General features: G+C 43.8%; 2 protein-coding genes across 2 annotated transcripts; both read left to right on the top strand.

Annotated features, from left to right (window-relative positions):
- Positions 1 to 18458: 18458 nt before the first annotated feature.
- Positions 18459 to 35511, top strand: RIOK2 (RIO kinase 2). The gene is made up of 10 exons (XM_086771021.1): positions 18459 to 18869; positions 19702 to 19840; positions 20750 to 20866; positions 21900 to 22075; positions 23522 to 23610; positions 27021 to 27212; positions 27578 to 27670; positions 28621 to 29151; positions 30105 to 30198; positions 35195 to 35511. The coding sequence occupies exons 1-10, from the start codon at positions 18804 to 18806 to the stop codon at positions 35354 to 35356; spliced, it is 1659 nt and encodes a 552-aa protein (XP_086627147.1). The 5' UTR covers positions 18459 to 18803; the 3' UTR covers positions 35357 to 35511.
- Positions 35512 to 59864: 24353 nt separating this feature from the next.
- TICAM2 (TIR domain containing adaptor molecule 2) lies at positions 59865 to 60515 on the top strand. The gene is given in 4 exon segments (XM_010115481.2): positions 59865 to 60106; positions 60108 to 60230; positions 60232 to 60343; positions 60345 to 60515. Coding segments are annotated over 4 exon segments (648 nt in total).
- The last annotated feature ends 6330 nt before the right edge of the window (positions 60516 to 66845 follow it).

Raw genomic sequence — 66845 nt, 5'->3', positions numbered from 1 at the left:
GGGCACAAGGAATGGCGCCAAACAGCCAACATTCCTGAAAGATTTCATGGTTGGTTTCTCTGTTAGCTACCAAAATCTCAGCATTGTTTTGCCAGAGAGGAGGTATTCATAATATTTTAGAATAGATTAGACTAGACTAGACTAGGATAGAACAGATCACACGCTGGAGGGAAGGGATCCCATCTAGAGGGACCTTGACAGGCTGGAGACGCGGGCCTGTGCAAACCTCATGAAGTTCAACCAGGCCAAGTGCAAGGTCCTGCAGATGGGTCGGGGCAATCCCAAGCACAGATACAGGCTGGGCGGAGAATGGATCGAGAGCAGCCCTGAGGAGAAGGACTTGGGGCTGTTGGTTGATGAGAAGTTCCTCGATGAACTGACTGCCTCAGTGCACAACTGCACCGGGGCACTGTAACCTGGATTTAGTAGTTAATTTTTGGATTTACAGATTTGTGCTCTCATGGAAAAGCAACAAGTATGGAAAGAGAGGTTTTAAAGCCTGACCCTGCAGTTCAGTGAGGAGTTACGGTGCAGCGCACTGCATGCAGAAAGCAGGTGTACCACGTAAGTTTCTCTAGAAAAGGTTCTGTGCTTGCTATGTGACTAAGTTCATTGGGTTTTTTTTGTTGTTTTTTTTTTTGCAGCTTGTAGTTATGTTCCACATCTTTAAAGGAAAGCAGGCTTATTGCATATTGTCAAGGAAACACTTCATGGAATTCAGATTTACAGCCCTTTGTCAGAACCACTCAACGGAGAGAGGTTTGCATGGTTCATTGGTGGGTTACTGATGTCATTGGGAATGGCTGGAAGGTAGGCATGTTTATCTTATACTACAGCCCTACTGGCTTTGTCCTGTTGAGGTGGGAAAAGTCATTGAGGCTTTGTTTCTGCAAACTTCGGAGCTGACACAAAAGAAAACCTGTAAAGTGATTGTTTGGGACCGCACATTAACTGCATCGGTACATCTTAAAAGTGTTTTTTCTAGCAAGTTCTGTTCCTGTAAGGTTCCTGAATTAATTGCAATAAGTTAATCTGAATATGGCTGCGAAGATATATAGCCTGATAGAATTTTCAAACTATTGCTTTTCAAAGGCTGTTTCAGGTAATTAGCTTTCTCTGCTCACTATTTGTTCTTGATTTTTAACTCTTTCTATAGTAAAGTCCAGTAACGCTAAACTTTGTTGTGGATCTTTGACTAATAATGAGATGCCCTCTCCTAGCAGCACATGCTGTCTATTTAGTTATTTCTTCCCCTGGTGACTCTTGTAATGTCTTTTTAGCAATCAAGGGACATCTAATATAGTACTTCCTTAAAGATATTATGGATTTTTTTTTCTCCTGGTATTAGTGGTTTTTATCAGTTTGCAAAAGGAAAAATGTAATCTACCTCAAGTTCCTTATTAGTTTTTGTAATATAAGTTAGATGATTATTGGTTTCAGTAACATAGATTTATCTTTAATTGGTGGCTTTACACTTTTCCTCTTTAGGCACTTGCTACTTTTTTTTTTTTCTTCTGTCTTCTCTCAACACTCTGGTGTGTTAGACTTTTTTATTTGCCCTGGAGAACATCACTTGCAGACTGTCATCATGAAATCACCATCCAGGTTCAGAAACCTCTGAGGGGAGTGTAGGAAGTTGCAGGGATCAATGAAACGGCATATTATCCTGTAAGTATACAATGTCATGGAAGAAGGGTGCTGCCTGATCCTGTGAAGCAGGGACACTGTCATTGCAAACTGGCCACAGCGCTGAGCCCACGGTGACGAGCAGAGGTGGCTCCATTGACTTGTCATCACCCCACAAGCACCCAAGCACAGTCTTCAGGGTGGCCTAGGGTATGTTAAGACCCTGGAAACATTGTCAATAGCTGGTAGCCCTTTTAATAAAATTTATTATAACCTTTGGGCCCAAAATAGTCAAATTGTGTTTTGGAATAAGGAGGCTGTAGTGTAGCCAGCATGATCTGGGGTGGGTCATCTGGGGGAGGTTGTCAGGGCAGTGGCTTGATTCAGGCATGACATCTATAGTATCTGCTGTGTTTCCCTATAGTTCCCAATTATAGGGCTTCAGGCCCTGATAGGTTAGTATATGCTTTTGTTTTAGCATTGGCGAATGTGTTGCAAGAAGAGTTTCTTCATAGTCTCTTGCAAACCATGATGTAGAACTTCAGGACTTTATTACAAACAGAATATACAGAACTACCCTACCATACTTAAAAATGTTTTCATCCAGCAGATGAATGCAGAGGGATGACTGTTTTGATTCCATATGATTCAGACAGTGTCAATAACTTGCACCTTCTTTACTTCTATGTATGAATAATATTATATGGCTGTATGTAGGCAGCTGTGATGGAGTCTAAATGAACACTGTGGCCTGACATCGCTTCTTTGAGAATCTGGTTGACTAGGTATGAAAGGCTGGCTATGATGCAGGCATGAAAAGGTAAGGTATTTCTTGATGTTGTACAACTTGCATATTCATCCTCATTCTCGTTACTTAATGTATAGAAGAATGACCACACTAAAGAAAATGCTAGGAGTTTTTAAATACTTTTTTTTTAATGAGTGCTGGTGCTGTTTTTCTAATTTTAGTCTTTCTAATTCTCATTTGTTTTATAATAGTCTATCCACAGTGTATTGAAAAAAATGCCCTATTCAATGTCAGCTGCTAAAGTCCTCAGCACTGCATTTGTTTTGAATTTCCTCTTAAACTTTAGTATCTAGAGTTGAAAATGGAAGCCAAACCTCTTCATTCTGGAACTACAAATACAACTACACTTAAAGAAATTGTGAAATTTAGCACTGCCTAGCATTTGTAAAGCGATACGAGTAATAAAAAGTATGTTCTATATTAAGCTAAACAGCGAACTATGAGAAAGAGGCAATTGGTTTTGATTTGAGATACAGAATCATAGAATCATAGAATGGTTAGGGTTGGATGGGACCTTCAAAGGTCATCTAGTCCAACCCCTCTGCAAGGAGCAGGGACATCCCTGACTAGATCAGGTTGCTCAGAGACTCATCCAGCCTGGCCTTGAACGTTTCCAGGGATGGGGCCTCCACCACCTCTCTGGGCAACCTGTTCCAGTGTTCTATAACTCGCATTGTAAAAAATTTTTTCCTGATTTCTAATCTAAATCTACCCCCCTCTATTTTAAAACCATTACCCCTCGTCCTATCACAACAGGCCCTACTAAACAGCCTTTCCCCATCTTTCTTGTAGGCCCCCTTGAGGTACTGGAAGACCGCTATCAGGTCTCCCCGGAGCCTCCTCTTCTCCAGGCTGAACAGCCCCAACTCTCTCAGCCTGTCCTCATAGGAGAGGTGCTCCAGCCCTTTGATCATCTTCATGGCCCTCCTCTGGACCTTCTGCAACTGGTCCATGTCCTTCTTGTGCTGAGGGCTCCAGAACTGGACACAGTACTCCAGGTGGGGTCTCACCAGGGCAGAGTAGAGGGGGAGAATCACCTCCCTCGACCTGCTGGCCACGCTACTCTTGATGCAGCCCAGGATGTGGTTGGCCTTCTGGGCCGCGAGGGCGCATTGCCTGCTCATGTTGAGCTTCTCATCCACCAGCACTCCCAAGTCCTTCTCCTCAGGGCTGCTCTCGATCCATTCCCCGCCCAGCCTGTATTTGCCTGGGATTGCCATGACCCAGGTGCAGGACCTTGCACTTGGCCTGGTTGAACTTCATGAGGTTGCCACGGGCCCACCTCTCCAGCCTGTCAAGGTCCCTCTGTATGGCATCCCTCCCTTCCAGCGTGTCGACGGCACCACACAACTTGGTGTCATCGGCGAACTTGCTGAGGGTGCACTCTATCTCACTGTCCATGTCGCCGACAAAGATGTTGTACAGGGCCGGGCCCAGCACAGATCCTGAGGGACGCCACTCGTGACCGGTCTCCACATGGACATTGAACCATTGACCACCACTCTCTGAGTGCGGCCATCCAGCCAACTCCTTATCCACCGAGTGGTCCGTCCATCAAACCCATGTCTCTCTAGTTTAGAGAGAAGGATGTCATGTGGGACAGTGTCAAAGGCTTTGCACAAGTCCAGGTAGATGATGTCAGTTGCTCGTCCCTTGTCCACCGATGCCGTCACCCCATCATAGAAGGCCACCAAATTGGTCAGGCATGATCTGCCCTTGGTGAAGCCATGCTGGCTGTCACAAACCACCTCCTTGCTCTCCATGTGCCTTAGCATGGTTTCCAGGAGAATCTGCTCCATGACCTTGCCAGGCACAGAGGTGCGGCTGACCGGCCTGTAGTTACCCGGGTCTTCCTTATTCCCCTTTTTAAAAATTGGGGTTATGTTCCCTCTCTTCCAGTCATCGGGGACCTCACCAGACCGCCACGACTTCTCAAATACGATAGCCAGTGGCTTGGCAACTTCATCCGCCAGTTCCCTCAGGACCCGCGGATGGATCTCATCAGGTCCCATGGACTTGTGCACCTTTAGGTTCCTCAGATGATCCCGAACCTGCTCTTCGAGTACAATGGGCGGTTCTTCATTCTCGCAGTCCCTGCTTGCACCTTCTACAGCTTGGGTGGTGGGACAGGAACTCTTGTCGGTGAAGACTGAGGCAAGAAAGTCACTGAGAACCTCAGCCTTCTCCATGTCCTGGGTAACCAGGACACCAGTTCCCTTCTGGAGGGAGCCTACATTTTCCCTGGACTTTCTTTTGTCCCCTACATACCTATAAAAGCTCTTCTTGTTGCATTTTATATCCCTGGCCAGATTCAGTTCTGCCAGGGCTTTGGCCTTCCTTACCTTATCCCTGGCCACTCGCGCAGCCTCTTTGTAGTCCTCTGTCGTAGTTCAGCCCCGATTGGGACCAGACTACGCAGTCTCTCTCCCGCTCCCCCCACCCTCCGAGAGAACAGGGGGAGATGATATAAGAAAAACGGCTCAAGGTTTGAGATAAGGACGGGGAGAAATCCTTAAAGTTACCGTCATGGGCAAAACAGACTTGACTTGGGGAAAACTATTCCTTTATTTCTAAAATTAGCAGGAGAATGAGACAGGGAACAAGATAAACTCCCCCCACCCCTCCCTCTTCCCGGGCTTAACATTATCTCTACTACCTTCCCCTCCTGAGCGGCACGGGGGGGGGAAAGGGAATGGGGGTCACGGTCAGTTCATCACGCGTGGTTTTACGCCGCTGTATCATCATCGGGGGAAGAACTCCTCGCATTCCTCCTCTGCTCCAGCGTGGGGTCCCTCCCACGGGCCATAGTCCTTTGTGAAACTGCTCCGGCGTGGGTCATCTCTTCCACGGGTGCAGTCCCTCTAGAACAGCTGTCCCAGCGGGCCCTCCACGGGCCACAGCCTCCTTCAGGCATCCACCTGCTCTGGTGTGGGGTCCTCCACGGGCTGCAGGTGGATCTCTGCCCCTCCGTGGACCTCCATGGGCTGCAGGGGGACAACCCGCTCCACCATGGTCTTCACCACGAGTTGCAGAGGAATCTTGGCCAGGAGCTGCATTACTCCTCCCCCTCCTTCTTCACTGACCTTGGCGCATGCAGCCGTTCCTCACAACAGGCTGGCAGACGCCTCTCAGGGTCCTTTTTACATCTTGTTCACTTCCTTCTCATCTCCTCTCCACTTCTTGCAGCCAGGCTGGGCCGAGTTGGGCCCAGTCGGCTGCCCGGCGGGTGGCCAGAGGGTGAGGCCTGCAAGGCCCATGAGGCTCGCATCTCCCCCTCTCTGCCCCCCCTTCAGCTGCTTCACATCTTCTCCTTTTTTTCCCTGTTTTCCCCTACTTAAATACGTTATCGCAGAGGCGTTATCATGGGACATTCTGCTACCAATTGGCTCGGCCTTGGCCAGCAGCAGGTCCGCCCTAGGCACGGCCGAGTCCACTGAACAAAGGGGGGCGACTTCTAGCAGTTTCCTACAGAAGCTGCCACCTTAGGCCCCCCCTCACTAACAAAACCAGAACAGGCTACCTGTCCCCGCTTCCACCCTCCATAGGCTTCCATTTTTACTTTCAGTTGGTCCAGGAGCTCCTTGCTCATCCACGCTGGCCTCCTGGCCTTTCTGCCCGACTTGTTTTTCATTGGGATGCACCTCTGCTGAGCTTGGAGGAGGTGCTCCTTGAATACAGACCAACTTTCCTGGGCCCCTCTTCCCTCCAGGGCTGCCTCCCATGGCACTTGGCCCATCAGGTCCCTGAAGAGGCCGAAGTCCGCCTTCCTGAAGTCTAGAGGAGGAGGAAGTCTAGTCATGGAGGGCTTTTCATCATACAGTGTATTTTTGCTTTTGAAAACACTTCAAACAAAATAGTGTTTATGCAAGTTCAGACTAACCCATTTTCTTGGAGTTTGGTTTTGTGGCAGCAGAAATATATGTGAGGCCAAGATCCCTTACTCAGGCTTTCACCTACCCTATCCCTACCTTGTCTCTTCCTAAGATGTTTAGAAGAATCGCTTCTCTGATGGAATTCGAATTGTGACTCCTGTGTTTATGCTCTGGCACAGTTAATGGGGTTAGCCCGTTTGTAACTCCCAGTAGGGCAAGTCAGCATGGATAAATATGCAGTGTCATTGATCTTACTACTGTATTCCTCTGCCAAGGGATACAAATAGCAGCACTTCAGTGTACAGTGGAACCCACGCTGTTTCCCTTCCAAGGTTTTGGTATCTGGCACTGAAAGGTGGGCACTAGCAGCATAAATTGTGTGCAAGTGGAACTGGTGCTGTAGAGCTAGCGCAGTAGAATGTGGGTTTTATTGTGTGACAATTTTAGTCAGGTAAAAATCTGATGCCTGGGGGTGCACTGGCAAGGTCAGGTCTTAAAACTGAAGCAAAAGGTGAATAGTAATCTTCAGGACAAGGTTTTTTCAGATCTTTTGCTTTTCTTTATAAACAGAATCAGAACAAAATGTGCCTGGAGGCTGTTTATATACATACAGATACATATTGCTAATGAGGAAGATGCCTTGCATATCTTTGAGTAGGAAAAACTACAGCCATAAAAGGAGACCAAACTGACTTCATAAAATCCGCATGAGTTTTAGGAGTAAAAATTAATATAAAATGCAGAAATATTTTCTGAACTATGCACAAAGAGAATGATCTCTCCATGTGTAATGCTTTATTACGAGACCAGAAAGCTGCAGGGCTGTCTTTATGTGTGCTAGAAGGCTGGATAGTTGAGATGGCAAAGTGGGCGTATAGGAGCAGCAGAACTCATAGACGAAAAAACATTTGTGCTTAAATGTGATGTGGACAGTCCACAGCAGCCTTCCATAAGTTTTATTAAAATAATTACTCCAGTACTTGGAGTCTCTGGTACTAGATGGCATGTGTGTTGTGAATGGGAGATTTAGGATCCTGCCAGCTTTTTTGCGAATGGGAGATTTAGACGCTTAAAGAGCCAGAGTCAAAGGTATTAGCAAAAGTGGTTTTAATATGATATTGAAAAAGTGCAGCTTAACAAAGTTCAATGGCAAGGTTCACTCTATTAATTACTGCATGGAAAAGCATACAAAGGAAAATTGAGTTACACTGGAGTTAGAATGATTCACAGAGGGAGATCGAAGACACGGAGACCAGGGAGGGCCCTCCAGATGCGTCAGAGGTTCAGAAAGGACCCCCTGGCTTTCTAAACTCCTTACAATACTATACAAAATACAACATATACAGTGCAGTAGAATACCATATGATCAAATACATACCATACACTCTTTACAAAACATATAATAAAATTCATAGAATAGATACAACAAATACCACACTATACCATACAATGCATACAATACAATAAATACTATACCTCACAGTACATACCATACCATACAATTCGGAGAATAGAACACACACAATTCAAGAAACACTATAACATATGATAACATAGAATAAATAATATAACATATCATGCCACACAATAGTATACATGCAATACACAAGATACAGTACAAGAAATACCTTACCATACAAGATGTAGCATGCACAATAAAATACACAATGAAATAAAAAGTATACTACAATGCGAAGTACAAGACAATGCATATACCAGAATACAATACATATAATACCTACAATACAAACACTACCTACAACAAAAACAATACCTACAATACAGTAAATGCCATACCATACAATGCATATGTTACCACACCATTCACGACATATCATTCCATATAATACAAAACACAATACATGACAAAACAGAATGCAAACTACACAATCAGAATGTTTTCCATACACACACGCGCCCTGGAAAGTGTCACACTGTTTACTGGAGGCGACAGAGGCAGATGCTGAGGGGCCGCAGCTCCACTGTGCCCTTACGCGGTTCTGGAGCCACAGCTGGGCCAGGCGGGCGCTCGCCTGCACTCGGTGGGGTTGGCTCCTGAGAAGCGCTGTGTGCTGGAGCCTGCTGGGAGGAGGTGTTGGAGGGCACCGGAGCTGCGCTGGGTGGGGCGCAGTGTGGTACAAAATCTTGTACAATGTTCCAGTGCAATACACAACATGCTGCAGCGCGGTACCAGCCCTGCAATTCCAGCCATGCGTTACACAACGGACAATAAGGAATACAATACAATACCAAGTACAATAAAACACAAATGACAATAAAATCCAAATGACAATACAAACACATTACAATACAAATATATCAGAAGACAACAAAAATTGCAAAACACCTGACAAGATACCGTACAGCAAAAATAGAAAAAAACACAATACGGTACAGAACACATTGCAGGGTACAATACAAGAACTAGCATAACATACTATATGGAAAACACAACACATTAAATTTAAGACAAATGACAATATAAACTGCAATACAAAACACAATACATTACATAAAATGCAATACAAATATAAATGTCATACCATACACTACAGGAACTACACAGAACCTTTGAATTAATACAATATGTAAAATGAATGATAAATACCATACCATGCAATACATACAATACAAAAGATACCATGCCATATAGCACATCAGATACTGTGCGTACCGTGCCCTACAATACCTACCACACAACCTAATACAATGCATGACAAACAATAGGATACACACAGGAGATACAATACATGCAATAAAATACAGTAAATGTAGTACCATAGACACAATGCACAACACAAAATAGAGAACAATACATAAAGTAGAGCACGTGAAATGCAGACAATGCAACACATAAAATACAAAAGAAAAATACAATACAAATTACAATACAAAATAGAGAATGCAATACAATACCAAATACAACAGAAAATGCGACATATACCATATGTATTAGCAATATGATACATACGTTACAAACAATAAGACCCCTATGCTACAAAGGATACATACAATACAGTATATACCAGCAATAAATACCAAGCTATCCAACATGATACAAAATACTTTACAATACAAAATGCATTGTGATACATGCAACAAAATACAGCACGGTACATATAAAATACTACAATACAATACAGTCAATAACATACGACACAATAAACAGAAGACATAATTAGAAAGCACAAAAAAATACAATACAAAAACCAATACAAAGTACAGTAGATACAATGCAATGCAATATAAAGCACATGCAAAAGAAAATACAATACAATACGTACAATAGGATACAATCCGTACATACAAGATCAATGCAATACCTACCATAGCACACAATACCACAGCAGGCATACAATGCATACACTGTGGTGCATACAATACAGTACATACAATACAAAATGCAATACATACAATACAATAGCTAGAATACATATTGTACCGCACAATGCGTGCAATATTCCCAGACACTTGGAATCCATCTACGAAGAATCTGCCAAAGATGGGTTCTTTCCAAGTCTGCAGATGGGGGCCTCCCTTCCCCTCCGGTGGCAGCCGCCGATGACCAGAACTCACCGCTGTTTCTTCTAGGCGCTGGGCGCACTGTAGCTCTTGAGGCACGGGCTTGGTCCATCTGAGCCTGGCGAGAGCTCTCGCATAGGTTCCTCCCCTTCCACCTCGTTTTGCACAGTAAAACACAGCATACAATAGAGGCCGGACGTACAGTACAAGATATATAATACCAAACCGTACCATACAAAATACAAGACAACACATACGATATATACATTACAACACATAAAATACAGGACGGACATTAAAGTATCACAGCATGCCATACCCTGCATGCCAGACAACACAATAAAAGCCATACGACACGTGCAAAACAGTGCAGTAAAAAATACAACACGCACAATACATACAAGACAACTAAATAATACAAGAGAAAAAAGAATACGTACAGTTCAATCCGCAGAGCTCAATACATACTGTAGCATACACTACACATATTACATACAATACAAAACACAATAAAATATACAGTGCCTACCATAGCAAGCAGTATCGAATACAATACATACGATCCCTGCTCCTTGCAGGGGGGTTGGATTAGATGACATTCAAAGGTCCCTTCCAACCCAAACTACTCTATGATCCTATTCTACAATATTTATTGGATGTGTGGTGTTGTACAGTGTCTTGCATTTGATGTATGGGATGGTGTGGTGTGGTATAGCATGGTGTGCTATTTATTTATTACCTCTCCAGGAAGCCTATTGGAGAGTTTGACCACCCTCTCAGTAGAGAAGTCTTCCAATGGGTCGATGCCCCATGCCTGCCAGTGCCTTAAAAAGAGGCGTGGGAATGGTTTGTTCAGGTGCTGCATGTGTGGCACTGCATCGCATGGTGTGGTAGTGCACGTATGGTATTGTGTGGCATTTATTCTACTGTGTTGTATGCATAGCAGGGTGCAGTATGGCATTTATTGTATGTATTGCATTGCCTGTATTTAACATATTGTACTCATCCTATGTGTTGTATGCATTTTACATATTGTATTAGTTCTATGTAATGTATTGTATATGCTGTATTGTATGTGGTGCTATGTATATATGTCAGATTTTTCATTGTACTGTATATGTTGCATTTTTGTATTTTGTATTGCATGGTATTTTATGTATTGTATGTGTTGTATCGTGCCGCGTGATATTGTACTATGTGGTATTTTTTAATTTTACGTGTTCTGTTGTGTACTGCATTGCATTTTGTGTTTTGTATTGTGTATTGTGTGTGTTGTATGGCATGGTACAGCATTGTATATATTGTATGGAAGGTTTTGTATCGTGTGTGTTCTGTTATATTCTACATTGCATTCTGTGTTGGATTCTTTGTGTCGCACTGTATTTTCTACTACATTCTATGTGTGGTGGTTTACGTATTATGTTTTGTATCGTCCTGTGTACTGTATTTTGTATTACATTGTATTTATTGTCTTTTGTGATGCATTTTATGTAATGTTTTTTCAGTACTGTATGCATTGTGTCTTTTGGTATTCTATTATATGATTTGGATTGCTGGGGGTTTGTTTACATATTATGTTTTCAGTACTGTATTTTTGGTATTGTACTTTAAGTGTTGTGCTGTCTGTATTGTATAGTTATCATATTGTATTGGTACGGTATCATATGTCTTGTATTCTTGTGTTGAATGGTATGGTATTCATGGCATTGTAGTTATTGTACTCTGTGTGTGTTTTGGATTTTATTGTATGTGTTGCATTTTTTATTGTATTCAGTGGTATTGTATTTTGTATTTTATTGTCTTTTTTATTATATAGTATGGTATTAATTGTATTGTATCTATTGTATTGTATTGTCCCTGCTCCTTGCAGGGGAGGTTGGCCAGGTGACCTTTAGATGTCCCCTCCAACTGAAACTATTCTATGATTCTAGGATTGTATGTATTTTTGTATTTGTTTTATTATATCTCTTGCATGTATTGTATGTATTGTCAGTATTTAATTATATTTTGTATGACATTGTATTCTATGTATTGCACGTGTTGTCCTGTACAGTATGGTACGTACTGTGTGTCTTCTATGTATTTTATTATTTTATACATTGTATTGTACTGTATTTTGTACTGTATGTACTGTAATGAATTGTACATACTGCATTGTAGTTTATGCAATGTACTGTACATCATGTATTGTGTTGCATGTCTTGTATGTATTGTGTACATTGTGTTGTATGTAGTGTGTTGTATGGTATGTATGGTATCGTACAGTTGTATGGTAAGGTATTGCACGTTGTGGTATTGTACAGTATTGTGTTGTACGAACTGTATTGTATTTTCTGTGGTGTGGTATGGTTTCTAAGTATGAGTTCTAAGTATTGTATGTATTCACTTGTATGCAGTGTATATTATGGTAGGGTATTTATTGTATTGTAATGTATTTTGCATGGCACTGTATGTATTCTCATGTATGTGCTGAACATATTTTATTGTATTTTGTATTGTAGTCTATGTATTGTACTGTATTTTCTGTACTGTATGTACTGTACTGTATTTCCTGTATTGTGTTATATATATCGTTGTATAGTATTTATTGTATAGCATGTGTTGTCTGTATTGTATATGTTTTCAGTATGTATTGTATGTATTCTATGTGGTATGACATGTATTGTGTTTTGTATTGGATTTTGTATTGCATTGTATGTATTATGTTGTAGTTTGTACTGTATTGTATTTTGTGCAGTAATTTTCATTGCATTGTATTGTATGTGATATGTTGTATTTTCTATTCTATTTTGTATCACATCATGGTGTATGGATTGTATGTGTGTGCTGTAGTGTATGCTATGGTGTGTATCGTGTGCATTGTATTTTCTGGATTGCTTGTATTTTATGGTGAGGTACATATTGTATAGTGTTTATGATATCACAGTGTACATATTACACGGTGTGGAATATTTATTGTACTTACGGTATTGTATGTATTTTATATATTGTATTAATTCTATGTGTTGTGTTGTATGTATTATATATAGTGTATGGTATGCTGTAGCATTTATTGTATAGTATGGTATGTATTGTACGGCTTGTATTGTAACTATTGTATTTTCTGGTACTGCTTGTATAGTGTGGTATGGTATGTGTTGTATTCTATTGTATATTTTACTGTAGTTGTGCATTGTATTTTGTATGGTATGGTATTGAATGATATGGTAAATTATTGTGTGCATTGTATAGCATCATATGTATGTATTATATCTGTTGCATGTATTGTATTATACTGTATTGTATGTATTGTATGTATTAATTGCATTGTATGCATTCTATTGTACGGTATAATACATTGTATTATTTATCCTGTGGTATAGTATATAGGGTATTTATTCTATGGTATTGTATTGATTGAATTGTGTGTGTTGTATGGATTGTATAGTATGGTATATATTGTGTGGTATGGTGTTGATTGTATTCAATGGCTTGTATGCTGTGGTAAGGTATGGTCTTTATTGTATTTATTCTATAAGTTCTATCGTATGTTTTGTATATAGTGTATGCTATGTAATGTATCCTATGGTATTCTATTGTATTGTGTGGGTTGTATTTTGTACAGTATTGTGTGTAGTGCACAGTGTTGTATGCATTCTACGGTGTGTATTGTACATGGTGTATGGTATGGTACGTTTGGAAGGGTACGTATTGTGGTGGTTCAGCCCCACCATACTCCTGAGTCGCTTGCTGCGATTCCTCTCTTCCTGGGCCTCACACCGACCCAGGGCGAGTCAGGAACACACTGTGAAGGCACTGAACCAGAGCTTTAAGGCGTAAATAGCAGGAGGCTATGATTATTACTGGTTTGATGACCTGTGCGCAAAATTCTCTTAATAAATGTTTGAGCCAAAGCTTCTAGCCCTCAACTCTGTGCCTTTTATCTACCTTTCTACATCGTGTATTTTTCAGATGTACAGAATTATTTTCCTCTCATGTACAGGCATTATTAAAACTGCCTACACAAACCATGGGAGCACTTCTCAAAATAAGCTGGGAAGACTTCTAGGCACTAGGATCTTGCACATCTCCACCTGACACAGATTTACAGCCTCACCTTTTCCAAAGTGTCTTGGAGAGAGGTGCTGCCAAAGGAAATACAAGTTCTCCTTATAATGCACAGTAAGCCCAGCGGGAGACACAGAGAAGGCCTAGAACAGTTTTCTAAATAAAATTTCTGTGCTTCAGTAACTGAGCCTAAGCTATTGAAAGTGAAAGGTTGGTAAACCAGCTATGCCTTTTTTCTCTTTCTTTTTTGTTTGGATTTAGAATAACAAAACAGACTTGTAAATTTGCTTTCCCATCTCAGCCCAAAAAAGACAAAATTGTAGGTACTAGAAGGGGGAACAAAAGGCATTTCCAGGGAAAAGGCAGTACAGAGACTTGCATCGTATGATCTGGGGAGCAGACATATAAGCTGGGATTTCCTCCCAGTGAAGTCAATGAAAGCAGATGTGTCTCCTGAAAAAGCTTACTAATTAATGGAGCGCACTGAGAGGGACACAGTACCCAGTGCACATTTCTTGTATTCCTAAATACAATGAGAAGATTATGAAGTGGCAGTGTAGATGCTGTGGCAAAATAGGTAGGTAGAGATAACACAGTTTATTAGACCAAACTAAAACTGTTGGAAAAATTGAGACCGTTTGGCACGCACACAACTTTTGTGCACATGAACCAAGCGAAAAAACATCTCTATCAGCACAGGTGAGCTAAGCAATCGAGTTCACCTCTGCAGGATGTTACACAGACAAACAGTAAAACATGATGTGATCTAGTGTAAATGAGAACAGGATTTCAGTTACTGAAGTGAAAATGTTAGAAATGCTGACAGTTTAAGGGATAAGATTGTAATTGGTAGGAACATGAAAAAAAAAATGCACCATTTTAATACTGCTGCCATACCAATTATTTCACTCTTTCCTTTAGCATTTATCACTGCTGATCAAAATAGCCGAGATTTACTGAAAATATGCTAGACTGCTTCAGTGCTTGACTGTTTAAGAGAACTCAAGGTGACTGCAATATTTTTGAGCTTGCCATGGCTTGCATGGAATTGTTACACCTGTGAAGAGAAGCTCTAAGTGAATTAAACCCATTTAAGGACCAACCATGCTTGTTCAATCAGTAGTATTGAATCCCTGCAGCCTTTTTAGTAATAATCACAGTAGGCCTTTTTACAGCTTCCCAGTTTTTGCTAACGTGCAGGTGGCAAGGAGCTGGGAAGGGTACAGCCAGTACAGGTGACCTAAACCATAGACATCAGATTCCATACCATAGACATCATGCTCAGTATGTAAGTGGGGGTTGGCCGGCGGGCAGCTCTTTCACTCTCTCACTGCTTGGGATCATTCTGGGATTGCTTTTTAGTTTGTTTCTGTGATTGCTGCTCGGGACAGTCTGTCTTGGTCATCAGGTTGTTGGGTGGTGAGAAACTGTGCATTATTAGTTTTGTGTCTTTTCCTTGCTTCTGTCAACAGATTTTCATGCGGCTGTGATGCTACAAGGAACACTTACCCACTGCATCTCTTCACTGACCTGCCATGGTTTTATTTAAGACCATACAGAGCTGCTGGCTGAGACTAGCTTTTCTATTGTTCCAAAGAGAAGACAAAGAGAAGACAAAAATTAAAAACTTTGAAAGCAAAGGCATATCACGTACACAGGGCAAAGAACAGACAGGATCAGACATGCCAACAGAAAACCAAAGGTGAAAGCCAAAGTTCCTTATTTGTGGGGTAACGTTAGCAGGGCTGCATGGATGCAGGAGGGGCGGTCCGTGGCGATTCACGCACTGGGCGTGGATGAGTCCACGAGTGCAGGGGGCAGGTGCGTCCACGTACGTGGTGGGCACGGATTAGTCCGTGGGCGCAGGGGCAGGTGCGTGGTGGGCACGGATAGATCCGTGGGCACAGGGGGCGGGTGTGTTCGCGTGCGCAGCGGGTGTGCGGGTGTTTAACCCTGTGTTGCGCAGCATTAAATTGAAGGCTTGGCTTGACGGTATCCGTGTGATGCCCTGCTTTCCCCGGGGCGGGGCTCCGGTGCGGCCTGGCTTGGTTTGCTGGCAAGAGAGCCGGCAAAAGAGACTGACACACACCTCACAACAACCTCCTTTCAGGTAGCTGTAGAAAGCAATAAGGTCTCCTCTCAGCTTCCTCTCCTCCAGACCAAACAACCCCAGTTACCTCAGCCGCTCCTCACAGGACTTATTCTCTAGACCCTTCACTAGCCTCTTATGCTCCTCTTTCAATGTTTTCTTGAAAATGTCCTGCTAGTATTGAGGAAACAAATATAGTTAAGTATACCCCAATTACACTCTGTTTTTCACCGAGTCCTAACTTAAAACATTGAGGACGGTTAGGTGTCCCACACGCAGGACAACCTGAATGAGAAACCCACAAAAGAACATCCCTGCCATACCACCTGGCAGAGGCACAGGGGGAGTTCAGTGTCACCTACTCCTTTCCACAGCCCAACCACCTTCAAAAGGAGCAGTTTTGGTCTGCAGCCACCAATCCGGGTAGCATATGACGCTATCAAGCAGTCCTGACTACCTGAGCACTAGCAGGCGGCAGACACCTTGGAGCTGACAGCTCTGCCCACCTGCACGCTGGCCAGCTCCTGCAAGCAAGGTGGCGCAATGACAGGCAGTAGCAAACAACACAGACATAGCAAGGAGCAAGAAGTTTTTGAGAAGAGATGTGGAATGTGGCCAGACAATTCTGTTCCAATGCAGGTACAAAACAAAAGCCAATCAACTGCAAACATTTACCACCTGTCTCCATCAGATGGTATAAAAGTTCACTGCTTCAGCCCTAATTAGATGTTGAGCAGTGGCAAACTGTCTACTTCAGGTGCACCTGAAACCTGCACCTCATAAGTGTGACTACTTATTCCCTGGTCAAATACAATACTTTGAAAGGTACAGACAGCATGAATGAAGTAGAGGTGTGGATATGGAACTGGGGCTTCTGGAGGTTAGAGAGACAAGGATACTGTAGTAAAAAGTTACAATCATGGGGCTCTGTTTTCAGAGAAAAAGCTAACAGTGATCAGGAGTTTGGTAGAAGGCACGCAACCATGGGATGAGGCTGACCCACCTACCAGGCTTGGCCTAGTACCACTGTACTGTACCACTGCTGTACAGAATTTCAACACAGCGTATGCCCTTCCTCCACATAATCTGTCTTCCTCAGTACTTGGAGAGCGCTCTATCACCAGCTAGTTCACTGCATACATAAATTATTTCAGATCATTATTTATGGACTCTGCGTGTACAGCTGGCAACTTATTACAAGAAAAATAGATAAAAATACATAGATCTTGCCGTCATTGTGGAAACTTTTCTCAAAGATAGGAACATCTTTCTGACTTAGAATCATAGGATGATGGTTTGGGTTGGAAATGGCCTTCAAAGGTCATCCAGTCCAACCCCCCTGCCAGGAGCAGGGACATCTCCAACCAGATCAGGTTGCTCAGAGCCCCGTCCAACCTGACCTTGAATGGTGCCAGGGATGGGGCATCCACCACCTCTCTGGGCAGCCTGTTCCAGTGTCCTACCACCTTCAGCGTAAAAAATGTCTTCCTTATATCTAGTCTAAATCCAGCTCCTGCTATTTTAAAACCATTACCCCTTGTCCTGTCACAACAGGCCTTGCTAAAGAGTTTCTCCCCATCTCTCTTATAAGCCCGCTTCAGGTACTGGAAGGCTGCTATAAGGTCTCCCCAGAGCCTTCTCTTCTCCAGGCCAAACAACCCCAATTCTCTCAGCCTGTCTTCAGAGGAGAGGTGTTCCAGCCTTCTGATAATCTTTGTGGCCTCCTCTGGACTCTAACGTCCCATGTCAAAAGCTTAAAAAGAAAAAAAAAAACAAAAGAAGGGAGTTAGGAGCACATTTTATAACGATGTTGACGTTCTTAAAATAAAAACGTATCAAGGCTTTAGTGGCTTCAGTCAACAGAAAGGCACCCTTTTCACCATTCAGAAGGTCTTGAAGAATGTGAAAACTGCAGCCCAAAAAAAGTTCACCAGAAATAGCTTCATCACAAGTAGCTGCATTGCAAAGCAACTGAGGAACGGGTGTGATTTTTCACTACCGCTACAGAATAAAATGTATTAACCTCTGACTCCTGCAGTCTAACACACAAGGCCGAGCAGTTACTAACAAAGCTGCAGGAAGAGCATCACCTTTCCCCGCCTGTGGCCGTGAGCTCACACTGCTGCCTCTTCCCCAGGGGGCTGAGCCGAGAGGGCAGAACCATTGCCACTGCCCCGGGGACGAGGTTTGCGGTTTTTTTGTCCTGTCAGCGTTCCTACTTCTGTCAGCCCTACTGTCACGTACGGCACGGACAAACGGCTCACAGCGGGGACTGCAGCTGGCTGCCCACGGGCCCCCCGCCCCGCCAGGGCTCCCGGGCCCGGCACCGCGCCCGCCCCGCGCGCAGAGGCAGCGGGCGATGCGGCGCAGGCGCACAGAGCGCTTCCGCCCGCACTCGCCGCTCCGCGTGCGCTTCGCGTCCCGGCCCCGCCCGGGCCGTGCGCAGCCGCAGCCGCAGCGTGCGGCCACCGGAAGGCTCGGCGGGCGCGCGGGGCGGTGCTGTGCCTGCCTGCCTCAAGGCGGGGCGCGTCTTCCGGGGAGCGAGTCCTGGCAGGCGCACACACCACCCAACTGACTCTTTCGCAGATGGGAGGGAGGCCAAGCCGATCTCCGTGCGGAGGCTTGCTCAGTGTTTATTTCTGTTTTCTTAGTGGCTCAGTGACGAATGACGCGGACAAATACCCGGCCGGGGACATGACCACGCGGGCAGCTGCCAGGACCCAAACGCGGGGTAGCCTCGGCGCGGGAGCTCCGCGCATGCGCTGGAGCGGTGCTGTGGCAGTAGGGCGCTTCTGCGGCGGCAGGGCGGAGCGGCTGTCCGCCTCTCCGGGCCGAGGCCATGGGCAAGCTGAACGTGGTGATGCTTCGGTATCTCTCCAGGGAGCACTTCAGGGTCCTGACAGCGGTGAGCCGGCGGGGAGGCCCGGTTGGTGGGGACAGGCGAGCGGAGGGAGAGGGGGAGGCCTGCCCAGCCCTGCTGACAGAGTCCGGCCCGGCCGGTTAGCTGAGCGGGCCCGGGCGGGTTCTGTGCTCGGATGAGAGACCGGGATGGTTGTGTCGCAGACGGCAGCGGCAGAAGAGCTGTAGGGGAAGGGGAACGGCACCCGCTTCTGTTCTCGCTGCCTCCCCTTGGGTCCGGTGTTGGCCTTTCCCGGGGGAAGGGGCCCAGGTCGTGCCGTTCTTGCCTTCAGCCGGCTGCCTCGGAGGGATCGTTAACGGCGGGGCGGTCGCTGGGGCTGCCCCGGAGGCGGCCACCGCGTAAGGTACTGTGTAACCGGTTTCTCCCTGCACGCTGATTCCTCTTGGCACCCTGTCTAACGAGAAGTGAGCAAAAGTCTACTGGTGTGCAGCGTGCTGCCATGGCTAGTTGCATGATAAGTGCAGGCCACACCAGTTGGCCTGTCTGTACTGACAGCAAGAGTATTAGTGGGAAGACAAATTGATCCATGGCTGTGTAAGTATGAGAAGAGTCTAATTTCCAAAATGTGGAACAGCTCCCTCATGTTATCCTGAGACTGAAATCTAATCAGCTGTTTGTCTTCTGACCAGTACTGTAGAATTTTCAAGGTTGAATTATACAGAGGATATCAGAGGGCTGTGATGCGTATTAAAAGGTTTGGTTAAGTCATAAAAAAAAAATGCATCCTTAAGAAGTTATTTGAGTTTTAAGCAGGATGTGATATTATTTAGTTGTTGAACACAGAGGCTAACACATCTGTTTTTGTTTACTCTTTTAGGTGGAAATGGGCATGAAGAACCATGAAATAGTTCCTGCTAGCTTAATTGCTTCAATTGCCAGCCTTAAACATGGTGGCTGTAATAAAATTCTGAGAGAGTTGGCAAAGCACAAACTTCTAGCTTACGAACGAACTAAAAGTGAGTTTGAATTTTGTGTTGGGTTCCCTCTCTTGTTCTGTCTCCAGTGCCTCACAGTAGCGCTTGGAGAAGGACCGCAGCTTGGCACCTAGGAACATCCAGTGCACTTGCTAGCCTTACCTTCTCTTGGACCTACCCTGGGAATACGGATCTGTGCAGCACCAAATGTGGCTGTCTGCTGAGTTCCTGGTGATGAGTAAATTGTAACAATGGCAGGCAGAAGAGACACGAACAGTTAACTTTCCTTTTGCTCAGTCACCAAAGTAATGCAAAATAAAAGAATCATCAGTTAAGGCAGAATTCAAATGCATACAGGAATCAACTGAAACGAGTCACAGTCTTACAGTACGCAAACTGGAGCAGACTGCGTAAGCCTTGCATGTTTCACCCCCTCAGAAACAGCTACTAAAGTAGTTTTTATTCCGTGTCACGGGACAAGTAGTAGCTGTGCTTTCCCTGTTTTCCTTCAGCCTTTGAGTTTCATCTGGCTTTGCAAACAGACTGTAGGAGTCTACAGGAAATTGCTGTCCTTTTTGTCTCGGTTTCTTCAGAGCCGTAAGGGTCGCTCTGGATCGTCCCAACAATCCCAGATCCCTGCTGGGATCCTACATGTATGTCTTCCAAAACGCTTTGCTTTTCTCAGGCTATTTGAAGTACTGCCATTGCCTCTATTAGAGAGAGGCTAACAGCATGTATCTCTTTTGCCCAGTTGTCAGTTTTCATAAAACTTGCAGGAATTTAAATGTTATTATTGTGTCAGATTGGGTTGATATTAGCCAGTGGGTTGAATGCTGCTTGGGTGTTGCATACTAGAAGCTGAAACAAGCAATGAGACTAAGTTGAGAGTTATTTTAAATGTAATGTATTTATAACGAGGAATGAAATTGTTTTTATTTTATTCTTACCTAGCTGTCCAGGGTTATCGGTTAACTAATGCAGGATATGATTACCTTGCTTTGAAAACTCTGTCTTCCCGACAAGTCATAAATTCTGTTGGAAACCAGATGGGTGTCGGCAAAGAATCAGGTAATTTAAAAAAAAAAAAAAGAACAACAAAAACCCAACATGTAAATATTTTTTTAATGCAAACACAGCTGTAATGTTGCAAGTGTTTTGCTAGAAACTGGGTAAGTTTTCCTCTGGACAGTCACATCAGTTAATCTGTCTAACACCAAGATTTATGGTGTTGTGCCTGCCTGCCTCAAGGCGGGGCGCGTCTTCGGGGGAGCTCGTCCGCCGTTTGGAATGCTGTGTGAGGCTTCTGGCTGTATTTGAATATTTCTTCACAAGAGTGTCATTCTGCTTTGACCATTTTGTCTGATTCTTGGTTCACTGCTTAAAAAGATTCTTCGCAAGCAGATGCTGTTTATCTCTTGCTTTGTGAAGAGTTTTGAACCATTTTAGCAAAAAGATAATTTCAGCTTTTTCATCTGACTTAAAAATAAGATAGTAAAGTAAAATAGGCTCAAAACTACTGGAGTGCTACCTTGGTTCCTTTTATATTCACGTAGATTGTAATTTGACTCAGCGCATAATTTGTGTAATTGAAGAGTGAGAAGGGGATTACTGGGGACAAACAGTAGCAATGAAAGACTGGCTGTTTGTTAACACTGTTTAAATGAAGAGGCTGGTCCCTTGGGTTGTCTGTCCGCTCAGTAGGAGGAAGGCAGCTCTTCCAGCACGTGATTCAGAACAACAGCATCTCCCTTGGTTTCTGTCAAGGATGGCTTCTGTTTGTTCTTTTCTGTGCAGGTAGCCTGGGCATGTGACATCAGTGTAGGAACCTTAGGATCTCCTACTCTGAGAGATGTTTCAGATTACATCAACATTTCTTCTAATGGAGTACTACGATCTCTTTAACAGTAATTCCTGCTTGTTCAGATCTCTAATGTACGATAGGAAAATTTAGCTGTCTTTATTAGCTGTAGTAGAACTTGCCCTGCCAGAAATACCAATTGTGAGAAGTGAAGTAACAACCTTACCACTGCACATTTCCATTAGATACTATCTTGTTAGATAGCATGTATTTCTTAGATCTGTGCCATTATGTGCCTTCTAGATATTTATATTGTTGCAAATGAAGAGCAGCAACAGTTTGCATTGAAATTGCATAGACTTGGAAGAACTTCCTTTCGCAATCTGAAAAATAAACGCGACTACCACAAGCACAGACATAAAATGTCCTGGCTGTATTTATCCCGGCTAGCAGCAATGAAGGAGTTTGCCTATATGAAGGTAGGTGACCATTCACACAATATCAGCAGTGTTGTAGTAGACTGGAAGATACTTTCCAGGCTGTCTTTTGATCAGTTCGTGTTTGTGTGAACTGGAAGGATTTACGCTTTTTTGTTTTGGGTTGGGTTGGTTGTTTGGTTTTTTTTTGGTACTAATGGAGTTAAAGCATGTTTCAGAGAATTTCAATGCTATACGTCTTGTGTGCTTTCCAATGACAAAAAGAAGCTTTGCCATGGAAGTCATGTGGAACAGAAGCAGGTGTCGTGAGAGAATTTTACTTTACCATGTTTTCAGTGATTGCTGTGCTGTCTTTCAGTGTAGACTGGAGTTCTAGTCTGAAGTGGTGCACTTTCTTTACTGTGCAAAAAATTCATTTCCAGGCATGTATTGCTGTGCTCAGAGTTCCAGATTTTTTGACGTGGTTTAAAAAAATGCAGATGTTACATAGTGATTGAAAGTTGATAGTAGAAAACTAATTATTTATAAAAAAATAGTTTGCCCTTTGCCTTTTATGCTATTCAACAGTACTGTCTATGTTAAATGTTATTTTCTTGTTTCTCTTAAAAAGCCTTGATAGGTTCTACCAGTGGCTTCCATGGAGGAAGAACTATTGCTATCATTTAGAACCTCTGTATTGGTCCAGTTAGTCCAGTTGATAAAGCATTATATGATCAGGTCTTGTAGGAATGTAATTGTGGGTGTCAGTTTCCCTGAAAAGAGAGTTGGGGAAGGATTAATTGTATGCTGCGAAGTGATTAGAGTGTAATATTGAAGTAACAAAAGCTGTATTGTTGTTGCTTTAACTTAGAACTCTACCGTAGAAAAATTCACAGGTAACCAGAGTAAAAAGAGAGTGAACCCATAAAGAAGTTGAGTGGATCAAGTAAATGACTAAACTTGCTTTGGAAAAGGCAAAGAGGAGAGCTTCAAAATATTATGACCTACCTCTGGTTAATCTTTAATGTGGTGTAATGCTGGTTATTAATATTTAAGAATAAACTTTTGTCTTACAGCAACTGAGTGTGGATTAACTAGTCAGGCAGAACTGTATTGGCCTCAACTTAGTGTGGAATTTTTTTCCAGTGCCTGACACCCTATTCCCAGTTATCCACTATTGATTACTTGCGCTAACAGACCAGATAAGATTCTGTCATTTTTCCATTCTGTTGTGTTTTGCTTCCAGATGCACGATAATTAAACTGTAGACAATATAGCCGTGTACTTAGTGTGTAAACTTCCAAGTTTTATTTGTCTTTGCAGTGAAAGTTCAGATGGCTTTATACTGTCTTCCTTCTTAAGCAAGTGATTTGATGTTTCCAGTTAGCATTTGAGTGGTGTATGCTGCTTTCACAAATTTATCAATTGTCTTAGATGGGAGTTTTTCAACATATGTAGTGTTTTCCTAACTATTTAATTATAATTTTCCGATGTGTTGTCCCTTTCCAGGCTTTGCATGACAGAAAATTTCCTGTTCCAAAACCTGTAGACTACAACAGGCATGCAGTTGTTATGGAACTTATTGATGGCTATCCTTTGTAAGTACTGAACCTTGAATTCTCTGTGTTATAGAAAGCCTAATGATGTTAGGTTCAGTAAGGTAAGAGAGTTAGGGTTTTCCCTTGTCACGCAAATGAATTCTGACTTCACCATGCTGAATAATGGTCTCCAGCGCACACTTGCTAGTATTCTACTTAGTTATGGTCTTGCTTCTCTTGTCTCTTTATTCGGAGGAATTGATTTTTTTAGTCCAAAGAAAGTTGTGAAATAGACTAATTTTTTAAGTAAGGAATACGTCGAAGAGCAGTGTGAGACAGGTTAGTGCTGCAACTGTTTCCTACACAGAAATCACATATTCTGTATGTTACTGGGCCTATAAAATATTAGTATTATGTCCTTCACGTTCTGAGCTCCAGGTAGTGATCCTTGCTCTGGTAATTCAGGTAAGATTGTAACTCACCCTTTTAGAACTTCTGCTCTGTTTACATAGAATACCATTCTAATCTGGTTTTGGTTCTTCAGGGAAGATTACTTTACTTGAGCTGTTCAACATCTAGAAACATGAACTATCATTGAATTTTGTACATGATGCTTTATTTTGTTTGCAGAGCAGAATGCAAAAGGCTTTCGTACTTGATACAATGTGGAATAACCTAGGTGCTTATCCAGAGATTTGACATGTCTAGATCTAGAACAAACCAGTCCATGCTCTTGTGTAGTAATCAAAATCTAAAGTCTGATCAAAAGGGAGTTAATCCCAAAGTATAACAACTGAAGAGTAACATGATAGAGACTTCATTATATGCTGTCTCCCCATCTTAATTTGTTAAATAATTCCACAGCCATTACATACCTGGAGCACTTCAAGTTCCATGTGGACATCTGCAGTAGAAGCTTACTGTCCTCTCCCTGTTTTGTGATTCTACCCTGGAAGACATAAGTAATAGATGAGAATTATTTCAAACATGCCAATGTCAAAGAATCTCCAACTAATTGGAAGTTGGAAGGGACCTCTGGCAGTCATCTAGTCCAAACACTCTGCTCAAGCAGGGCCACCTGGAGCCTGTGCTAGTTTTTCTATTGTCCATTGCCTGAGTTGAAAAACTAGTGTGGAGTTGGTGACTTATGGCAAACAGCTATTATGCTCTCTTTGACAAGTTCAGGGTTATCCAAAGTTACTGCCAAACTAGACTTAATTTTTCCTAGTCTGCCTTCTCTGTTTCACATCTCACAAAATTACAGAATGGTTGAGATTGGAAGGGGCCTCCGAAGATCGTCTGGTCCAGCCTTCCTGCTGGAGCAGGGCCACCCAGGCTGGACAGTCCCAGCTTTCAGTCTTTTCACACAGTAGGGATGCTCCAGTGCCTTAATCATCCTTGTGACCCTTTGCTGGACTCTCCAGCGAGTCAATGTCTCTCTTCTACTGGGCAGGCCAGAACTGGATATAGTACTCCGAATGTGCCCTCACCAGTGTTGAATAAAGGGGAAGGGTCACCTTCCCTGACCTACTGGCAGTGCTTTGTGTAATGCAGCTGGGGATGCCATTAGCTTTCTTTGCAACAAGGGCACATTGCTGGCTCCTGTTCAGCCTGGTGTCCACCAGGACCCCCAGGTCCTGTTCTGCCAAGCTGCTTGCCAGCTGGGTGAACACCCAGTGTGTACTGGTGCATGAGGTTGTTCTTCCCCAGATGCAGGTCTTTACATTGCTCATTGAACGTCATGAGGTTTTTGCTGGCCCATTTCTCCAGCCTGTTGAGGTTCCTCTGGATGGCAGCATGACCCTTTGGTGTATCGACCGCTCCCAGTTTGGTGTGGTCTGCAAACTCTGCCCCATCAGCCAGCTCATTATTGAAGATGTTAAGCAGAACTGGAACCACTTTTAACTGCCGGGGTACACTGCTGGTCACTGATCTCCAGCCAGACTTTGTGTCCAGCCATTCAGGCAGTTTTCAATCCACCTCACTGCGTATCCAGACCATACATCAGCAGCCTTTCTATGAGAATCTTACGGGAGACAGTATCAAAGCCTTACTTGAAATCCAGGTAAATAATATTCTGTTCCCCCATCTAGCAGGCCAGTCGTTTCATCACAGAAGATTTAACAAGTTGGTCAAGCATGACTTCCCCTTGGTTAAGTTGACCACTCTGGATGATTTTCTTATCCTTACTGTGCCTGACAGTGGTTTCAAGGATTAGCAGCTCCATCACCTTCCCAGGGCTCGAGGTGAGGTTGACCAGCCTGTAGTTCCCCAAGTCCTCCTTCTTGCCCTTCTTGAAGATGGGAGTGAAGTTTGCCTTTCTCCAGTCTTCAAGTGTTTCTCCCAGTCACCGTGATTGAGCAGCGATTATCAAGAGTGACCTTGCAATGACACCTGCCAGCTTCCTCAGCGCTCAGGGGTACATTCCAGCAGGGTCCATGGACTGACGTATGTCCAGTTTGATTAAATAGTCCCTGAACTGATGCTTTTCCACCAAGGCTACATCTTCCTTGGTCCAGCCTTTCCCCCTCATCCTGGGATCTGAGATTCCTGTCTCAGAAGATACCAGTTAACGTGACTTCCAGATTCAAAGAGCAAGGGGGACATTTGATGATACACACCTGTGGCTATGACAAGTGTCACCAATTGATTTTGATACAGGTATGAAAGTGTTCAACGGGAGCCTGTTACAGAGCTGCTAGACTTCCATTGTTCTTTCTTTGTGTTGTACAAATGATCCATTCTCGTAATACTGTAGTGCTGCATTTGGACCAAAATCTTTCACATAATTGTAAACGCTGACCACTCTTTGACAGTTTATGGTACGATAAGATAGCTGACTTTTTACTTGGTTTGTTTCTAAAGAGATTATTTGCATTTTGCTGCTCATGGTACTGTGTTTTCTCAGATACCCATTCAGGAATGCTTTAAGCTTTTTTTTTTGGTTGTTTTTTTTTTTTTCCTAACTTAGTCTAGAAAATGTGTTTTTGTAAAAGAAGATGTCATGGGACATTTGAATTTGAATACAGGAACACCTAATTCCTACTGAGATCATAAAACTACCTAGAACAGGAGAGATACCAAAGTTTGTGGATTCATTATTTAAAGAATGCATTATGACAGTGGTGCCTGATGGGAGACAATGAGTGTAAGTTGGAATGAGACTTAGCCTGGCTATAAGGAGAGATTTTCTGCTGTTCAGGATAGTGAGGCAGTGGCACAGGGTGCTTGGAGAGGTTGCAAAGCCTCTCTCCATCTCTGGAATTTTTCAGGCCCCAACTAGACAAAGCCCTGAGGAGTTTGGTCTGATCTTGGAGTTGATTCAGCTTTGAGGAGGGTATCAGGCTAGGGACCTGAGGACCCTTTTAACTTGAATTACCCTGTCATTCTATTGGATGTATTTTGTATACTTTGTCTATGTTTTTAAGTAAAGTCTTTCAAGGTTCAGAATATTTTTTTTACCTTCTCAGGTGCCAGGTGCGCCAAGTGGAAGATCCTGCCTCTGTCTACAGTGAATTAATGGATCTGATTGTAAAACTTGCCAATCATGGTTTGATTCATGGTGATTTCAATGAATTTAATCTCATACTGGATAATGATGACCATGTCACTATGATTGATTTCCCTCAGATGATATCCACGTCACATGCAAATGCTGAATGGTAGGTTAAAATTCAAATATGTTTTCAGAGTGCTCGTGACAGCAAATAGTCTACCATAACTCGGTTTCTAAATTGTCATACAGCACAAATAACATCCCAAACATAGTTTGATTTATGAATGAGTAGAAATGTCTCTGGGATAAATATGTAACTATTGCTTCTCAGAGAGAATTACGTTGTTCAGTTAAGAAATGCTTAGAAATGAACTGCATGGAGTCTGTCTCCCTAGCCTTTTGTCTGGGAATGACTAATGAATAATTTTCAAATAAAATCAGTAAAAGACAGGATATGTAGGGTAAAAGTTTGTAATTGCAGTAGATGTCATTACCTTGATTTTATGTTCCTACAATTGTGTATTTTTACAGGTATTTTGACAGAGATGTTAACTGTATTAAGGAGTTCTTCAAGAAGCGCTTTAACTATGAGAGTGAGCTGTTCCCAGCATTCAAAGACATCAGGTAGAAACTGCCAGAATAATTTGAGTTCTCCTATTTGTGGTATTTGTGTTGGTTTTGTGAGAAAAACGGGTGCCTGTTTCTGTAATTAAGAGGAATTAGAAAAATATGCCCAACTATGCATTTCTAAATTATTTTTTTTGTCATTCCTACTGTGTTTTCTTCAACCAAAGGTAAGGTGAGTAGTTTCCAAAAGCTACAGTGTGCTTTAAAATCTGCTGCTGCCTCCTTTGTCTTTTCCTCTTGCAGCTAAGGAAGAATGATCCATCTGAAAGCTTGATCCAAACAGTAAATATCTAGGAGTGTTAACAGTGACGCAGAATCAGTTTCTCCCACTTCTCAAAGCCTATTTGAGAGCTCTAGTATATTGAGGATTACTTTGGGTTTCAATTTTAATTTGTTTTTAAATTGCTAGTAAGTATGGTGACTGCCTCTTCAAACATTATTACGTTCAAAGTTTTCTTCCTAATGTCTTTTGTCTCTTTTGAAAAGTAAAGCAATTTTTCCACTTATTTTAAGACTAAAGCTGTTGCAACGAAAAGGGGTTTGTTTAATTTTGACTGCTTTTCCAAACAGGTACCACACTTCAGTCAGTCTGTGTGTCAGACTGATTTATTCTTCTGTTTGCCTAAACATCGTTTGCACTTAAACCCGAGTTATATTCCTGCTAAAGTAAAATAACTTCCTATAAATAAATAAATAAATGCAAGTTACGGAGATGGAATAACCTTCTGTAGGAGTTTGCTTCTTTCAGGTCACATTTTGTTAGTATTTTACCTAAACTCAGCACTGTCATGTGGTGCTCCGTGTGCTTCAACAGAGTATATCCTCTTTGTTAATAGTATGGGTAATTGTAGTCTAGCTCAATTAGTATTTTTAGTGCAAAATGTAGCATATTTGTAGCTTGATGATTTAGCATATTGAAAGAAGACATGCTTCTACTTCTTTCACAGCAGAGAGTGTTCTCTTGATAAAGAGATTGCTGCCAGCGGCTATACGAAAGAAATGCAGGAAGATGGTGAACTGCTTTACCCACCAGGTTCTGATGAGGATGATAATACAACAGAGTTATCAGAATTTGTAGAAGATGCTGAGAGTGAGCTCAACTTCTGCAGCGAAGAAAACAATACGGACTTCATGTGCGAAGTGGATGATTTCTCTGAAAGCAGAACCTCCAACGACTTTATGTATAGCGATGAAGAGGCTGGTACAACTGAAAGTAGTGAAAATACACAAAGGCTGAATATGTCAAAGTTGAGTTCAGCCTTAGAAAAAGTTGAAGGACAAGCTATGCTCTGGAAGTCTGATGAAGATGCAGAGAGTTCTGCAATTGCCCCTCTTGAGGGCAAAAGCATAACAGAAAATGCTACTGAAGTTGAAAATCAGACAAGTCAAGGAGGGTGCTGTAATGATAAGGAAAACGGAGACAAATGCCCTGATCTAGTTGACTCATCAGCTTTAAACAAGAAATTCAGTCATTACAGGTAAAGATTCATATTTACGATCTAGGAGTGTGGTTCTTCCCCTCTCCCTGGTAAATGTAAATCTTTCAAGTAGCTCAGAAAGGAATACTCTTCAGCTGACCTTGTTTAAACTGAAGACTAAAAATTCAATTTATTTTTAAAAGATTGCAGTGAATATCTTTCTGATTGGTCTCGTGAAAGGTAACCTGTTGATTGGTACTACATACGTAATACTTCATGTGTAATATGTGACACGTCAGTTGGCCGGCTGAGTAGTAGTATCTCATGAGAGAACGGGTCTTGGATTTAATTTGTAGACCAACCTATTTTTTATGGTGTATTTTTTTCCCCTTTTTCAGTTAATATTAGCAGTGAAAGAGTTCTTGATACTCTTGATACTGCTTATAAATAACTTTTGTAAGTAAGTTTGTAATTTTAATACACTGTCTCAAAGCCAAATTATTCTGCAGCTCACTCAGCTGAAGTTAGCAAGAACAAGCTCCCTGGAATGTATTACTCAAGTATATTGTATTGTGTGTTGTTCTAGCTTTTAATTCCTTTCCTGACAGTTAGAAATTCCTGCTTACCTTCAGGCTAGCCCCTTGCACATGAAAATCTGAGTTTGGCCTGGATGCATATACCAAGCTCATACTCCTCCTCATCTGCTTTTGCGGTTTAGCCAAATGACTTGTCAAGACATTGTGCAGAATCTGAAATGTTTTTTAGTGTTCTGAAGCTTCTTTTTATGTGCTTGGTATACATGTGGCTGTTGTGCAACAAGTTCTTCTTTCATAAAATGCCTGCTTTGAACAACTACAGGTAATATGTAAAATATAAGCATTCTGTAGTACTCGCATCTTCTGTTGGAAGTTTTCAGATTATATCTCAAAAAGTTAAGACTAAAACACGATGCTTTTAAAGGCAAAGGATGTTTATCTTGCTAGTGGAATAAAACATTGATTTATGTATTTTAGAAATGAAGAGAGGACCGTTCATCATGAGCACAGAACAAGGACTGAAAGTTTCACATCCGTCAGAAGTGTTGGGAGCTGTTCGACCATTCCAGCGGTAAATATTATTGTTATTACATTATTATCTAGTTTACTCTCCGACCGTATTAAGTTGCACATGGCTGTTAGCAGATTTGTAAAAATGTTACGTAGCATTAGTTATCTTTAAAGACTGTTACCGTGTACATCTCTGGTTTGCATTTCCATCCCTACAGAAAAATAGAACTGATACTGCTGTAATTGTTTACAGGGAGTGATTTCCAGCACTTTCCTTCATATATTGCTCTTTCACTAAAGCTCCTCATCAGTACTAACAGCTCTAATTTAGCCAATAACAGGCTAATATACGTTAATATATATTAACACACTAACATAATCAGTTCATTTGTTTCTCTTGCTAGCCACAGTTAACGCTTTTTGTTTCAAAAGTGGATGCTTGAGTCAAAACTTAATTTGGCTTTTTTCACCCCTCTTAGATATTTGTTCACGTTCTTGTCTGAAACATTGTCGTGGTTTAGCCCCACTCAGTAGCTAAAATACCACACAGTTGCTCACTCACTCCCCCCTCACCGCCCCCCACAATGGGATGAGGAGGAGAATTGGGAAAGAAAAGAAGGCAAAACTCCTGGGTTGAGAGAAGAACAGTTTAAGAGAGCAGCAGAGGAAAAGAAAACAGATGGAAAACAAAACAAACCAAACCAAAAAAAACCCCAGAAAATCCTTAAGCATATAATATACAGTACAACGACTCACGGTGGATCCCACTGCCCAGCTCCCTCTTGTGTAGCAAGAACTTGCTCCTCAGCACAGTCCCCACTTTATACCCTGAGCATGATGTCCCATGGGATGTCCCTTGGGCCAGTTTGGGTAAACCATCCCAACTGTTGGCTGGGTAACCTATCTCAGCTGTGTCCCCCAGCCGCTGGGGCCACCAGCTCCAGTTCCTCTCCCAGCTCAGGTGAAAATTAACTCCGTCCTAGCCAAAATGAGGACAAACATTTATATGAACTCAATTCAATAGTGATTTATCTGGCAATCTGGATTTCTTTGACTTTCTGCATTATATAAATCAGAATGTTTTACAGCAGAATTTAATGTCTTTTTCTCCAAATTCAAACTGTACACTAACTAGTATGGCTACCTCTGTCACATTTTTTAAAGTTCATTTTAATTTTAAAGGGAAGAAAGTCCAGCGTTCTTTAGTAGTTATATTCTTGTACAAAACAGGAAGAAACTTCTTTCAGCTAACAGCTGATGCATGAGGTATTTTTTTAATGAGGCCTGACTACGTATTTGCCATTGTGCATATGAGTACCTATATTCAGTCTCACTTTCGTTTGCAGTTATGAGCAGAAGCTCTGAAAAATCTAGTTTGGGGAATGCGTTAGTGTAGTTTCAGCTCTTTCACAACATGTACCAATTTGTGTCTTTTCAAAGCATTTCTATTGTCTAATTAGAGTCTATTTCTATTGTCTAATTAGAACTACTATATCTGAAACCTCTAGTGCTGGCAAGTGTTTTTTTTTTTTTTTTTGTTAGACTTGACCTTCCTTCTTTGCAGTCTTCTCAGTCTGCTGAGAATACTTTCAATAGCTAATACTTTTCCAACAAAGGCTTTGCTACTGTCTTATTAAGTGATGTGTAATTCTGTGAACCAGCCTTGTTTTACACGAAGTGCCTGTTGGTCTCTGTAATATCCATGGAATAATTGACTCCTTTACTTTTTCATGTTTGGATTTTTGTTTTTAGGTAAGTATTTTAAAGACACACCAATAGCCAATGAAGCTACTTATGTAAATAAATGTTAAGGAAGAGCAAGTTTGCATCTTTTCTAAGACATTTTATGGGACTTTTTGTGAGGGGAAAAAAACCAAGAATGGTCTTCGTCGTCACAGTTCTTATTCGAGGGGATGGCATTGTATGTTTTTAAGGAGACAAAGGATTAGGTTTAAATGATTGGATGAAATAAACAAGAGCCAGGATGACCTGCCAGGAGTTCCTTATCTTCTTGTCCATGCAATCTTTCCTTTTCTTTGTTTTCTCCCTTCTTTTTTGAGTTTGTTAATGTAAGTTTGCAGAATTAAAAAAAAAAGAAGAAGAAGAAGAAAATACTAGTGCTATTGAGTCCTGAAAACACCACTTGGTGATAGCAGTGGTGGTTATGTAGCTAAAGAAACCTTTTTGAATATTTAGTAAATGTATGTTTATTGTGTAGATAGTCACATAAAACGCGTTAAAATATGTAAATTGCCTGTACATACCTAATTTTCTGTTCTAAAAGAAAGACAAAAGCACTTCAGCAGAAGCGCTTTCAAGAGGTTCAGCCGCATAAAAAAAAATTACCTTGCATAGTGCTGTCTACTTACATGCTTTTATGCTGGGTGAAATAACGTTCAGCCGATTGCTGACTCTTATTTTAACTTTTGAGTGATAGAGCTAAAGAAAAGATATGTATGATGAGCTATTTATAACTTAAGAAAATAATTACAAATTGAAAATGCAAAATAGTAGTTCTGCAGTAAGATGCACTGGGCTGCTTAGACCTGATGCCTGTTATTGCTGGTGGTGTTTATCTCTTGTTCATGTAGCTTACTTGCTGTCCGGTGGAGAAAACATTAAAACATAAGCAGGCATATAGAAACAATGGCAGTAATAGCAGTAGGTGCACTCAGAACGTGGAGACAATGCCAAAAAGAGAAAGCATCGTGAATTTTATAAAATCAGCTATTCCACATTAAGTAAGATATCTTTCTGTGCTTGTAGACATCTTTATGTGCACTGATGTAATTTAATTAGAGGAAACAATGATTGAAAAGATAAATAATAAAATGTCAATCTGTTTACTCTGAAGCATTTCTCAGTATTTGCTTACATTGAGGTTATGATGAAGGAAAGATGAGTGAGTCTTTCCACCGTGTGCTGTGGTTGAGCAATAGGATTTGTTGAATTTACAGTACCATTACACATCGAAGACTTCTGGTATCCATCTTGCAAAATTTCTTCTAGGAAGTTTTGTGTAAACTGTGAAGGAAGTTATCTGTCCTGGACTAGAGTGGGAGAAGTCGAGAAGCCTTTTTTCAGGGTTCTGTCTGTAGAAAACACAGAACAACTGATGCTTTCATGGCAAAAGAAACACATCAGTGCACAGTTTAAGTTAGTTCTGACCAATTATTCTTCAAGAATATTTGTAAGGGGAATCTGCAATTTTTATTTCCAAAGAGCTCGTGGTTAAATACTGAGTGCTACTGAGTACCCAAGGAAAGGACACATCACGTGCAACTGGTTTTTATCCCCATTTCGACAGTTGGCCTGCATGTGACGTAACTTAGAAAACTGCTGTTCAGCTGGTTCCTTAATTATTACAGGATTCCTGCTGAAATCAGGATTGAGTAATTGGGTTCATTGACTGCCTTGTATTTTGTTACTTTAGTGAATTAGACACAGTAATTCTTAAAGTGCATAAGTTGCCAAAAATTATACTTTGTAGTTCCTGATTTACTCCCTACCAGCTTACTCCTTCATATGCTACAGTGAAGCTGAGATGATAGTACAGCCAACGAAGGAGAACAAGGTAACTGAAATTGGCGCACATGTAAAGGAAATTTAATTAGATGGATATTTTTCCTCTTGTCCAGTTCTTTGGACAGCAGCAGATCTTTTATTAAGGGCAGAATTATTCCTTGATATTATTTTTCTTAATGCTTTCTTAATTAGAATAAAAATAAGACACTTCTTTGGGATTTCCAGCAAGGTATGATTCCATCATGATGAAATAGAAAGATGAAGATAATTTGAGTTCTCTTTTTCTTCCAAGACAAGATATACAAGTATGCACTCAGTATCAGCACAGCAGCTTGAGCTGGGATCATTTTCCAAATGACAAAAACACTGCCACAATCTATTAAATCCTGGTGGTGTTTTTATGATGGATAGCTATTGCCCTCATAACGGAGAGCAGAACTCCGAATGAGAATGTAGGTGCAAATCACTGATGACATTTCATAAAACTGCTGCAGTTTTATGGAAATGACAGTTGCTGCTGCTGTTTCAGTACTCTTGCTGTAAAGGCATGAGACAGTCCTCACCTTGTTGATCTTAATAGGAGAGTGCTTCGTAACAGGGGAAAACTGGAGAAGGAACTGTAAATCACTCCTGACTGCCCCTCTTTTATAGCCGCACTTGTGGTAAGGAGTTGTTAATTTCCATTAGAATAAATCGCAGATCTTTGCAATTAGAAAATGAATGCCAAAAGAAATAGGTGCGAACCAAATAATTACTGCAGAATGCAAAATGTTCTATTGGTCTTTCTTTTTTTTTAACTTGAAAGACAGTTGTCAAATCTTCAAGCTTAGAATATCAACAGCTTTACATTTTCGCAGGCATGTGTTTTGCGCCGAGAGGTGCTGGTCCTCTATGATCCCTATACGGAAGACATTTAAACTCCATAAGATACGCTTTACAGTGCTGTTTATTAGAGCTAAGACTATCAGGAGAGAACAGCATAAATAATCCCACACGCCTTTAGATGCTGAGAGCCCCGAGGGTGTAGCATTGAACAGGACTCCAACACCCATGCAACATGCCATGCAGACTTTGTTCATAGCAGAGAATTTGTCTCTTCGGTCAGTTGAGCTACTTCATGATTTTCTTACAAGGAAACAATTCTGTTCATCATTTCTAGAGTCAAGCTGACTGATGTTCACATGAGAACTTCTTGCTGCACTTTTGGATGAAGGCAGGGCCACACAGGAGGCCTACTTGCCAGTACTGAGTGGAGCTGGCTTAGTTTATCCTCCTGCCTGTGGATTTGTTCAGCACAACGCAGGCCTGAAGACAACCTTGCAGACACAGCATAGTGCCACACAGCACAGACTTGGGCTTTTACGCACATTTAACTGTTGTGTGGATCACTGACTTCTCGATGACCAGAGGTCTTCCGGTTAGGATTGTGCATGTGCATGTTGGTACTGAAAAGACATGGTCGTTGTGCCATGTCTTGGTGCTAAATGATCCTCATACAGTTCTGATGCTGAATTGTTCTTGTTAATTTGTAGGAGCTGGTGAAGCAGAAGATAAAGCGTCAACTGACCAAACATCAGAAGTCTGCTCTGAGGCGACGGCTGCAAAAAGGAGAGGCAAATATTTATACCAAACAACGTCGAGAAAATATGCACAACATAAAGTCAAGCTTGGATGCAGCTAGCTTCTGGGGATAATTTATTAAAGCTCCCGTAGAACATGAGACAACCTATAATGTATGCAATTGAAATAATTATGCTAATAACCAATAAGCCTTTATATAAAAAGCAATCTCTTCTATACAAATTAATGTTTTTCTAGAAGTTAATAAAGCTCATTCTGGTTCCTGCAACTTTGATTGGGAGATTTTGTTTTGTGTTTCTGGTTAAAACCGGTGACTGCAATTTAAATTAAATCAGTGGTACTGGCTAAGATCATTTAACTACAGTATTTTCCGACAGTATCGTGGAAATCAATTGTACTGTGTTTCTTTAGATCAAGAATCTTCTGTTGTGTAGAAGATTCCTCTAAGAGGGAAGGAAGGGAAATTTTTAAAACCAACTTTTGCAATGACATAGAATTTAAAATGTTGCCCTCGTGCTATAAACGGATATTTGTTTGGTGTAGTTAAAAATGGCAAATACAAACCTGATCCCGGGTAGTACTCTCAGGTTTCTTTGGGACCTGTATAAACACGAGCAATCCGTGTGATGGATATGCATTCTTTGAAACCAGCAATTCTCATTCATTTTTTCCTCACTCCAAGATCTCATGTATAAATCTTGCCCAAAAAAATATGTAATAATAACAGTGCTGTACAAACCTGGCAAGCACTTGGATTTGTGATGTACATGCATAGTTATCAAGAAATTTAATTCCTTTGTATCTAGTAACTTAGATAAACCAATGAGGATTCTGGAACTTCTCTTCTCAAAAATACTACCGTCACTTTTACTATACTAGATCCTTGGGGCCTGAAGACCTAGAAGAGAAACAAGTATCTTTATTTTTATTCTATTTTAAGCAAAATATGTCTAGTAACAAAATTAAATGGTGTTTATATTTTAAAACACATAATACACTTGGCAGAGTGTTTGTGAACACTGAAGAAACGGAAGCAGGAGAGAGCCGTTTGCATTTTGCTTTGGTCTTTTTTTAACTTCCCATCCACTGTATCTGTGCTTCAGTTGTGGGGTGGAGCGCTTCTTGGGAAGGACATCAACCTACAGTTTGAAAAATTGTAAATCTTTTACTTGTCTTGGTAAAATAAATTAGGAACTTTGGCTTTCACCTTTGGTTTTCTGTTGGCATGTCTGATCCTGTCTGTTCTTTGCCCTGTGTATGTGATATGCCTGAATCCTTGTTCAGGTTTTAGCCCGTGGAAGAATTGCAGCCTCTATCCTGTCTTGCAGCATGCTCTTGCTTTCAAAGTTTTTAAGTTTTGTCCTCTCTTTGGAACAATAGAAAAGCTAGTCTCAGCCAGCAGCTCTGTATGGTCTTAAGTAAAACCATGGCAGGTCAGTGAAGAGATGCAGTGGGTAAGTGTTCCTTGTAGCATCACAGCCGCATGAAAATCTGTTGACAGAAGCAAGGAAAAGACACAAAACTAATAATGCACAGTTTCTCACCACCCAACGACCTGATGACCAAGACAGACTGTCCCGAGCAGCAATCACAGAAACAAACTAAAAAGCAATCCCAGAATGATCCCAAGCAGTGAGAGAGTGAAAGAGCTGCCCGCCGGCCAACCCCCACTTACATACTGAGCATGATGTCTATGGTATGGAATCTGATGTCTATGGTTTAGGTCACCTGTACTGGCTGTACCCCTCCCAGCTCCTTGCCACCTGCACGTTAGCAAAAACTGGGAAGCTGTAAAAAGGCCTTGGTCTATTTAGCAACAGCTAGTAACATCAGCGTATTATTAATATTACTCATATACCAAATCCCATACTAAGTGCAAAACACAGTAGCTACTGAGAGGAAAATTAGTCTCTTCCCAACCAAAACCAGGACAGCATCCACCCCGCATTCCATACCATTTACGTCATGCTCAGTCCCAGTTAATCACTGCCACTTTTTCCGTCTTTGATAAGTACACACATATTGTTCCCTTAGGCTAGGGGCCATTCCTCCAAAATGTCTGTTGAGTTCATTTAGTCCATGACTTTGGGATCCATGTGTCGTAACGGTCACTCGGGGCAGGAGTCTGGGGTTGTTGCGTGCTGCATCTGGAGCTCACAGCTGCGGATCTGGTGAGGCTAACGTATCATGTCCACGGTGTGCAAGTGGAAGATGTTGATCATGTCCACGGTGTGCAAGTGGAAGATGTTGATCTTGAGGAAGTTGTTGGGTGCCAGTTCTGGTTCTATTACCACTGCACCTCTTTCAGTTTCATTGCAGTTTGTTTTTCATTGGTCTAGGTGATTCTTACCGTAATACCTTAGAGATGACATATTACCACTCCAGAAAAGATGACATACAGTAATATATAACAATGAACATCATACAGTTCAAATTATTGGCTATTTTAATCTAAAATAAAATCTCCTTGAGGTACACATCAGACCTTCCCATTCTCCCACACAACCCACCAAGTTCACCAGGTTCTTGAGCAAAAGTAATCCCATGGGAAGGTTTGCCTTTACCCAAGGGAGGACTAACCCAGACTGTCTTCCCCAACTCCAGTGGTATGGGTTGTGTTTCCCAAGCCATGAGGCAGTTGATACCAGGTGTACTGGATGCCCCTCCAGGGGAAAGCAAACGGTGGCCTGCATTCTGCTGCCAAAGGCATTCAGAAGAATGCATTAGCAATGTCAGTGGTGGCATACCACTGGGCTGCTTTTGACTCCGGTTCATACTGAAGTTCCAGCATGTCCGGCATGGCAGCACTCAGTGGTGGCATAACTTCATTTCAGCCAGAATAGTTGACTGTTAACCTCCATTCTCCATTAGAATTTCACACTGGCCACATGGGACTGTTAAAGGGTGAGCGAGAACCTCTCATTGGTTTTCCAATTGACAAATCGGCTTATGGCGGGGGATCAGGAAATCTCGGTTGGTGCACTATTGCTGCTGGCGCACAGTTGTGTGATAAGCACCTGTTGTTCTTTGACTCTCAGCATGCCCGCAACAGGAGAATCCTCCAAGAGACCAGGAAGGTAGACAGTTGTCTTCATATTGTTGGAGTTGGTTAGCCACTGCACACACCCATGGTGCTTTGTCATCTTTCCAACCCATTGCTGTCAATGAGCTGGATGGTTCACTCTCTGTAAACTTCCGCCACGTGGGTTGGGGACATTTGATTTCATCTGGATCTACAGATGTCCACAGGTCAGCCAGGTTACAAAGAATCAGCTCCCACACAACTAAATCCCTCTGATACTGGAACCCTCACTCCATGGTGGTCCGCTTGCTTGGGTGGCATACAATATCTTCCCTGAAGAAATACCTGTCCTTCACACCTGACAAGAGTCGCCTCCAGAGAATGCGGGCTTCTGCCTCTCTTCCCATCGCCCTGTCAATGGCTGCTTCCCCAGACAGCGATCCCAGCTGCCTGGCTTCCCTACCTTCTAATTCCAGGCTACTGGCCCCACTGTCCCAGCACGGGAGCAACCAGGGGACAAGTTGCTCACATCGATGATAGCTGGAATCTTTTCACATATCTCACAGCTCACTCAGGGATAGGGATCTCCGCTTCTGCCTCTGCCTTTTCTTGTGATGTCCCTGGTTCATCATCATCTTTCACTACACAAAAAGAATTTTTTTCTGTATTTCTTACGTACAGGGGCAACTGGTACCAGCAGGGGTTGGTCCTTTGGTTCACCTGCAATGCTGCTCGCCAGGGTTGAAGTAGCCACAGTGCCCACTGCGGGGGTGGAAGTAATCGGAGTGCCTGTTGCTGGGACTGGAGTAGCTGCAGTGCCTGCTGCCAGGGTTGGAGTAGCCACAGTATTCTTGAATAGTTGTTCAAACTTAAGCACGACCAAGGCCTGAAATACCTGCCAGAGACCTGACAGTACAAGCGTGGTGGTTGGAATATCCCAAGGGTATTCAATATTCTGAGAAGCTGTGGAATTTAAGCTGGCGAAGAGGGGGGAGCTGTACACAGATGTTCCCCCTGTGCCTGGATTCCCAGACTCCGCCAAAAGATGGAATGCCAAACAAGGCCCACGAGATGGATTCCGAAGGGCGCAGATGAAGCTGCCACTGTCGCTTCGCTCTGCGTGTCGCCCGCCACTGTTGAATACAAGTACGAAACCGGTCACGTTACCAGTGATCTCACTGCACGAGCCAGTGCCACAGAGCACAGCAGCGCGATACCTTTAATCCAGTGCCCGGAGCTGACGAACTGCACACAAACACTGGCGAACAGCGCATACAGCAAATAGGGTGCTGCCCAATAGAGCCCTAAAAGCTGCTCTGAGCGCAAATAAAACAACGTTGTGGCCAACAACAACCAAACAGACAGAATGCGTGCCTGTAACAGCGTGTTTTCAACTCGCTCTGTTCAAACCTGTCCTCATCTCAACTTCTCAAGCCTCATCAGGGGCTTGAACCCTCCTGACTGAACCAGCCCCAGCTGGGGCCCTTCCAGCCCCAAGTTCAGTACCAAAAAGATCGTTGTGGCTTAACCCCAGTCAGCAACCAAATACCACACAGCCACTCGCTCACCCTCTCCAGCAGCACTGGGGACAGAATCGGGAAGAAAAGAATCTCAGTCGTGGGCCGAGATGGAGACAGTTTACTAGGACAGCAAAAGAATATAATAATAATCAAAAATTCAGGGATAATAAGATACACAACATGAACGATGCACAATTGCTCAGCACCCAGCGACCTGATGACTGACACGACCTGTCCCGTGCAGCCGTCACGGAGGGAAAAAACCGCAGGAGAGAGGGAGCAGGGCTCCACCCCGAGCCAGAGGACCCTGCGTGCTGATTGGAGGAGTCAGTAAGGGGCGGAGCCAGCAACGGACACGGCCAGCAACGGGTGGCCGTGGGAATGGGCGGGGCCGGCAAGGGGCGGAGCTGGCAAGGGGTGGAGCCGGCACCGGGTGAACTGGAAATGGGCGGAGCCAGCAACGGGCAGCGCTGGCAACGGGCAGAGCTGGTGAGGGGCGGAGCCTGTGCGCGGTTGCCCGGGAGATTTAAACCGCCCGAAACAGTCACCGCAGCCGATGCCGAGGGGCGCAGCGGCAGCAACACCCAGCTCCTGCAATGGTGCCTCTGCCAAAACCCTGGGGGCTTCAAGCCCGGAGGAGCCTGTGAGGCATAAGGAGCGTGGGGGCCTGACGGGATCCGCCTCTCCCGCTGGGAAACCACATCTTGGCCCGGCAGCTGGTGGGCCGACGGAGAGGTCTGAGTGTATTTTCCGTTGCGTAGTTTGTGTTCCGTGTTTTGTGATTCGTGGTGTGGCACGTATGGTCCAGTATTTTGTATTTGCTATGGTATTTGGGATGGTGTTTTCTGTTGTACAGTGTTCCCTTTATTGCGTTCTGTATCCTACTGCACACGTTTTGGTGTACGTGTGGTATGCACGGTATGGATCCTAAGGGATGATGTTTGTCGTATTGTACGTGTTGGACCCCATGTGTTGTACAATATTTTGTACTGATTGTATTTCCTATTGTAGTGTGTGCATTGAATGGAGAATACAGTACGGTACGTTACACGTTCCGTAATGTGTTGTGTGTAAGGTATGGCACTGCGTTTTGGCTGTGGTGCATATTGTACTTGGTGTTGTATGTCTCGTTGGATTTGATTCTGGTTTATATTGCAATGTATGTTTTGTGCTCTATGGCATGGCATTTTATTCTATGCCTCGTTTTGTACGGTGTGGTAATTTTTTGGTAGTTATTGGACATATTACATGATATGGCATGGCTTTTATTGTACTTCCTGCACTATGTGTTGTGTTATATTATATGGTAGATATTGTATGGGATGTGGTGTGTTGCATGTTTTGTATCGTATGCTAGCTACTGTACTGTATTTTGTATTACATTATAAAATACAGTTCCATACACGTACTTCGTGTAACGTTTTATGTCTTGTATTTTCTATTTTGTCTTTAATGTATGGTATGATGTTTATTTCATTGTATGTATTGTATTGTGTGTCATGTACGGGATGGTATTTATTGAATTGTATTTTCTATTGTAGTCTGTTTTGTACTGTATTTTCTATTATATGCTATTTTATATATGCTGTGTACAGTATTCTATTTTATGCATTTTAGGTATTGCATTGTTTGCATTGTATTGTGTGTATCATATTGCATGTATTGTATGTATGTGTTGGGTTTTGTATTGCTTCTTGTGTGGTATGTACTGCGCTGTACGTATTGTGCTGTGTATATTCTGTGGGTTTTGTTGTAGGTATTTTCTGTTTCCTAGTGAACTCTATTTTCTATTGTATAATTGAATTGAATTGTATCCTTTTTATTTGTTATATTTTCTGTTTTATCTCTTGCATGTGTTGTATTTTCCGTGGCATTGTATTCTCTGTGTTGTAGGATACAGTATCTATGGTGTTGTAAGGTATGGCATGTACTCTGTGCCATGCTGTGGTATTTATTGTAAAGTATGTAGCATATTGTATGTGTTGTGTTGTGTTGTATCGTCTGTATTGTGCTATATTTTGTATTGTTGCGTACGTATGGTAGGATACGGAGCCGTACGTACTGTATTGTATGTAGTGCAAAGGGTGTCTGTTATTTTGTATGGTATTGAATGCTGTATTCCACGTTGGTTTGGTTTGCATTTTGTGGCCTATTGTATGTGTGGTATTGTGTGTATGATATCGCGTGCATGGTATTGGAAGGTACTTTTTATTGTATGGTACGGACTGTATGGTATGACGTGGTACGTATTGTACGCTATACTGTGGGATGTATTGCATTCTTTCTGTTGTATATTGTATTATGTTTTATGTATTGCATTTAATTTCATGTGTTGTCTTAACTGTATTTTGTATGCTAAGGTTTGGTATTTATTTGATGTCTTCTGTTGTATGTCTTGTCTCTATTGTATTTTGTGTTTGATGAGATGGAAAGGGAAGGACCTACGCGAGCGCTCTTGCCAGGCTCAGATGGACCAAGCCCACGTGTCCAGAGCTGCAGTACGCCCAGCGCTGAGAAGAAACAAGGGTGAGTTCTGGTCATCAGCGACTGCCACCGGAGAGGAAGGGCAGCCCCCATCTGCAGACAGGAGCCTCTTTTCAGGTGAAGTTTTGCTGCATCCCTGGGGCGTTCAAGTGACTGAGGAGCCCAGCGCGGCTTTTGGATTATGACCCACTCCTGCTCTTTCGTGTGGGTGGTGTGGGTGCTAATGGGATCGCAATGGTGCTGCGTTGTATTTTGTGTTGTAGGTATTGTATTGAATTTCTTGTCTTGTTGTGTAGTTGTTTTTTTTATTGAGTATTGTATTGTTTATGGTATGGTACCTATGATATGGTATGGCATGGTATTTATTCTCTTGAATGCGTTGTATTGTACGCATCTTCTTGTATTGTATGTATTGTATTTTCTGTTGTACTGTACTAACTTTATACTGTATTGCATTGTATGTATTGTATGGTATTTATTCTACTTTATGTATCATAGTTTACATATCTTATTGTAGTTTTCTATGGTAATATACTGTACGTACTTTGTGTTGTATTACAGTGTATGTATTGTACTTCTATTTTATACTGTGTTTTATGTATTGTATTATTTTAATTTTTTGATTGAATGTATTCTATGTGTTGCATCATACAGTATTTCTTGAATTATATTTAGAATCATAGAATGGTTAGGGTTGGAAGGGACCTTCAGAGGTCATCTAGTCCAACCCCCCTGCAAGGAGCAGGGACATCCCTGACTAGGTCAGGTTGCTCAGAGCCTCATCCAGCCTGGCCTTGAACGTTTCCAGGGATGGGGCATCCACCACCTCTCTGGGCAACCTGTTCTAGTGTTCTATAACTCTCATAGTAAAAAGGTAGGTATGGCATGGTACGGTATGGCATGGTATGGTCCGGTATGGCATGGTACGGTCCGGTCTGGTATTGCATGGTACGGTACGGTATGGTAGGTATGGCATGGTACGGTCTTGTCCGGTACGGCATGGTACGGTACGGCATGGTAGGTATGGCATGGTACGGTCTTGTCCGGTACGGCATGGTAGGTATGGCATGGTACGGTCTTGTCCGGTACGGCATGGTACGGTACGGCATGGTAGGTATGGCATGGTACGGTCTTGTCCGGTATGGCATGGTAGGTATGGCATGGTACGGTCTTGTCCGGTACGGCATGGTACGGTACGGCATGGTAGGTATGGCATGGTACGGTCCGGTCTGGTATTGCATGGTACGGTACGGCATGGTAGGTATGGCATGGTACGGTCTTGTCCGGTACGGCATGGTAGGTATGGCATGGTACGGTCTTGTACGGTACGGCATGGTACGGTCCGGTCTGGTATGGCATGGTAGGTATGGCATGGTACGGTCCGGTCTGGTATTGCATGGTACGGTACGGCATGGTAGGTATGGCATGGTACGGTCTTGTCCGGTACGGCATGGTACGGTACGGCATGGTAGGTATGGCATGGTACGGTCTTGTACGGTACGGCATGGTACGGTCCGGTCTGGTATGGCATGGTAGGTATGGCATGGTACGGTCCGGTCTGGTATTGCATGGTACGGTACGGTATGGTAGGTATGGCATGGTACGGTCTTGTCCGGTACGGCATGGTAGGTATGGCATGGTACGGTCTTGTCCGGTATGGCATGGTAGGTATGGCATGGTAGGGTACGGTATTGCATGGTAGGCATGGCACGACAGGCACTGCATGGTAGGCACTGCACTGCATGGTAGGCACTGCACGGTAGGTACGGTATTGCACGGTACGGCATGGGATGGCATGGTACGGCATGGTACGGTCCGGTAAAGTATGGCATGGTAGGTATGGCATGGTAGGGTACGGTATTGCATGGTAGGCAGGGTACGGCACGGCATGGTAGGGTACGGTATTGCATGGTAGGCATGGTACGGCACGGCATGGTAGGGTACGGTATTGCATGGTAGGCATGGCATGGTAGGTATGGCATGGTAGGGTACGGTATTGCATGGTAGGCATGGCACGGTACGGCATGGGATGGCACGGTACGGTATGGCATGGCAGGTATGGCATGGCAGGTATGGCATGGCATGGTCTGGTCTGGCATGGTCTGGTCTGGCATGGTACGGTCCGGTCTGGTATTGCATGGTATGGTACAGTATTGCATGGTAGGTATGGCATGGTACGGTCCGGTATGGCATGGTAGATATGGCATGGTATGGTATGGTCCGGTACGGCATGGTAGGTATGGTACGGTATTGCATGGTATGGTATTGCATGGTATGTTACGGTCCAGTCCGGTATTGCATGGCACGGTAGGTATGGCACGGTAGGTATGGCACGGTAGGTATGGCACGGTAGGTATGGCACGGTAGGTAGTGCATGGTATGGTATGGCACGGTAGGTATCGCATGGTACGGTACTGTACGATATGGCATGGTAGGCATGGTACGGTAAAGTATGGCATGGCAGGTACGGTCCGGTATGGCATGGTAGGTATGGCATGGTACAGTACGGTCCGGTACAGCATGGTAGGTATGGTACGGTATTGCATGGTACGGTACGGTATTGCATGGCAGGTATTGCATGGTACGTTACGGTCCAGTCCGGTATTGCATGGCACGGTAGGTATGGCACGGTAGGTAGTGCATGGTACGGTATGGCACGGTAGGTATCGCATGGTACGGTACTGTACGGCATGGTACGGTAAGGTATGGCATGGTAGGTATGGCATGGTAGGTATGGCATGGTAGGTATGGCATGGTACAGTATGGTCCGGTACAGCATGGTAGGTATGGTACGGTATTGCATGGTACGGTACGGTATTGCATGGCAGGTATTGCATGGTAGGTCCGGCATGGTAGGGTACGGTATGGCATGGTAGGTAGTGCATGGCAGGTATGGCATGGTATGGTACGGTATGGCATGGCAGGTATGGCATGGTATGGTACGGTATGGTCCGGTACAGTCCGGTATGGCATGGTAGGTATGGCATGGCACGGTATGGTATGGTATGGTACGGTATGGCATGGTAGGTATGGCATGGTACGGTACAGTATTTCATGGTAGGTATTCCATGGTACAGTATAGTATGGCATGGTAGGTATGGCATGGTAGGTATGGCATGGTAGGTATGGCATGGTCCGGTACGGTACAGTATGGCATGGTAGGTATGGCATGGTACGGTCCGGTATTGCATGGTAGGCATGGCATGGTACGGTACGGCATGGCATGGTAGGCATGGCATGGTACGGTACGGCATGGTACGGTACGGCATGGCATGGTAGGCATGGCGTGGTACGGTAGGTATGGCATGGTACGGTACCATGCCATACCTACCATGCTATACTGTAGGTAGTGCATGGTACGGTCCGGTAGTGAATGGTAGGTATTGCATGGTAGGTATTGCATGGTACAGTACGGTATTGCATGGTAGGTATTGCATGGTAGGTATGGCATGGTACGTTACGGTATTGCATGGTAGGTACGGCATGGTAGGTACGGCATGGTAGGTACGGCATGGTACGGTACGGCATGGCATGTTAGGTATGGCATGGTACGGTACAGTATGGCATGGTAGGTATGGCATGGTACGGTACAGTATTGCATGGTAGGTATGGCATGGTACGCTATTGCATGGTAGGTATTGCATGGTACAGTCCGGTACGGTATTGCACGGTAGATATTGCACGGTAGGTATTGCATGGTCCGGTCTGGTACAGTACGGTATTGCATGGTACGGTATGGTATTGCATGGTAGGTATTGCATTGTAGGTATTGCATGGTAGGTAATTGCATGGTACGGTACAGTCCGGTACGGTCGGGGATTGCATGGAAGGTATTGCATGGTGCGGTACGGTCCGGTATTGCATGGTGGTTATTGCATGGTACGGTACCGTCCAGTACGGTACGGTATTGCATGGTAGGTATTGCATGGTACGGTCCGGTCCGGTACGGTCCGGTATTGCATGGTAGGTATTGCACGGTACGGTATGGTCCGGTATGGTATTGCGTGGTACGGAACGGTACGGTATTGCATGGTAGGTATTGCATGGTAGGTATGGCATGGTACGGTACGGTATTGCGTGGTACAGCACGGTCCAGTCTGGCATTGCATGGTAGGTATTGCATGGTACGGCACGGTCCCATCCGGTACAGTACTGCATGGTAGGTATTGCATGTTACGGTACGGTCCAGTACGCTACGGTATTGCATGGTAGGTATTGCATGGTACGTATTGCATGGTAGGCATTGTATTGTATGGTCCGGTCTGGTATTGCACGGTCCGGTCTGGTATTGCACGGTCTGGTATTGCACGGTCTGGTATTGCACGGTCCGGTATTGCACGGTAGATATTGCATGGTAGATATTGCATGGTACGGTACGGTATTGCATGGTAGGTACTGCATGGTACGGTACGGTATTGGATGGTAGGTATTGCATGGTAGGTACTGCATGGTACGGTCCGGTACGGTACAGTATTGCATGGTAGGTATTGCATGGTACGGTATGGAATGGTACGGTACAGTATTGCATGGTAGGTATTGCATGGTACGGTACAGTCCGATACGGTACGGTATTGCATGGTAGGTATTGCATGGTACGGTCCAGTACGGTATTGCACGGTAGGTATTGCATGGTACGGTATGGTATTGCATGGTAGGTATTGCGTGGTAGGTATTGCATGGTACGTTCCGGTCTGGTACGGTATTGCATGGTACGGTATTGCACGGTATGTATTGCTTGGTAGGTACGGTACGGTATTGCATGGTAGGTACTGCATGGTACTGTATGGTCCGGTATGGTATGGTATTGCATGGTACGGTAGAGACCGATACGGTATGCTATTGCATGGTAGGTATTGCATGGTACGGTACGGTATTGCATGGTAGGTATTGCACGGTGTGGTATGGTAGGTAATGGTATTTTATGGTGGGTATTGCATGGTATGTATTGCATGGTATGGTATGGTACGGTATTGCAATGTCGGTATTGCATCGTATAATACAGTTCGGTATGGTATTTTATCGTAGGTATTTCATGTTATGGTACGGTATGGTATTGCATGTTAGGTATTGCATGGCATGGTACAGAATTGCACGGTACGGTAGCGTATTGCATGGTAGGATTGCGTGGTATGGTACGGTATTGCATGGTAGGTATTGCATCGTGTGTTACAGTACGGTATTGCATGGCAGGTATTGCATTGTATAGTACGGTACGGTAATGCATGGGAGGTATTGCATGGCATGGTACGGTACAGAACAGTATTGTATGGTATGGTACGGAACGGTACTGCATGGTAAGTATTGCATGCTATGGTACAGTACGGTACGGAACGGTATTGCATGGTAGGTTTTGCATGGTATGGCACGGTACGGTTCGCTATTGCATGGAAGGTATTGCATGGAACGGTACGGAACAGTATTGCATAGTAGATATTGCATGGAACGGTACAGATCGGTATTGCATGGTAGGTATTGCACTGTAGGTATGGTATGGTATGGTATTGCATGGTAGGTATTGCATGGTACGGTATGGTATTGCATGGTAGGTATTGCATGGTACGGTATGGTATTGCATGGTACGCTATGGTATTGCATGGTACGTATCGCCTGGTATGTTACGGTACAGTATTGCATAGTAGGTATTGCATGGTATGGTACGGTATTGTACGGTACGGTATGGTATTGCATGGTAGCTATAGCACAGTACGGTACGGTATTGCATGGAGGTATTGCATGGTACGGTGCGGTATGGTATTGCATGGTAGATATGGCATGGTACGGTACGGTATTGCATGTTGGGTATTGCATGATATTGTACGGTGCGGTACAGTACAGTATGGTACTGCATGGTCGGTATTGCATGGTACGGTACTGTATTACATGTTAGATATGGCATGGTATGGTATGGTACGGTATGGTACGGTACGGTATTGCATGGTATGGTACAGTACAATACGGTACGGAATTCCATGGTACGGTATCGCATGGTATGGTACTGTATTGCATGGTAGGTATTGCATGATATGGTACGGTACGGTATTCCATGGTATGGTATAGTACGATATGGTACGGTATTGCATGGTAGGTATTGCACGGTACGGTACGGTACTGCATGGTAGGTATTGTATGGTATGGTACGGTACGCTATTGCATGGTAGGTATTGCACTGTATGTATTGCATGGTACGGTATGGTTTGGAATGGTAGGTATTGCATGGTATGGTACTGTACGGTACGTTATGGCATGGTAGGTATTGCATGGTATGGTACGGTACGGTATTGCATGGTAGGTATTGCATGGTACGGTACTGTATTACATGTTAGATTTGGCATGGTATGGTACGGTGTGGTATGGTACGGTATGGTATGGTACGGTACGGTATTGCATGATATGGTACGGTACGGTATTACATGGTATGGTACGATACGGTACGGTATTCCATGGTACGGTATTGCATGGTATTGTACGCTATTGCATGGTAGGTATTGCACTGTATGTATTGCATGGTACGGTATGTATGCTATTCCAGGTCCTGTATGTTATGTATCATATGTTTTGTTTTGTGGAGGGTGATGATCAGCGGGGTCAGAGCAGAGAAGGGAGGTAGGCGCAGCCCCTTCAGGGCGTCCCCTGTTGTTCGTACAGTGTGCTCTGGGTCCTCTCTCTCTCTCTGCTCTGAGCCACCTCTGTTTATCCCCTCAGCCCATTCAGTGGCAGAGCACTGACCAGGTGTTGGTGCACGCGCGGCCAGCGCATGCAGCAAGGCTGCCAAGTGCGTGCCCTGCTGGCTAACAGCGGTTCCCGGATAGCAGCAACATCCTGCTCCGTAACAACCCTCCTCGCTCCTCTCTCCGAGATAACAACCCTCCTGGCTCCCCTCTCCAAGGTCGCGTTCTCACAGCTGTGTGCATCTTGTAGTTTCCCACAGTGGCCCTACACGGACCATCACTGAGACCCCTCACACAGGTACTATGGTGGGTGTTGTGTGGTACGTGTTGTATTGCTGTAATTGTATTAGGCTCCTTGTATTGTGTTCTATGTATTGTATGTGTTGTGTTGCTACTGTGGTCTTTTATTGCTTGTATTGTACTGCTCGTACGTTTTCGTGTCTGTATGATACGCTATTGCGGGCATTGTATGGTATGGTGTTGTACTGTATATATTGTATGGCATGGAAAGTATTGTATGGATTTTATTTTGTATTGCATGTTTTGTGTTGCATTTTACGTAATGCAATTTCTATTGTGTTTTGTATTGCAGTTTGTATTGTGATTTGTCTTAAATTTAATGTGTTGTGTTTTCCATATAGTATGTTATGCTAGTTCTTGTATTGTACCCTGCAATGTGTTCTGTACCGTATTGCGTTTTTTTCTATTTTTGCTGTACAGTATCTTGTCAGGTGTTTTGCAATTTTTGTTGTCTTCTGATATATTTGTATTGTAGTGTGTTTGTATTGTCATTTGGATTTTACTGTCATTTGTGTTTTATTGTACTTGGTATTGTATTGTATTCCTTATTGTCCGTTGTGTAACGCATGGCTGGAATTGCAGGGCTGGTACCGCGCTGCAGCATGTTGTGTATTGCACTGGAGCATTGTACAAGATTTTGTATTGCACTGCGCCCCACCCAGCGCAGCTCCGGCGCCCTCCAACACCTCCTCCCAGCAGGCTCCAGCACACAGCGCTTCTCGGGAGCCAACCCCACGGAGCACAGGTGAGCGCCCGCCTGCCCCAGCTGCTGCTCTGGACGCAAAGCGCTGCTCCTCTGTCGCCTCCAGGTCACGTGTGTATGGAAAAAGTTACGATAGTGTAATATATTTTTTGTAATATATTTTTCGTTTTGTAATATATTGTGCTTTGGTCAGGTACTGTGCTTTGCATTGTATGGTACAGTATGGCATGAACTGTATTGATGGTATAGTACTGTATCGCATCTATGCTGTTGTTTTGTACGACACATCGTATGATTTATTCTGGGGTATAGTATTTTACAGTATTTTTAATATGGTATTGTATTTACTGAATTGTGTGTTGTATGGTAGGGATTGTATAGTACGGTATGGATTTTGTGGTATGGTATTTATTATACTTATTCTGTAAGTTTTATTGTATGTTTTGTGCATAGTGTATCGTACGTAATGTATCATATGGTATTCTGTTGTATGTGCTCTGTGGCATGGTATGTATTGTATGTGCTGTATGATATGGTACATATGGAAGGGTATGTATAGTGGTGGTGCACCACTTCTCCAGTGGTGGAGAAGGAGGTGCTCTCTTCTCAGGCGTGCGCAGAGACAGGACAAGAGGCAAATGGCAGAAGTGGCCGCAGGGGAAGCTCCCTCTGGATCAATTTTCCTCACCATAGGAACAACTAAAGCCTGGAACAGGCTGCTCATAGAATGTCCCTCACAGGAATGACTCAAGACGTGGCTTGGCAGAGCCCTGGATAACCTCATCTAAATCCCCGCTTTCAAGAGAAGTTTACACCACATGATCTTGAGAGCAACCTTTCAACCTGGACTCTTCTGTGATTGCACAGTTCTTCTTGTTACCAAGCCTGCAAATTCAACGATCTGAAATAATCTGGCTTCAAGGAGAGAAATCAGGAATTACTTTTATTGTGCTGGTGAGTTATTGTGATGAGGACACAATGCACAGCGGAATATGACATGTAGAAAGACGTGCAGAAAGACATGAGACACGCAAAAAGAACAGGATATATGAAAAGTCATCCAGTCAGGCAAAGTCCTTCACAGGCTCCTTCTCCCACTTTGTGGCAGCGTCAGTTGCAGTGAGTGTCTTAGCTGCTGCGGCCCGTGGTGCAGCCCGTGGTGAGGCAGGCTGCCCCTCTGCAGCCCATGGAGGCCCACGGAGGAGCAGAGATCCACCTGCAGCCCGGGAGGGAGGACCCCACTCCAGGGCAGGCAGATGCCCGAAGGAGTTTGTAGCCCGTGGAGGGCCTGCGCTGGGGCAGCCGCTCCAGAGGGCCTGCACCCCATGGAAAAGGACCCGCTGGAGCAGTTTGTGAAGGACTGTAGCCCATGGGAGGGACCCCACGCTGGAGCAGGGGAGGAATGTGAGGAGTTCTTCGCCCGAGGAGGAAGGAGCAGCGCAAAGTGACAAGTGATGAACTGACCACAGCCCCCATTCTCCGTCCCCACTGTGTTGCTCAAGATGGGGAGGAGGTGGAGATAGTCCAGAATGAAGTTAAGCCCAGGACGAGGGGAGGAGTGGGAGGAAGTTTTTTCCTCTCTCTCATTATCCTGCTTTGGTTTCATTATTAATAAATTGAAATAGTTTTCCCCAAGTTGAGTCTGTTTTGCCCGTCACTTGAATGATCTCTCCCTGTCCTTATCTCAAACCTTGAGCTTTTTGTTGTATTATCTCTCCCCCATTCCCTTGGAGGGTGGGGAGACTGAGTGAGAACCTGAGTAGCTTGGTCTCCAGTGGGGCTAAACCACAACGACTGTATTCCATTATTTGTGTATATTGGAATTAGAAAACCAGGACAAGAAAGCCTAGAAGTCTACTTTTTCACTTTGCAGCCCCGAGTCCTGTTAGGTCCTGCTACAGAGTCACCTGTAGCAGCTTTGTTGTCTTCCGGTTCATTTTCCCACAAGAAAGGTCGGTCTGGCTTCATGACAGGACATTTCCAAACCAGTATTGTTTCTGGTCACCTGGGAAGTATTAGGGCAATTATTTTCCAGTGTGCAGCGTCTACTTGATAAGCACCTGGACATTTTCCTAGGAAAAGCTTTAATTTTAATTTGGGAACTCTGGTCTCAAAAAATCTTTCCCTGACCACTCACTTGCATTATCGCCGGCAGCACAGCACGGCCTCTTCTCTCCCACCACAGTGGTACTTGACAGGTGAATGATCCATAGGTATGACTTTGTATCTCTCACCTTGAGCCGTTTTCCAAACACTATGGGAACGTAGGACAAGACCACACTTACACAGAGGTGAAGCTGAGCTTCCAGAGCTGCCTTTCTGCCCTAATAAATATTCCACCTCTCTCCTAGACGGGGCTCTTGCTGTTACCCAGCTGCTTACAAGCTGCCGTCCCAAGTTCTCTCTTTTGCTTGCCACAGAAGCCTTGCGCTTATCTGTCTGTGATAGAGGCTTCAGGTTTATTCGCCTCAGTGAGAAGCCCGTCGGTCATTCTAAACAAACCTTCAGCTAAAACCACTGAACACCTATTTTTATCTGATGCGCCATTATCAGACAACTAAATGACTATACAGCATGACTGCAATTTAATACCATTAGATCTTGTGCCAGTTGCACATCTCTGGTTTCTCCTACAAAAACACAAAAGTTCGTTTCAGATTTGCTGGTATTTCTCTGTTTCAAAGAGCAGAGAAAAACGAAACCAGCATTTTTTTTTATTTTACCTATTTGGAGGTTTTTTAACGCATAGATTGGCAAGTTAAAGATAATTTACAAGTCCTGCAGTCACGCTAGTTCAAAAAAAACCCAGGACAAAACGGTATCATGATCAAATTAAACCTCATGTAAGTCCTGCTAGCCTTTCTGGCTTGGTGTTCAATAAGCAGTGATAGCCATGAGGCTAAAGTAAGGAATTTACTGAGTCTGCCTTCTTGCGACTGCCCAGGTTTTTATCTATTTCGTTCCTTCTCTTGCAGGAAGGGGGCTTGACTTACAGTCTGGTCCTCTGTCACTGTGTTCTTCAACTTGGTGTAATAACACAGTACATGGAAAATGGCTTAATTTAACATGCAGTCCTAAGCACTGTTGATTCAGGAGCTGATCCGGTAAGAGAAGGCCTGTCCTGTGGAGGACAGTCCCCCCCAGCAATGTAAACCAGCTGCTTTGTTTCCTGCTGCATATTTTTACAGCCTTATCAGTGCTCTAAAGGGATTAAGGAATTAGTTTTATGAGACTGATGTGTTTATCCTGACTTTTAAAACCTGAAGAGCTACTTAAAGGTTAGCATAAACTGTTCATTAGCATTAAGGTGTATAGCTCTAAATTGCCTGTGATCCCTGTTAAGTGAGGAAGGGCCTGTCATATCATCACATCTTCAACCTTAAGTACAGTCAGTTCTCAGTTATCTGCAGTGACCAGTGCTGGAGTACAATGGGTAAAAGAAAGCTGTGGATAATGGAAATTATATTTAAATGATGCTCTAAGTGAGAGAGTACTGGTGAAGACGAAGGCCAGAAACGCTTTCATTTTGATACTCAGGGACCCCTGAGAGGTCACTGAAAAGAGCTGGTATGTGACTTGTGCATGTGGCTGTTCTGCTTTGTGACGCACATTAGCTCTGTGGAGCCAAGCATCTCCACTGCCCATATAGCGGAGGGCTGGCTCTGCTGGAAGCAGCACAAGAGGAACATGTTATCCTGATGGCCTTCTTGTGTCATCCAGCTGCTGTGTTTTGGTCACAACTTACACTGTTGAGTTTTCAGAGATGGAAATTGCCTTGTTATTGCATGTCTTGCAAGAGGTTAGCACAGTGAGTTCCCAAGTTTGGCCCAGCATCCCATTACAGTTTACAGCCTATAAACAGCTATATGAAAGAAAATTTCATGGCACCCTTAGATCCTTTGGTACTGTGGATCATGCAGATTTGTTGATTCAGCCCTCAGCTCTTTATGAAAGAAGTAGGATTGCAGTAGAAAGACTGCATCCCTTGTTCTGACCTTCCGAGTTGTACTGGGCAAATGTTAAAGAACTGTAAGGGTTTTTTTTCATGCACAATTCTTGAGGACTGTGCTCTTCTGTGCCACATCCACATGTAGTTTTGGGGTGAGCTGATAATGTCTGGCAGGTGCAGCATAGGCAGCCTCTTCCATTACTGTATTTGCTGGCTCTTGTCTCAAGTAAATTCACAGTAGACTAGTTTGGGAATCCATTCTCTGGGGAAGTCAGTGTTCAAAAGACTTGATTTTATCTTTCATCTCGAAAAATTGCATAGGACAGTGTTTCTAACGTAGATTTGCATTTGTAAACTGATTACTATCATACCTACGAACAGGAGATGAGAAGAAGAACAGAAATACTAAAATAGGTATTTTTATTCTGACATTTCTTTTAGCTGGAAGAGTTCATTCTTTTATATAAAACTGTTATTTACTTGCAAAAGTGTGAATAATCAGAAAAGGCTATTTGAAAACATAGGTTTTACATTTATGCTTGAACCCCCAAGGCTGCTTACCACCAAGAGAAGGGCAATCAGATTCCTCATGTCTTTAGCCCATAACCACCTCAGCTCTTTTCCACTTCTCACTTCAGTCAGGCATTAGGAATATGCCAAAAGTCTAATCACCCAAATTGTTGAAACATACACAATAACAATTGGGCACACTTGTGCCATCAAAATATGTAATATTGCCTTTTTGTCCTCCACAAAACAGGTCTCTCTTTTGTATTTAAAAAAGCCAAGTTTACTCCTGGCTAGTATTGAGGGAATGGCATAATACTGGCTTGACTCTGATTTGCTTATTTAGAAGGCTGTAACATTATAAAATCTGGCATCTGAGAAAAGAGGAAATTATACTAACCCTTCATGGAAGCATGTTGCGTTATTGTGCTGTGTCTGCAACAGCTCCAAAGGAGTGGATTATATTCATATAGAACTTAATTTTTCAACTTGGACAAAATCATTGTGTCCACAAGCAATATTGACATGGATTTACCAATTGTTATTCCTGCTCTTTCTTTTCAGTTATAAGCCTCTTGTACAGGCTCCATATCTATTGCTTGAAGCCTATGGAGGCATAATTTCTTAAACTTCAAAAACCCTGTGTCATTTTCTCACTGAGGAGACGTATGAGTTGCATTTCTTCCACATTTCTCCTCAGCCCCAGCAAAGCAAGACAGATTGGTCTAACTCCTGACGCATCTTTAACCACACTAAGAGTTAGTACACCCACAGGGTGCCTGTAATGGCAGAAGCGGTCCTTCCAAAACAAAACAGAATGACCAGATCTGGAGCCCGGGTCCCAGCACCTTCCAGGACTGATGCTCTGGAGCTAATTGATCACTGGACCAGTCCGTATTTTAAGAGTGAGTGTGAATGAAGTAGGGTAAAGCTGAAGTAACTGCCAATAGAATGACGGAGTGGGGAGAAAGGTCTCTGGCTTGCATGACCAGTAGCTGTGCCCCTGTTTGCTAAGCACAGCGTTATTATAGAGATGTATAACCCTATAGGGCATGACATACGTGTGTCACACGGTGCTGCAGCTGCTCAGCAAATGTTAAACCTGGTCCAGTAATGTCAAGGGGGAAAAGTGACACATATCACTGTGCAAATGTATTGGGTTTTGTATGCGTGTCCACACAGGGGCTTTCAGGTGGTGCTGGAAGGGCTCATCTGCCTTTTACTTGTGTCACGGCTGGTAAGTCAGAGACTGGATTTGTCTTGTACTGTATCTGCGTAGCTTGTATGTATTCCTCCTCAGCAGGTGTTTCAGGTTAGCACCAAATAAATGATGAGCAGGCCCTGGGTGTGATGTGTAAGAGCAGTAAATTGCCAAGGACAGAAAGAAAATTTTAAGCTTCATTAGTATGGTCATAAACTGGAAGCGCTTAAACCATGTAGAAAATAGCTTTTTGAATTTCATCTTATAAATATCAGTTGACGAGATTAGAGTCTTTGCTCTTAGTGAACTCAGTCTTTTCTTCATGATATGTTCCCAAGCAAACATCAAAGATATAACAGCTAATGGCCAGTCTCATTAGTGAAATGAACTGTGCCATTATTATTAAATCATGTTATTGCCTTCTGCCTTTGTCAGAATAATATTTCATCATAATCACGATGGCACAAGGACAAAGAAGGCATAAGAAGTAACACAATTTATTAAATCACAAGTATGATAGGAAGAAATGGACAAACTTTAAGTCGCTCAAGCCCTTCTTCAGATGTCCAGGTTTAAGCAGCCAAAAGCTTCTCTGATTTTTCCAGCTGTATCAGTTTGTCTAACAACACATCTACCAGCAAAACACACCCTGCTTTGTTAGAGTTGGTATCAGTTTAGCAGGGCAAAGAAGAAGCCCTGACTTCCAGTGGACTTGCCAACCACTCTGGGTTGAATCAATTCAATTAAAAATTGCCAAAACAGCATCTTAGAAACCTTCATGTATTGTAAATGACCATCGTAGAAAAATGTACTGGCTATCGTAAATCCTTTCATTTTTTTTATATTGCTTTACCAATAAAAAACTGCCCAAAAGGTAAGGTCTGTAGTCAATGGCTGTGACTTCTTAAACACTGTATGAATTCTGGTGACTTGATGAAAAAATTATTTTAATGCAAGTGTGCTACTCTGAACAATTTCACTTTTCTTTGGTTTTATTTTTCTCACTGTACTCATCAGCCATTGCATATCTCTGTTGTTGTATAGGTAGATGAACTAGACACAAATCTTGATCAGAGACAAGTTCTTTGAGTTCCTTAAAGCAGTTTCCTTATCACGGACCACATGGATAATATTACTTTGGGGCAGGGAGGCATACTCCAGTCACCTCTTAACCCAATGAGAATCTTTTAACTGCTTCTGGTCTGATTCTCACTTCCCACATGTGTTTCTTCAGCTCAGCTGGTGAAGAGATTTTGAGTTTTGTTCATCTAAGGCTTTGCATTTATTACCTAGATACCCAGCATTTTACTAGATTTGGTATATTTTTGCCACGTCTACTGAAAGAGAATTAACACATTGTACAGCACACTGTATCATATATCAGCTTTGCCTTTTTGTGTGATTTTGATGGAATTTGGTGTCATCCTTCTGATTTGGAGGTATACCTAATGCTCCAGGTGCTCTGCTCTGGAGTTTCAGGGCGAGCCAGGGAGAGGGATGGGGTGGTTCCCTGCCCAGGGACTGCTGGTCCCACTGGCGACAGCTTGGGCACTGCCAGTGCTGTGGCTGCTGCTCAGGAAGGGAGGAGAGCAAAGCCCCTGTGTGCGCCCCCCTCTAGAAAGCTGCACATGGGCAAAAACTCATTTGACTGAGAAATTCCAAAGGATGTGATGGCTCATGGGGAGCAGAGCCAAGCCTCTGCAGGGGAAGGCTTTTCTCCCTCTCACACACATACCGAATCAATGAACCTTGTCTTAGACAAGACAAGAGATCTGACTTCTTACAAGCAATTAATTATTTTTCCAATGTGGAATAAGATGCAAAAAGTTGCATTTTGCTTTGGTAAAAGACTCTTTCTTCCATCTTCTCTGAGTAAGTGTGATTTGATGCTTCTCTCGACAGCCTTCATTGTTTTCCCTTGTGGAGGCTGGTCATGCTGCCAAGAGAGGGCAGCAACCAAGCACAGAAACTGCATGCCTGTCACTGTGTTAGGTCACATGGGAATTTAATTTAAAAGATTATTAGCGCAGAAGCTCTATGTCTTACTAGAATTACTGCTCAATGCACTTAGCTTCTGCCAATTCCTTCTTCCTGCTAAAGCAAACCTCTGAATTGTCCTGTTTTCTGTATGTTTTCTTTCAAATAAACGAAATAAGCCCAAACTTCCGCTGAGTCATTTGAAAATATGTTCTGTGCCATGGGAGCATGTCCGGACAAACATCAGGCACTGCTCTGCGGATGCTGCCTGGAAGGCACAGATCCCACACCTGCATTGCCACAGCTTTGTAGGGGAATAAATGCATGTAACCAAGAGCTGTACAGCTACATTGTATCTTTATTTCTGGGTGCAAGGCATTTTCATTGCTCATGCTGTCAGCTTCCCACTGCAGGCTGTGTCACTGATAAAACACTGCTCTAGTCTCTAATGGGCAGCATTTTCTCTCAAATTCACCATTCCTGTAAGTTCCAGAGCCACCTCCGTCACATGTAAGGCTGCGTGATCAGATCACCACATATCCATAACGACACGCTTATTCCAGTATTTACTGAGCTGATCCAGGTTGAACCTGCTTTAGAAATAAAAGTAACCTGGTTGATTTTAATACAGTTAATAATTTTTACCCCAAAAGAAGCTGCAGTGTTTTGGCTGGAGTTTTCACTTAATGAGGAAAATGTCATGGCCTGATGAAAAATGGAGGCAGAGAGAGGGAGGGTCTGCGTGGGCTTTGTGTTACTGTGGGACAAAAGTGCTGTGTTTCTCTGGAGCTCTGCTCTTCCCATGTCAAACACGGAGGCCGACTATTTGCCCAGCTATTGGAAAACATCTGAAGCTCTACTGATAAAATTAAACTAATATTTAAGGACAGAATTACACTGTGCAGAGCCAGATGGGGATAGAACGGTGGGAAAGCACGAAGGAGTGGATAACTCCTGCTGCCTGTGCTATATTTAGACTCGAATGGACTAATGCTGGCTTAACCTGGTGTGTAAAAAAAGGAAAAGCTGTGGGTCAGACCGACACCTAGCTGTGGGACACCTTGAGGGGCTTCTCAGGGCAAGAGGAGCTGAAAGAGCACCAACCCCACAGGGAAGGTGTTCGCCTGCTGTCAGGCACAATTTGCCTCGCGTCAGACACCACACTGGCTGGCAATGGGGAAGCGCCTGCAGTCCCAAAGATGATCCTACTAATTTCTTCTCAGCCAGCTAGCAAACAGCATTTTAGGGGGAAGGAGATTAAAAGAGAAGAGGGGAAGCGCAGGGAATGGGAGTGGGGTTACGCCAGGCAATCACCACTCTCTGTGCGGATACCACTGCACTTACTGCCCAAGCCCGATCCTGCCCCAGGCATCCTCTGTAACCTGGGCAAGGACACTGGAGTCCAGGTTAATTTAAAGGCCAACTCAATTGCCTAATTTCCTTGGAGGGTATGAGCCTTGGCTGCATTTTCATGCTATAGCTAAACCAGTTTGGCAGCTGCTGAAAGTGGCAGGACCCCTCTGCCCTGCTTTCCCCTCAGAGAGTTTGCTCAGGTCTGTGAATGGCATTAGCAGAATTAAAAACCCCAGCTCCTCCAACTTCTTTGCACAAGGGGAGGATGCTCCTGTGAGTTCAGCTCAAGCTGTGCAAATGATGATTAAAGAAATAAACAGGAATGAGAGAGCAAAAACACTGGGCATTCAGTTTTCTGCAGGTGCTGTGCCTCGTATTACCTCCCCAGAGCTGATGCATTGGCTTCAAAGTGCTGTCCACAGCCAGGCAGCCCCTGTGTCTGAGTATCACTGCTTTCAGCTGGAGTGAGAGTGTAGATCAGGGGACAGATGAGCTTCTACCTTGCCACCCCTATGCCAGCATCTTCAGCAGAGCACCTCTCTTTGCAGCACAGGAACCACAAGTGCTGGACCCCCCTGGATGGATTTCTCCATTGGCAGCGGCTGCTGGGTCTCCATGCAAAGTGCCTGGCCTGCTTGCAGGCTGGAGAGTCCTCAGCGTGGAGTTACTCAGCGAAAAGGGCTGGGAACTATTGAACTTCAATATCAGCTTTTGTTGCAGCATTTCTGCCTTCTTTCATTAGCACAAGTAACAGCTTCCTGAAGTCAAACAAGTTTGTTATTTAAAAAGGGCAATGATTTTTTTTTACATTGTCCTAACACTCAGTAGTTCTTCTGCTTCTGTCTTTCTCTGGTATTTTTCTTTTTTTTTTAAAGAATGAATAAAGCAGATATTAGTCACACCAACAAATCATTGTTGGATGTGTGTGTGTCTCGTAATGGGCAGTACTAACTCCAGACAAGCCACTTTCAGCAGAGAGCAGCAAAAGGCTAACAGCTTGAGTACAGGTCTAAGAGACTCCCAGCCAATTAGTCAACTATGTGGCCTCTCTGCTGGAATCAGAGAGCCCACAAGCAGGCCTTCAGGAGTTTGTACCAGTAATAAGATGACTGAGGCTCTTCCCTATAAGTTTGTGATTCTGCATGCTGACGATGCAAATGAAGCCATCCAGATCCAGAACCATCCAGAACAAATTTTGTGTTAAATCTAGAATGATCTTTGCAGCGATGCCCTGCAGTGAATATGCCGTGGAAAACTTAAGTGATGCTGTGAATAGCTCAGCATGGACTATTATGCTACTGACAAAATTTTCTGAATGGATCTTTGTATGTATTTCAGTCTTTCACCTCCCTTGTCAATGGTCTTAACAGCATAAGTTACAACTCCGTGATACCTGTGAGGCCACTGAGTAAACCACTTACCCAGGAGAAGACTTTCTTTTGTTTTGCAAGTTGTTAATGCACTGTAAGAGGATAGTCCTGGCTCTGCAAAACAAGTGAAGAAAATTTTCCAGGAGTCTACATACAGGCAACAATGAGAAATATGGAGGAGGAAAAGGATGAAACAGAAACTAGAGGAAAAACTGTGAAGACAGACCGTATTTAGAATAAAGAAGAAGTGATAGTCCTTGCTCTTGTTTTATAAAGGAAAGGAAACTCTTCTTTTGACAAAACTAATAGTAAAGTTCTCCATCAAGACATGTTAGTTAAGTACTGATGAATGCATGCCGTACATGAAGGCATGCCTGTCACTGTGTCTCCTTAGAGGTTCAAGATGCTGCCAAACTGGAAGCCTAGCTATGTTTGGCTTTATCTTGTGAGCTCTGCCAGATGTATATTGTTTCCCATTAACAATGTACAGTTTTTTCAATCTTGTAGTTGACACTGGAAAATGTTAATAAAAGAGGAATACTGGTCACCACAATTAAACCAATGCATTATGAAAGGCACTCTATGGAATACATTGCCCCTTTGAGGAACGGCCATTTCAAAGACTTTTTTTTTTTTTTACATTTTGGATTTTTTTCAATATGGGAAACATTTTCTTGGCTCATTCTGACTGAACTTTGGCACATTCTTTAAGAGAAAACATTAGACAATTATATGGGAGAGAACAGTATGGAAGACTTTTTCTTCAGGGCAAGTGTTCTGAGCTGAGACTGAAAAAGGTGAGCCGCAGAAATGGCATCAGTTTGAATGACTTGTATTTGTGCACTTCACATATCCCAGCTCTTAAGCATATTTGAAAAGATTTAAGACAGATAGCCAGTGTTCTTTTGCCTCCTGTACCACACAGGACTGCTAGCTGTGATTCAGTAAGCCAGCTTGCACTGGTTTCCACTATAGTTTTGTACTGGTGATGCGGAATGTAATTACTAAAATAGCATTGGAAAATTTTGGGGTTTTTTCTGCAGGAAATTTAATTAAAACATGAAAAATTATTATTTTATGAATATTAATTTATTATTTTATGAATTATGAAATCTTGCTTTCCAAATATAAGGACAGTCAGCTGTAGGCAAAACAAATTGTTCCTTGTTGAAGAGAAAAGGGAGCGAGAGGGGCTTTGGTATCTGGATCAGTGTTGATGCCATGCTTGTGGGAGGTAGCTGATGCAATAGCTGTGCCATTGCATACATGAAGTGTGATTTTGGATACTATGTTTTGTGTTCTGCTTCTGTCCCTTGTTTTGCAAATGAGGAGAATAACAGTTATGTATCTCTGCCTCAGAAATTCAGGGTGAGAATCAGGTATGGACACACCACGTGCTTCATCCACGCATGGGTTGTATCCTTGTGCCACAGGAAAGCAGGTTTGTGGAGCCAGGCGGCTGGCAGGTGTCCTCAGCCCTTGAAAGTGCCCTCAGTGCAGCCGGTCATGGTGCCTGGGATGGCAGAAAATCCTGAGCAGCATAGAGGGTTTCTCAGTTAATCGCCCCCGGTGTCCCTGATGCTGCGAGTGATGCCCATCAACAACAAGCAGAGTGGTGCTCTGGACTCGAGCGCTGGGGACCGGGTCACTGACCCTCCCCTCTGACCCTCCTTCCACGGCGGGGTGGCCAGAGCCGCCTGAGCTCCTAGAGGAGAGCCACGAGCACCGCGAGCACGGGTGCTGTCTGGGCTTGCCCCAGCAACCCACGGCAGGGGAGGAGGGTTTCAGCTGTGGGAGGCTTTCTGAGTTCCTCTGACAGTGCCGATTCATTTAAGTGCTGCCCACAATATTTTTTACCATTTTTCCCCCTGAGTGTCAATGTACTTTTTTCTGAGATGTTTAAAATGGTAAACACAAGACAACCTGTCTATAGTACACAGTCTATGAAACATACCAATGGGAAGATTATGCAAAGAAGGCAGAAGACAGGAGGAAAAGTGAATGGGACCAACTTTAAGGGAAACAGCAGGAGATGTGGTCTGTCCTGGGCTTGTTACACAGATAAATGTTTCCAAAAAGTGAAACCAGTTCCCAGGCTTGGAGCAAACCTCAGCGACCCAGAGACTCCTGCTCTTGAGCTACCAAGCTGCTGCATTGTTATTGCTTGTTATTTCTTCCACCACTATAGAACTGTTCCTTCTGGCTGCTCCCAGGACACACCAGTTGCTTTGCTGCTGAGAAGCCCATATTTGCAGGTAATACCCTACTGTGCAGCTCTCAGGGAATGTTTGAGGGTTAAAGTCCCCAGGCCACTTACATATTCATGTTGTTCTCTTTCAGTAGCTAGTTCAGAAAAAAAGCGTTCTGGCAACATCTTACTGTCAGCTCACAGTGCTGCATGCCGCCTGCAAGAACGACGCGGACAGCTAACTTGCATGCTAGGTGCCTACAAGTAAAAACTGCTGTCTCATTTTCATGCAGAAATGTGTACTTTGTCACTACTGATCACCACCCATCCTCCTGCCAGTCTTACCAGGATGCTTAATGTGCTGCCCTGCCAGCTGACAGCTGCCTGGCCTTTAAGCAGGGGGTCTGCCTGGGAAGCACAGGCTCCAGCAGAATAAAATGCCTGTTGCTTGTCTTAGGCTGCATTCGCTGCCAACTGCAGCTCTGCCGTACCTCTTGCGGGCAGCTGCCTTCGTGTCTACATGCAGAGTTGCCCGAGCACTGCAGCAGAATGCAGTACTTAAAAGGGTACGTGGGGATCCTCTGGCAAAGGGAGGAAATTTGTATCCTGCGCTAAAAAAAAAAAGCCTAAGGAATGTATATGGCATCCAGCTGTGACCTGCCCCTGCTCTCACACTCGCGGATGCGAGTGCTAGAAAAGCAAGCTGGGTGACCCTACCCCATCTTTGGTATGGTAAGAGAAAAACAGTTCCGGAGCTGCAACTGGGTGTAGTTGCTCTCAGCTGAGTGAGCAATACCGCAGTACTAACTGAATACATGTAATTATGTCTAAAGCTGAATTACTGCTCTCCAGGAGAAGCTGGAGCACTGTTGCCATGACTATTGCATTGGCGAGAGAGACTCTTGCCTGCATCTCGGAGCACTCTACAGCTGGCAGCCTCTGCGCTCTCTCCTCCCTCTGGAGGTCCCAAATGTCACTCTGACACTGCCTGTTCCCTTGGTACACTCTGTCCTGGCAGAAATGAGCAAGGGGTCAGAGAGAGGGAGAGACTTCGGGGATGCTGAGCACCACGCTGGACTTGGGTGAAAGGCTCCTGGCTTTGGGCAAGGGGTGGGGGCTGCAGTGGTTCCACGACAGTGTTTGAAGCAGGCACCTTACTAATGGTGGGAAATGGGACACACTGGAATAGATATGTGGTGAGGCTGAGGGCTGGGACGCTGGAAAAACACTCCCTGGCATCAGTCTCAGCCCCCTCTCCCCACAGTGGGTTAAGTGCTCAGAGATGTGTCTGTGTTTTGCTATGTTCAGCTGTTAAACCAGAACAACGTTCCTTATGTCACAGAAGGCTACATATGTTTTATTTACAAATTCCTGCGATAGAAGGCATTGCACAGTGGGAAGCAGAGCTGACACACTTCATATGCCTAATGGTGTATTTGGCTTTCTCTGCAATAGGTTATTAGTGATGTTAGATTTTCCTTCCTGAAGGCCTACACTGAGACTTATTAACTGGAACAAGCCATTTTCTGACTTGTTTTTTTTCTCTTAAAAGTACAATCGTATTGCAAAATTCTGGCATTTGTCTCAAAAGTTTCCCAATCAGCTTGGCCTGTGGAAAACATGAAGTCTTGTAGCTGCCACCTCACCCTGCATTGCATTCATCCCTTACGGGGATGAGGGCAGGCTAAAAGCAGCAGCTTTTCCTTCTCAGAAAACCATCAATCTCATTTGGCATAACCGCTTAAAGGGAAAAAAAAACCAAACAAACCTAAAACTGAGATAAGGCAGCTGCCTTAGATAAGGCCTAATCTCCTCAGATTTCAGTGCAGGGGATGGTTTGCTGCGCTTTGGCTGACAGTCAAAGGTGGGGGGTACCCAAGGAAAGGACAGTGCCTGAGTACCTGAGGTCCTCGTGGCATAAATCCAATAGATTTCTAAGTCTTAAATAAGCTAGGGTAACCTGTGGAGACCAGTTTTAATAAGCTCAGTGCAGTTAGCATTAAAAACCAAGCCAACAGCTCCAACCTACTCTAACTGACTCAGTTCTGAGGTGCCCTTGCGAGAAGCCCTAGTAAGGTGTATTTTACTAATCCAGCTTGCAGAAGAAAATGCAGCTGATGCTCATATGCTGCGGCAGTGGACAGGCAGCCCAGACAAGGAGGGAATTGGTTACACGGGTGTCTGTTGCAGTCTTGCTCAGAAATGTGAAACCTGGCTGCTAAAGACAGGTGCTGAAGAGCTTGTGGGGTTTCCTCAGGCAGGTTGGGCATCTGGAGGGGATGCCCAGGGGGTGGCTGTGGCTGGACAGCAGCTCCATAAGGAGAAGAGCCACTACCAAAATGACACTGGTCTGTCTTATCAGAAAACCACCAGACAGACAGGCAGAGACACCCCTGCACAAAGGAACTGAGAAACTCAGCAGCTGAGCCTTACGCCATTAAAAAAAAAGCCCCAAGCCTCTGCCTCCTAACCTAGAATTAAGCTAGGCTTGGAAATAGTTTTCCTGTTAGTCCATGCCCTCTGCTTCTTCAGGGTCAAGCCAGAGCCAGCAGTCAGCGGCAGATGAACAGAGGAGTGTCTAGTCACAATTAATAGGAAGCTACTCCCAGAGATCCTTTTGCTAAGAGGCCACACACTAGCCTCTGACCAGCTGCTCATGGAAATGGGCAGAAGGCAGAAAATGAGAGCAGAACTCTCCAAAGCACTTAAGTGTCCGTGCGTGCATACGCGCACACGCACCCACGCGGCCAGAAACCACTGGGAACCGGGATTCTTTGCTACAGACAGAAAGGTTTCTGGATATATATGGCAAAGTAGAAGGTCACAGCTAGTCTGAACTACTCGGTCCCTCTGCAGACTTCCAATGACAGTTACAGCTGTAGATGACTAAAATGCAGGGAAGCTTACAGCACTTCCATCTGCAGCCAAGAACTGAAATGCTACCGGCATGTGCCCAGGCACTCAGCAGCTTCTGCAGGAGCTGCGGTGCACGACGTGTTGCAAGCCGGACCAGACGGTTGCCTAGCGCTTGTACTCTTGTTTTGTTTGCTCCCTGTGCTCGTGCTGGCTGGTGCTGACGGTAAATGGAGTATTTATTTCTCCAATTACCCCCGCCTCACTGCCCCCGCCTCCACTGACGTCTATTTGAGGAGAAGTAGATTTGCCACATAGATGTGATGTTTGCTTCCAACCATCTTGGACCCCTGGAGCGTTTTGAGCTTTTCTGTCCCAGAAAATCCAGAGCCCAGAGTGCTCCCTGGCCGATCGCCTCCTTGTTTTTTCTCTGTAGTGAATTAGTGGAGAGGCCTGTACTGATGCCTGCGAGTTAAATATGCATATTCCCAAGTATCATGACTAGCCTAGTAGGTTTAATTGTAGGTGAAATGTCTGTCCTATATTTAGAAAGCAGGGGATGTTAAGTATTTTTTCTTCCACCCACTGTGGAAATCTTGTGAAGTCAATAGCTAAAATCCTGTGTATCTTCATCACCACTGTCGGGCCCATCGTTTCCTTGGCCTAGGAGCAAAGAAAGGAAAAGTACAGAGGGATAATACATACGGGGTAAAAAAAGGCTGTGAGCACCCTATTCTGGAAGTTTCACCTCTGTAACATACCAGAATGTGTACAGCCTGTGGGACAAGAAAGGCTTCTGGTATCACAAGGGCACAACCTTGAATTTTACAGAGCAAAGGATTAGTCACACCGATCAATTGTATGCAAAGTCCCAGTGCGTGCTCAACTTATCTCTAGTAGAGGATAACACCTTGGCAGAGCCCGGTTCACTCCCAGCATGACTGGCAACATGAGCACCACCAGCTGTACCTCGCTATGGCATGGTTAAAGCATAGTGAGCTAATTTTTAACAGTAAGCTAATTTTTAATGCATTCATTTTCTACAGCTTAGCGAACTGTTGACTTAAAACAACTGTACTGATGAGTCTGAGAATATTCTGTAAATTGCAAATGTTGCTTTGGCAGACAATTTTACTCTGGCAGTTGCTTTTGTCACATTTAAATTCTGCCATGATAAATCTACAGGTTTTACTGTTGGAAATGTGTTACGCAGCCTAGGGCAGCCTCTCCCAAAATGTCAGGCTATTGTTATTTGTTGTGGTTTTGTTTAGTGAGGGAGGGCCTAAGGTGGTAGGCAATGTATGGTCATGCACTGGCTAGCAGGAATGTCTTTGGATGTATGAATTTACAACGACAGTGGTGGAAAACTGGAACAGGTTGCCCAGAGAGGTCGTAGATGCCCCATCCCTGGAAACATTCGAGGCCAGGTTGGATGGGGCTCTGGGTAACGTGATCTAGTTGGAGATGTCCCTGCTTCTTGCAGGGGGGTTGAACTAGATGACCTTTA

The sequence above is a fragment of the Chlamydotis macqueenii genome, chromosome Z (genome assembly GCF_036417535.1).
Source record: "Chlamydotis macqueenii isolate bChlMac1 chromosome Z, bChlMac1.mat, whole genome shotgun sequence".
NCBI classification, from domain to species: domain Eukaryota; kingdom Metazoa; phylum Chordata; class Aves; order Otidiformes; family Otididae; genus Chlamydotis; species Chlamydotis macqueenii.
Note: the sequence above shows the minus strand (reverse complement) of the source record. Positions and strands in the feature narration are given on the sequence as shown.

Coding starts and splice junctions, on each gene's coding strand:
- RIOK2 (XM_086771021.1), top strand. CDS start 18,804: ATGGGCAAGCTGAACGTGGTGATGCTTCGGTATCTCTCCAGGGAGCAC. Junction 20,867..21,899: donor GGGTGTCGGCAAAGAATCAG/GTAATTTAAAAA, acceptor TGTGCCTTCTAG/ATATTTATATTGTTGCAAAT. Junction 30,199..35,194: donor GCTGTTCGACCATTCCAGCG/GTAAATATTATT, acceptor GTTAATTTGTAG/GAGCTGGTGAAGCAGAAGAT.